This window comes from Mirounga leonina, unplaced genomic scaffold (assembly GCF_011800145.1).
Source record: "Mirounga leonina isolate KUSES-001 unplaced genomic scaffold, KU_Mleo_1.0 Mir_168, whole genome shotgun sequence".
NCBI lineage: Eukaryota > Metazoa > Chordata > Mammalia > Carnivora > Phocidae > Mirounga > Mirounga leonina.
Genome location: NW_023270426.1, coordinates 7,244,098 through 7,316,186, shown reverse-complemented (window position 1 = coordinate 7,316,186; position 72,089 = coordinate 7,244,098). Strand labels below are relative to the sequence as shown.

General features: G+C 38.0%; 1 protein-coding gene and 1 long non-coding RNA gene across 2 annotated transcripts; both read right to left on the bottom strand.

Annotated features, from left to right (window-relative positions):
• Nucleotides 1-32,886: 32,886 nt before the first annotated feature.
• On the bottom strand, nucleotides 32,887-43,545 carry LOC118017085. The gene is made up of 5 exons (XM_035015031.1): nucleotides 41,849-43,545; nucleotides 39,884-40,021; nucleotides 38,125-38,265; nucleotides 33,116-33,288; nucleotides 32,887-33,054 (listed from the first exon to the last, which is right to left on the bottom strand). Exons 1-5 carry the CDS (start codon nucleotides 41,916-41,918, stop codon nucleotides 32,887-32,889), a joined length of 690 nt encoding a protein of 229 aa, XP_034870922.1. The 5' UTR covers nucleotides 41,919-43,545.
• A 6,707-nt stretch (nucleotides 43,546-50,252) lies between these two features.
• On the bottom strand, nucleotides 50,253-69,674 carry LOC118016563. The gene is made up of 3 exons (XR_004680860.1): nucleotides 69,581-69,674; nucleotides 52,852-52,895; nucleotides 50,253-51,479 (listed from the first exon to the last, which is right to left on the bottom strand). It is a non-coding gene; the product is annotated as an uncharacterized LOC118016563 (long non-coding RNA).
• Between the last annotated feature and the right edge of the window lie 2,415 nt (nucleotides 69,675-72,089).

Here is a 72,089-nt window from a genome sequence, read left to right as displayed (position 1 = left end):
CTTGCTTATTTGCAATTTTTCCCCTCTATAGGATACTTTGTTGTTCATCCTATCAAAAGATGTTACAAATGGTACTGAGCTAATCAAAATTTAAAAGAAAGTATGACAGAAGAATGCATGAATAAGAAAAACATAATTCTGGTAATTATAATTACACTGGAAATCCACTTGAATGATCTTGTCGCCATGGCTAATTTTAGATATTTTAATTTCTCATATCATCAGATCAAATGCTTTCCCAAAGAGGAGAGCCCCTAGAGAACTAGAAATAAAATCAACCTATTATTAACCAAAACAGTAAAAATGACAAGGGAGAAAAGTCTGAGCTCAAATTAAATTTTACATGTCTGCATTTGTTCTGGGGAAAATAATCAGTAAAAAAAATATGCATATTTATTCATTCTTTTATGAGTCAGTCATTTAAATTTTCATTAATAAAATTATCAAGTTGAGTCAAGACGAATTATATCTATTATTTTTTTTAGCACCAGTAGAAAACACCAGATTTGGTGTTTAACTTGTATAACTTGAATTATAAGGTATATTTATGAAAAATACAGTTACACCTAAATGCGTAGGATGTTTTCTAAATCTTACTAGGCTGTTTAATTTAAATGCTTATTCCATTGTCTCAGCTTTGTATACTACTTTTTCTTATTCATTTTTTTGATGTTTAGAGAAAAGAAACATAAATAATATTATTTTTAGCCAAATTTATTCATTTTTTCAGTCACTTATTGTCATTTTTTCACCAAATAGCTACTTGCTTTTTTACTGTGGCAGTTACCACATTAAGTTGATGAACTGAAAGAAAATGCTGTCATTTAAAATTAGTGGCACAGGGTCACCTGGGTGGCTCAGTCATTAAGCATCTGCCTTTCGCTCAGGTCATGATCCCGGAGTCCCAGGATTGAGTCCTGCATTGGGCTCCCTGCTCAGCAGGGAGTCTGCTTCTCCCTCTGACCCTCTCTTCTCTCATGCTCTCTCTCACTCTCTCTCTCTCAAATAAATAAAATCTAAAAAAAATTTATAAAATAAAATAAAATTAGTGGCACATCTATCAAAATAATAAAGTGAAATAATTTTTTTTTTAAGATTTTATTTATTTATTTATTCATGAGAGACAGAGAGAGAGAGAGAGGCAGAGGGAGAAGCAGGCCTCCTGTGGAGCAGGGAGCCCGATGCGGGACTCGATCCCAGGAACCTGGGATCATGACCTGAGCCGAAGGCAGATGCTTAACCATCTGAGCCACCCAGGTGCCCCATAAAGTGAAATAATTTTAATATAATACAAATATTCAATAATTCTAAGCTAATTCAGTTCTCAGTGATCAAAAAATACTAGTTCACCTGACAGAAAAAATACAAACATGGAGTTAATGTAATTTTACACTGGCATTTGAGGAACCATGGTTGAGACTTTATGTGCAAGTTTGCATTTTTTTTAATAATTGGTTCAATTTGTCATATAGGAACAACTGACTATTGTTAAAAGTGGAAACTCCAATTTTAAAAGGGTGTCTCGAAAAGTTAGATTTGCTTCCAATACCACATTCTTTATAGCAACATGAAAATTTCTAACATATGGTACAGCTCCCAAACTTGTTTAGGTTAATGTTGAAAATTAATCCTAGCAACTGCCATTTTTCATGTATGAAAATCTCCCAGCAGGATCTGACAAAACAATACAAATGGAGGCATTCTGAAGAAGGAAGTTTCCTGAGTCACAATGTAGGGAAACCTGATAGAGCAAAGAGCCACAGAGTTAATGACTCTTCATATTCTGGTCCAACAGAAACAAATCACAAACTTTTCAGTGAAAATTCCCACCATGTCTTCATTGGACTGTGGTTCTACTGGAATTTCTGAGATGAGAATAACAGCTATATGGACATAAATTAAAACTGAGGGAATAATTGTTTTGAAATGGCATAGAAATCCCTATATAGTTAAGTACTCTGTTATTACCCCCTCCTTAGGCTTATATTCTTTCCATATACACCATGTCCAATGGAATATCCTACAATAATCAGAAATATAACTGCTCAATTTTTCCATTCCCATTAGACAGTAATGTAGCAACATGCGATTTTAAATACCATGGAAGAAAATCTCTATTTGCTACTTCTACTAATCAGAAAACAGAGTCAGTGGCTCATTGTTTTGTATATATAAATACATAAACAAATATATATTATATATTTGGAAATATGCCCATATCTATGCATTTATATATTTACATATATAAATGTAAACATAAACATATATGTGTGTATGTATGTGTGTGTGTGTGTGTGTGTGAATCCAGAGACACATCTACAGAACAGGAAAAGAAGAAATGTATTTCAAAAGTTGAATTCATTACCACTTCTAAGATGTGTAATTTACCCCTATAATCTTTTCAGGCCTCCAGAATTAGAGTAACTTTAAAGGTATTACTTTTTCGTATATTTTATTTTCTTCTTAATGTCTCAAATCTACAGCTATAGCCCTGACCAATGTATTTCCTATAAACACAAACTGGATATACTAATGTGTACCTCTTGGGCTGCTAATACTGGAGCATTAAAATTTATTGATTTATTTTTCCAACAGACCAAGTAGAGTAAATTTTTAAGAGAATGATTCTAACTGAATTTAAAAGTTAGATGAGAATCGAATAAAAATCAGTGTCTAAGCCTGTTTATGAAATTTTCCTCATTTCAACTGAATAAAATTAAAGGAAAAGTGAAAACCATCCTCTAAACTGAAACAAGGAACACCTCCAGCTCAGAGCAGAAATACACAAGTTAATATCTACTTTGATGGGGTAACTGGGTGATGGACATTAAGGAAGGTACGTGATATGATGAGCACTAGGTGTTACATGCAACTAATGGATCATTGAACACTACATCAAAAACTAATGATATACTATACATTGGCTAATTGAATTCAAATTAAAAAGAGAAAAAAAACAAAAAACAAAATCAACTTTGGAACGAACTGAAGAGATCAGCAAAAATGATGCAGAACCGCCTTACCCAAAGGCATGGGAAAGTTTGTGAGAAGAAAGTCCCAAAGACCCTACAAACATTTTCTAACACGAAGAAAAAGAATTGGGGATATTGGTGTGTTGTACGGAAGGCATAGCAGGAAATTTTTTTTCAGTCTATTTCATCAGGGCATATCAATACAAGACAAAAGGAAAGACTGCTAGGCTAACAACCACCAGTTCTGCCCATCGACCTGGACCCTTAAATAAGAAAGATGAGGTTGAGGGGCACCTGGGTGGCTCAGTCGTTAAGCGTCTGCCTTAGGCTCAGGTCATGATCCCAGGGACCTGGGATCGAGCCCCGCGTCGGGCTCCCTGCTCAGTGGGGAGCCTGCTTCTCCCTCTCCCTCTCCCCCTACTTGTGTGTTCCCTCTCTAGCTGTGTCTCTCTCTGTCAAATAAATAAAATCTTTAAAAAAAAAAAAAGAAAGAAAGATGAGGTTGAATGGTAAGGGTAGAGAGTAGGCAACTGTAAACACCCTATATTATCAAAATGATGGGAGCAAACAGTAAGAAAGCTTTGGGTGAAGAGTAAATGACCCACATTTTATTTTATTTTATTTTATTTTATTATTATTTTTTTTAATGACCCACATTTTAATTCAATTCTCATTGTCATGTCACCCCAAAGTGAGACAAGGTACGCCCACCACTGTCTCTCTGTGGAGGGGAAAAAGTAGAGATGTTTGACTAATTTTTATATAATTTAGAGAAACTAAATTATAGAAATTTAGAGAAACTAATTTAGAGAAACTAAGAACAATTTCACAAATTGCCATTAACCATATCCGTAGGTTCTTTCCTCCCCTCCCAGGTAGCTGAATGACAGACATTCTTCAGTAAAGCCTTTAGGCACATTCGAACAGGACCCGAGTAAACAGGCAGAGTCCAGAACATCCCATGTACATGATTTTCAGACACACAGTTGTCTAGATATTTGTTGCTTCTGATCAAAAATAAGTAACAAAGTAAATGGGAACCATGGAATCATATTCAAGAAAGGAAGAGAAGAGAGAAGGAAAGGGGGAGAAAGAGGAGAAGAAGCAAAAAAAAAAAAAATTCTTGAAAAGGCTAAATTTTAAACATGAGGAGGAGTTCACTAGCGAGTAGAAGAGAATTTTAGACAATGTGTATTATTCCACCATCGCCATCCGCACATTTAATTTAAAGAAAGCGTGAAATCTAAAATATTAGATAATGGGAAAACTGAATGTAAAAGAGATAGAGATTAAAGAAAATTATGAGAAAGAACAGCACCACTGTAGTCATTAAACATTATAATGAGCAGAATGTAATCAATACTGGGAATATAAAAATAAGTGAAACAAAGGGCTGGCTTAAGAAAACGTGGATAGTGTGTTGCCCAATATAAGACATTTCACTGTGGAAAGAGTTCATGTGGGTTCCTATGCTTATCTGTGTGTGTGTGTGATGAGAATGTAATTAGTTTGGGAAATGTGCTTAAATGGATTAAAACTTAAAAAAAAAAAACTGTAAGATTTCAATATTATAGCACATTATTTTTAATCTTTGATATGGATAAAGTTCACGTATATAACAAACTTACTAACATCCCCATGAAAACTGCAAATTGGAATGTAGTTGAGGCAAAGTCTTATATACAAAATGCATGGATCAAAGAGATGACAAGGATTGAATGACTGACAGAACATATAAAATGGAAAAAAACAAAACAAAACATAAGAACCAGCAGACCTAACAATAGAGTTAGTGTTTCTGTAAGAGATGCCAGAGAACAAACTCTTCCTCCCTCTCTCCCTCTCTCTCTCTCCTTTTCCCTTTTTCCCCTCTCCCTGTTCTCCCTTCCCCCCCTCACCCTCCCTCCTTCTCTCTCTCTCTGTCCATCCACTGGGGAAAGACCACGTGAGGACATGGGGAGAAGGTAGCCATCTACAAGCCAGGAACACAGCCTGCCTCAGAAATGGAATTTGCAGACACTTTGATCATGGACTTCTTGTCTCCAGACTGTGAAAAAATAAATTTCTGTGGTTCCAGTGGCTCAGTCTGTGGGATTTTGTTATGGCAGCCCAAGCTGACTAACACACTAATACATCATCAATTTTTATAACTGCTCATTGCTTCTTACTATTCCAAACATAGTTTTCTATTTCTAAACCATTTTTTCATTGCAGTATGGTTTCCAACTTTCCAGCAGTATCTTTTCTAGTAACATGGAGACACATGATCCTTGGTAAGGATTTGGGTTTTTTTGTTTTTGTTTTTTTTGCTTGTTTGTTTGGTGTTTGTTTTTGTTTGTTTTTAGAGAGAGGTGGAGGGAGAGAATACCAAGCAAGCTCCATGCCCAGCATGGAGCCCAATGTAGGGCTCCATATCACAGCCCTGAGATCATGACCTGAGTCGATATGAAGAGTCGGATACTTAACTAAGCCACCCAGGTGCCCCAATAAGGTTTTTAATAATAGTAAGTAGTTATTGTCCTTTTTCAGAAAATCATTGGGATTAGAACTACTCCTCATAGAGACTCAACCATGATGAGGGGATAAAAATATATCTATCCATCCCCCAGACATTCCATGTTGTATATTTCTGAATATATGGTCACATAATATATATTTATATAAATGTAAACACATATTTAAATATATTTAAAACAATATATAGTAATCTTTATATACAAACATATATTCATATATATTTAGAAACAAATAAATGTTTCTTTCCCAGAATTTAAATTCATTCCCTGCCTATACTCCAGTACAGATTTATAGAGACAAACAAAATAACAACACTTCAATCATAAGTTTTTTTTTTTTTAAAGATTTTATTTATTTATTTGAGAGAGAGCACATGAGAGGGGGGAGGGTCAGAGGCAGAAGCAGGCTCCCTGCCGAGCAGGGAGCCCGATGTGGTACTCGATCCCGGGACTCCAGGATCATGACCTGAGCCGAAGGCAGTCGCTTAACCAACTGAGCCACCCAGGCGCCCAATCATAACAGTTCTATGGAAGAATGAATCAGATCTTCAGGTTACTCTCTGGCCATAAAGAAAATGTTGAACAATCCTAAGTTCAAATTTACAGGGTTGGTTTTTGCGTATTGTTCAAGATATCAGTGTGGTACCCTCATTTACATAGGAGATATCAATACTAAAAAACAAAATTGCAAATAACACAAAAATTTAAAAAGGTTTTCAATAAAGCATCATGTAAATGGTAAATCATAATGAATATGCTAAAAGAAGACCGTAGAAGAAATTGCATAAATGTAGATGAGGTGGGGCCAATAGCTACACAGAAGAGACAGGCAGAGTTACAGAGCAGAAAGAACTTTGAGATCTTCAGGATTAAAAGCTTCAATTTCCAGTGTATTGATCATTCCTCATTTGTCCCCTCCTGTCCCCTTTCTAATCATCTTTACCATGTTCTGTGCCTGAGGAGGGTGTTCTCTACAGACAAGCAGTAAATACTCTTGCAACTTGTAGCCTGGTTATGTTTGAACATTGGGCTCCTGGTCACAGACTAAAGGGGGGGGAACAATTGGGGTGCTTATTCCCCAGCTCCCTTCCTGCCAAGGCAGCCGGTTACCAGGGCAGGGTTATTCTGCCAAAGGCCACCAATCCTGTGCAGCCCCCCCTCCCATCCCCCCGACAGCTCTCCCCTCCAGCTCCTTCAAGTCTGTGGAGAGGAGCAGCTTCTTACTACTGTGAGCCCTGGAACCATTCACCCTTCCCTGTTCGTTTCCATTAACATTTTTTAAAATCCCTTATTAAACTCATGCCAATTGCCCCTTTTTCATGCACTGTGTTCCCTGGGAAATGAACTCAGATGAAAGATGAAATCTCAAAGTCGTAAAGAGATAAAAGGGTAAGGGCTAATTTATCTCAGTCACATTATCATTTGCCTATGGTCTTACAAAAGCAAGGAGCTTTATGGTAACTATTATAGATGCTACCCTCAAAGTACTGGATTAAAAATAAAATTCACAGTTCCTAGTGTATGATAAAATGAAGAGTGCTCTTATTCATTCCAGTTCATTAAAATGCTAAGCACAAAGTAAACACAAAAAGTATATGCACTAGTCTGTTCTTCAGCCAAGAGTCTAGAAGGCTCAGATGTTGCTTTTTGTTGTGTACCCCACTTAGGTGCCACAGGTGTAGGCAGCTAAACCTTTGGGCACCTCCCCACCATGACACAGGTTAGTGGTAGAGCCTAAGCCGGAACTAAGCCCTTGCCACATTTATGCTGTGCAGTGGGATCCAACCACTGGTAAAGACTGAAGGCACACTCGCTGTTTCTGAGAAACTAAATTATGTGCCCACATTACAGAGATGCACGGGATTAACAAGAGGGAAACTTGGAAAACAGACATGAAGAACACAATGAGTGGAGTGGAGAGTTCAAAAGCAGCCCAGAGCCCTTGATCATCATGAAATTGGGGGGTTCAATCCCTCTTGCTGGATCATATCTCAAGTAAGCCAAAACTAGCAAGGACGGCAATCCTCTGCTTCCTGGTGTAGGGTGAGGGTTGTGCGATATGAACAGTTGAGGCAAAACCACAATGGCCAGGAGCCAGTTTCCTGTGTTCATGGAGAAATAACAAGAACACACTGGTTGCCAGATGTGAGGAATAATAATAGTAGGAACAGAAAAAAAGGAGTTTTAAATGAGGCATTGTTAGAGCGAAAAGGAAATGGAAATTTGGGGGGCGCCTGGGTGGCTCAGTCAGTTAAGCGTCTGACTCGTGATTTCGGCTCAGGTCACAATCTCATGGGTTGTGGGATCCAGCCCCTGTGTGGGGCTCCACGCTCAGCGGGGAGTCTGCTTGAGATTCTCGCCTTCTCCCTCTACCCCTCCCCCCTCGTTAAAATAAATAAATCTTTTAAAAAAGGAAAAAGATTTTTTTCTTTTATGCTGTTTTAAAAGAAAAAGTAATACATAAAACCATACAAGGAAACTTCAATTTTAGCACAGTGACAATCAACCCGCTTTGTTATTATATGGGTAATCCAAAGATAGACAATTTTTATAAGGTTAGAACAGAAGACTAGATACCTAAGAAAATAAATACGTTTTAAATGATCACAGTTTGTTTTGCTTGCATTACATTAGTCACAGGTGTTTAAATTTTTGACAGGTTTTTTTTTAGATTTTTAGATTTTTACAATTCCCAGTGTTCTAGCCCATGAAGTCACATTTCTCATTCCTTTTCCATTGGAAGGAAAACTTTCACAAAATGTTAGTATCCAATTTTGTCCAGATAAACTTTTATGTTAGGTATGTCTATTCAGTTCCAATGCCTTCATCCAAATCCAACTGATCTTAAAATCTCTGGATAAACTTTCCTATTTTCTTTTCTTGTATTGATTTAGTAAAAATGATGGGGGAAAAAACGAAATGTGAAGAAATGATCTTCCAGAGAGTCATAAAATGACTAAGTTCATCCCTATTGAAATGCATTTATCTCTCATTTTCCATGCTATTTGCCTTTAATGTTCACACACTATTGTTCTTGGAGTCTTCAATAGACAGCCCAGGGGCTGCAACTGATGGTACTTCTGCTTAGCTCTCACCTTGACTGTGAACAGCTTCTCTGTTTCTTGGTTGGGTATGAATCTATTTTGCCTGCTATATTCTTAAAATATGAAATGAATCAATTCCTGAGTATGCCACTTAAATACGAAAAAGGACAGAATGGTCATTCCCAGTTTAAATAAAACAATAATCTGACTTATGTGCAAACATGTATGCCCATTTGTAAATTTGTAAATTTAACACTAGAGAGCTAATTACATATATCATACTTTTTTATACTATATGCAGGACATACAGAACACGTTATATATTTATTAACATCAAATAATATTTTCCTGTATTGTTAACTGTATTTTAGGAAAATATGATGAACAGATGAAACTGCTCTAGAAAAATGTACCCATTGATGGGTATATGAGTAATTTTTATTATTTTTTTTGTGATGACTTCTGTGCTTCATTTGCTAATCTTCTTCATTGAACCTATGCTAATTTTATAAATAAAATTAAGCAATTTAAAGATTGAGACTGCAGTGGTTATCATAATAGGGACTGCACATTGCTTGTTTTTATCACAACATGAGCTATGAGCGTCATAAGTCAAAAGCAATAAGGAGAGACACTTTGAAAAAAATCTTCACAGGGCACAAGTCTTTTATGCTTTCCGGGAAAGAAAAGACATACCAGAATTTTGGCAAATACATCACTAACATTCTGTGAGGACAGTATACTGCACCTTCCAGATACTTTGTGCAGGAAGTACTTGTCCCAGCTGCAGGGAGGCAGCAGATAACGTTCTGTGTTAGCCCCTTGGAGGCTGCCTCAGCTACAGCGAGTAGCAGCATCCATGGGCATGCCCTATCTGGGGAGTTTACACCAATAACCAACCCATGGAGAGTATAAAGGTCATTACTACACAAGTTAAGACAACTCTGAAGAGCCCCTCAGGCTTCAGAACTCTCCGTGGTGTGGACTGGGCAATTGTTGGGTCTGTATCACATTCACTGTCTCCTTCTCTCCAATGCTGCTTCATTCTGCCATCTTCCTCAAGTGTTGATCTCGAGGGTGTTAATAAACAACTTGCAAGTAAACTCTGTCTTAGAATCTGTATCTTCAGTAACTCAAACTGAGTCATACAAAACAAAAGAAAAAAAAAAAAAGTCTGGATCCAGAGCAAACACATACCTATTTTTTTGTATTATTATAGTACGTTTTGATCTGGGAGACAACATGCGTCTGATTTCTTGGTCATATTCTCCAACAAAATTAAGAATTATCATGTCAATGTCCATTAAAGACTTTTAGTACAGTGCATATTTGTTTTGAAGTTATACAGTAAATTAGGAAGGCATTATATTTAATCCTCCCAATAAGTAGTACCATAATTATTTTCATCTATTCAAATCTTTTCTTGTGTGCCTCAGTGAAGGTTTAGTTAATTCCTCATAGGAATAGGGACTGTACATTTCTTGTTAAGAATCTTACACAATCTCCTAGTGCCTTCACTCATTTGTGAATGGAATCTGAGTTCCTTTTGGATGTTCTGATGTACAAGTGATTTTCTTATATTAATATGAATATTCCCATAATTAATCACTTGGTGAACATTGTTCATACCTACATTTTCCTATGCTATCATCTTAAAATCTTTTGACTCATTTGTTTTTGGTAGGTCTCATTTAAAAAGCACAGTGTGACATAGGTTGCAAGTGTTTATTCTTTACTGAAATGAGAACCTCTAATGTTAAGGATTTCACCCATACCCACTACTGTGATCACTAATTTGTAGTTCCATTTTACATTTGTTATTTACTCTCTATTCTACTTTTTTTCCAGGTGTTTTGTTTCATCTTTTTTTTTTTCTATTGTAATTTTTTTTTAACTTGTGGAGCGATTGTTTTATTTTACACAAAAATTTGCATAGTCTACCACCAAGAAGGTACTTGTACTTGTTTTTCTCGTTTTTGTTTTTTACATTATATTTCTGTAATTATTTAGTGTTATATTTTTTGGTACCCCTTTTAAAAGCTATTGCTCCAGTTTTTCTCAGATTCTAGTAATACCAATAAACACTTTGAAACTGTTCTGAAGTTTCCTGATATTTATTCTCAGATTTCTGAATATATTTTCTGAAGGTACCAAAATGTCATATGGTAGCGGATGTTTTCTGTTACTCCTTTTTGGCCAGAAAGAGCCCTTTCAGTATGGCTTTCTTAAGCTTTAGGACATTTTCCTCTTATTTCTTGAGTCATTTTGTTCCTTTTATTCTTTCTATTCTCTTCTTTTGTTTTTTTAAATAATTTTGTTATGTTATGTTAATCACCATACATAATACCATTAGTTTTTGATGTAGTGTTCCACGATTCATTGTTTTCATATAACACCCAGTGCGCCAGGCAACACGTGCCCTCCTTAATACCCATCACCTGGCTAACCCATTTCCCCCCGCCCCCGCCCAAAACCCTCAGTTTGTTTCTCGGAGTCCATAGTCTCTCATGGTTCCTCTCCCCCTCCGATTCCCCCCCCTTCATTTTTCCCTTCCTTCTCCTAATGCCCTCCATGCTATTCCTTATGTTCCACAAATAAGTGAAACCATATGATAATTGACTTTTTCTGCTTGACTTATTTCAGCATAATCTCCTCCAGTCCCATCCATGTTGATGCAAAAGTTGGGTATTCATCCTTTCTGATGGCTGAGTAATATTCCATTGTATATATGGACCACATCTTCTTTATCCATTCGTCTGTTGAAGGGCGTCTTGGCTCTTTCCACAGTTTGACTATTGTGGACATTGCTGCTATGAACATTGGGGTGCATGTGCCCCTTCTTTTCTTTCTTTTTTTTTTAATTTATTTAAAAAAATTTTTTTTATTTATTTATTCATGAAAGTCAGAGAGAGAGAGAGAGAGGCAGAGGCAGAGGGAGAGAAGCAGGCTCCCCGCCTAGCAGGGAGCCCAATGCGGGACTCGATCCCAGGACCCTGGGATCATGACCTGAGCCGAAGGCAGATGTCTAACCATCTGAGCCACCCAGGCCCCCCCTTTTTTTTTATTTATTTATTCATGTGCCCCTTCTTTTCACTACATCTATATCTTTGGGGTAAATACCCAGTAGTGCAATTCTTTTGCAGTTTGTACTAAAGAAATTCTAGTGGCAGTTTCAATGCATTTATCTGGATCAACCTTCCAGCTCAATAATTTCTCTAAATTATTTCATTTTACTATTCCTTAATCCTTCTATTAAAGCTTATTTTGGTGTATGTTTTCTTTCTGCAACTGAATTCAAAATTTTCAAGATTCCAATTTTTTTTCCTTATTAGTAGCCTGTCTTATGTATTTTTTTATCTTTATGAGATTACTAATTACATTTGTTTCAAATGTTCTCTTATCTTTATTAAATTTTGTCTTCTTATAGAATTACTTTTTCATTTGATACTTCCTTTTATAATTTGGTTTCTCTTAGGTCAATTTGGTAACAAGATTTCTTTTGATTTACTGCTTATCATCTCTTAATATTACACTAGGGAGTGCTTGTTATTGTTAGTCTCCTGAAAGTTATAGATTGCTATAAGAGAAGACTGTATTCAATTATTTTGATTGAAAAACATATTTAATATATACATGCACATAAATTCATTCTTAATTTTAAAATTCACTACATTAATCAGGAGGTAACCAAAACAAACCTTCCATTAAAATAGTATATTTTCTTGATGGCAATTATTTACATCAGTCACTAACAGACCCAATTTTTCAGACTATTATTTTATCTACTGAATATTTTTATATAGTGCTAGAATAAATATTAATCCAATGAAGTTGAGATTATATTTACATTTTTGATGAATATATTATTGTTACTCTTGATATTTACAGAATGATAATTCTTATGTTGCCAACTTTTTGACTTATATCTGAAAATTTATATCCAAAAGAAACTAGAGCTTATTTGAAAATCACAGTTTTTGAACTAGAAGGTTAAGTTTTCAGCGTGTAATGTGTTTTGATGCTTCACCTCATTTTTTTAGAGTATTTAAGATATTCCCCTGAGGAATAATATTCTGAGATATATATAAAATTTGAAAGCCTGGACTATGAGACAACTTCATTTCAAACACTCTGTATGCCTTTAAAAAATAATAGAATAAGAAAGCATTCTTTCTAAATGTCAGAACTAAATGAATCCATTTCCCTCTAACATATTCAATAGCTATTAGGTACAATTTCTTCTTTCTGCATCCCCAGTCCCATTTCCTCCCTTCCCACTTACATATCCAGAGGCTCTTCTGGCTTCTCACTCCTGAGCTTTGACCAGCCTTGACCGCGACGAAAACTGGCCACTTTCCTCTAAAATATGGATGCATCCTCCTCTGTTATTTGTGTACAGGAAGACATGCCATAATCACAATTATTAGAGAAACCTCATAATAAATAGGAGATAGTAGCAGGAAAGAGAAGTAGAGAGAGAAGTAGAGAAAGGCTTAGATCCATGGTTGGGAAATAAACCCCCCCTCCCTCCACACACACATACACACACATACATACAGCCTTTCTTCTCTTCCGAAGTCCTTGTAGGAACCATCTCTAGTGATTTCATGTCCTGCGAACATCTGGCTCCTACATCCTCAGCATGTAGACAGTGCTGGCATTCCAACTGTTAGATGCATTGCAGTCTGTGGCAGTTAAAATCCCCCAACTCTAGAGGTAGACTGTGACTTAAACTGGTTTTTGAGAAATATTCTGAAACTAGAAGACACGTAACTGCACCAATGATAAATAAAATCCAAGCCCAAACATATGGCATATAAAACAAACTGCTGTTCATATAGTAACACAGGATAATAACAGAACCTGTATATTTTAAAAGATGCTGCTTTTATCATTGCCAAAATGTGGAAGCAACCAAGATGTCCTTTGGTAGATGAATGGATCAATAAACTGTGGTGCATTCAGACAATGGAATATTATTCAGTACTAAAAAGAAATGAGCTATTAATCCATGACAAGACACAGAAGAAACTTAAATGCATATAACTAAGAGAAAGAAGCCAATCTGAAAAGGCTACATCCGGTATGATTCCAACTATATGACATTCTGGAAAAGGCAAAATCATGGAGACAATAAAAAAGATCAGTGGCTGCTGGGGAGCCAGTGGGGTGGTGGGAGGATTGTGAAGTGAGACTAGGCAGAGTATGGAGATTTTTAGGGCAGTGAAATAGTCTGTCTAAGAATGAATATATGTCATTTATACATTTGTCCAAATCCACAGAATGCACAACATTAAAAGTGAATCCTAAGATAAACTATGGACTTTGGGTGATTATCATGTGTTAGTGTAGGTTCATCCTTGGTAAAAGATACACCACTCTGGTGGGGGATGCTGATAATGGGGAAGGCTATGTGTGTGGGGGAGGGACAGGGAGTATATGGAAAATCTCTGTACATTCCTCTCGATTTTGTAGTAAATCTAAAAAATAAAGTCTCTTAAAATATTTTTTAAAGATTTATTTATTTATTTGAGAGAGAGAGAGAGAGAGCATGAGCAGGGAGAGGGGCAGAGGGAGAAGGAGAGAGAATCCTAGAGCACTCCTCACTGAGTGCAGAGCCCCACGCAAAGCTCGATCCCAGAACCCCAAGATCATGAACTGAGCCGAAATCAAGAATCGGCCGCTCAAACGACTGAGCCACCCAGGTGCTCCCAAAATGAAGTCTTTTAAAAAAAGATATTGCTAACTGTCTGGTCTGAAATTAAAGATGTAACTTAAGTTAATTTGACGTAAGACCTTGAGGTGATTTGTTAGGGCAACTACTTTCACTGTTTAATGGAGATATAACAGCCATCTATTTGGATTCCTTTCCAGCCTTTAGAAAAAAGATGTAAGCACTTGAAGAATTATCCAACTCAGCACTAAGGGGGAAAAGGTTACTACACTCTTTAATACTGGTCAGCTGAGGAGCAAACATCCTAACTATATCTAGTGTTGGGGGAACTGGTGCATATAGATTGGAAGAGCTAAGGGAAGAAACTCAACTAAAAGACAACAAGTTCTTCTTGCATAGCATAAACAAAACAAAACAAACCTGCAATAACACCACAGGGCATAGGTTCTCAATCAGGGGCAATATTTTCTCCTCAAGGGCACTTTTGGCAATGTACATTTTTTTTAAAGATTTTATTTATTTATTTGACAGAGAGAGAGAGAGAGAGCACAAGCAGGGGGAGTGACAGGGAGAGGGAGAGGGAGAAGCAGACTCCCTGCTGAGCAGGGAGCCAGATGTGGGGCTTGATCCCAGGACCTTGAAATCACGACCTGAGCTGAAGGCAGATGCTTAACCGACTGAGTCACCCAGGCGTCCCCTGTACAACACTATTTTTGATTGTTGTAATTAGGGCACTGAGGGAGGGGGAGCACTACTTTCAAGTAGTGGTTAGAGGCCAGGGATGCAAACGTCCTACAATGGACAAAACAGCTCCCCACCTCCCACCCCAACAAAAAATTATCTGGTCCAAAATATTAATAGTGCTGAAAGTGAAAAAAATTTGCCATAGAGGAATAAAACATCATCAGAGAAGAGCAGATGCACATGGTGGTATATCAAGGGCAAAGGCAGGATAATGCTCCAAGTTAGGAGCTGGGGTGTAATTCACATTAACAGAGGATATGGTGGAGAAAAACGTGCTTAGCAGGTGAAGTCAAGAACCAAGGTGCGAGCTCATTGTGGCACAAATAGAGGTAAGAGATCTGAGTACCACTGCATATGTTACAAGGTTTTTTTGAATCCAACTGTTCACCAAAGATTAGCTTAGGTTTCTTGAGAAAGGCTCAAGTGGTATAAAAATAAAATTCCCATCACAAAACCAAAAGCTCCAGAAAGGATGAATACCCACTTTTACATCAACATGGATGGGACTGGAGGAGATTATGCTAAGTGAAATAAGTCAAGAAGAGAACGTCAATTATCATATGGTTTCACTTATTTGTGGAACATAAGGAATAGCATGGAGGACATTAGGAGAAGGAAGGGAAAAATGAAGGGGGGGAAATCGGAGGGAGAGATGAACCATGAGAGACTATGGACTCTGAGAAACAAACTGAGGGTTTTAGAGGGGAGGGGGTGGGGGGATGGGTTAGCCAGGTGATGGGTATTAAGGAGGGCACGTACTGCATGGAGCGCTGGGTGTTATACGAAAACAATGAATCGTGGATCACTACATCAAAAACTAATGATATATTGTATGGTGACTAACATAACAAAATAAAATTAAAAACAAACAAAACAACAACAACAACAAAAAACCAGACCAGAAGCTCCACAGATAAACTACAAAACTAATGGTATTAAATATGACCAATCCCTAAATTTATCTGGGGACAGAGGAAGGAAAAGAAGATACGCTTAGGTGTCACTGAGCATTTTCTTTCACCTTCTACCTTCTCCAAAACTATTGTTTTATTTTTTTCTGAGTAAAAAATCTGGATCATTTTTCCCTAACTTTTCATCTGTGAATCATGAGCCCTGTTAGCTAGTATATCTCATCAAAGAAAATACATAGTTATTACATTTTAGCAGAGAAAAAGAACATGACAGATTATTAATGGGGGGATTGAGAAGCAGTTTTGTCATAAGCAAAACGATTTTTCTTGTAGAAGTCAAGAGACAGACATCACACCATCTGCTCCTTTTTAAAGTTATAGATCTTTGTTATTTGGGGAAATATCTGTCCATAGAGTCTCTCTGAATTTCTGAGTAGACAAAGAAAATCAAGATATCATGAGAGGGAAAGCAAAAGCAGTGGTGGAGGGTTATGTTAATGACAGCAAAGGAAAATGAATAATGAAGCAAAAGAAGCAAGTACAGAGATCACAGTACCTGTATATTGTATTTAAATTTTAACAAGCCATTATGTCCTATATTTTGATCCACTGTCTCTCTGGTGATGACAAATAAGGAATGAGCAGAAGCCTGTTATTTTGGGAAAGCAGTGATTTACTATGCCTGAAATCATACCAACAAGCTACTGTACTAATGTAGAAAGTCAATTCTATGCCCACGGAGGCTTATAGCAATGGTGTCAGTATTTCCAGATCACTAATGCCACTGCATTCTTTCTACTGTTCTTGACCAGCAGGAAAATTCCCCTCACTACTTTCAACCCTAAGTCCTAAGGCATAAAAAAACAGGAAAGGTTTTCACCCAGATGTGGGACTCTACCAGTATTTCTGGTCTCTCCTCACTGGCTGAGAGTCAATTTCAAATCAAGAATTTGCACAAGTAAGAATCATTTTGGTGGCCAGAAAGGTGTTATGCACACATTGGTGCTGATCAATGTGATTGTCCTCAACTCTACTAATTTTTAACACATTAAGGACCGAAACTTTCTCTACCCTAGGTAATGAACAGATTTAAGATTAACTTTGAAACGAAGTGGCAAATGTACAGATTGTAAGGACAGAAACTATTCTTTCAGTAAGCTGTTGAAGCTCAATATTTACTGTGAAATGTTGGAACTCATGAAATGCTTGGTTTTATAAAACACAAAGGAAGCAATGAGATGGCATACAAATCTTCCATCTAAGTTCAGGTCAAATACCGACCACCCAAATGATACTGGTAGAGAATATAACAAATATTCAAGATAAATATAAGCTTTGAGAAATAAAAGAAGTAATATACTAAAATAGATAAATTTGAAAATTTAAAAAGAGTGAAATTATAGTGAAAATCATGAAATAGTGAAATAAGGAATAGTGAAATAATATAAAATAGTGAAATAGTAACCCCTTAAAATGGTTTGTTAAACCCCACACTTAAGTTTACCATCATAAAACAAAGTAATATCTACCTTATTGCTGCCAGATTTACTTAAGATCTAGATATTTCACACTGTACAAATTATCAGAAGAATCTATTCCCAAACGCCAGTGAGAAAAATAAACATCAATAAAGAATGTGGCCACAAATAAATAGGCACCAATTTTAAGCCTAAATAAAATATCCAAACAGAATTAAACTGCAAAACTGTGAACTCAATCCTCTGCAAAAAAATAACGTTTGTGAAATAGTAAGACATTATTTCATAGATACTGAAGTTTAAAAGGAATCAGAATGAATTGCACTGGTAACCTACATTTTTGGCTATGTTAACCTCAAAGTCATATATACAAATAACCCCTATTTTAATTACATCTGAGCACAAAAGCTTTAAAAGATAAATGTTGATAAATACTTGCAGAATCTTATTTATGCTTCAAAGAACATAAAGACATATATACATGTGTGTATATACATACACATATATATGTATATCATGACTTGTGTTTTACAATTTCACGTTATAGAGATAGTATTTTTTTTTTAAGATTTTATTTATTTGAGAGAGAGAGAATGAGAGACAGAGAGCATGAGAGGGAGGAGGGTCAGAGGGAGAAGCAGACTCCCTGCATGGAGCCCGATGCGGGGCTCGATCCCGGGACTCCAAGATCATGGCCTGAGCCAAAGGCAGTCACTTATCCAACTGAGCCAGCCAGGCGCCCCTAGAGATAGTATTTTTGAAAAGACCATTGGGATGCCTGGGTGGCTCAGTCGGTTAAGCGTGTGCCTCTGCTCAGGTCATGATCCCAGGGTCCTGGGATCCAGTCCTGCATCAGGCTGCCTGCTCAGCGAGGAGTCTGCTTTTCCCTCTCCCTTTGCTGCTCCCCCTTCCTGTGCTCTCCCTCTCAAATAAATAAATAAAATCTTTAAAAAAAAGACCATTAATGCTACAACTAATGGATAATATAACTTTTTACCAGCATTAAAAAAATTATCAAAACCTATGGAAGTTCTGAGTTTTGCTCTACTTGAAAGTCAGAAAGTTAGCTGCCAGTTTCATTTTTTTTTTTTTAAAGATTCTTTTATTTATTTGAGGGTGGGGAGCATGCAAGAGTGGGGGGAGGGGCAAAGGGAGAGAGAGCAGCAGACTCACCCCTGAGCAGGGAGCCCGATGTGGGGCTGGATCCCAGAACCCTGGGATCACGACCCGAGCCAAAGGCAGACACTTAATCCACTGAGCCACCGAGGTGTCCCTAGCTGCCAGTTTCATGAATGATGGCAGAAGATACAAGATCCATGGGATAGCAACAAAGGATTTTATTACCTAAGGCAGAGAAGACAGCAGGGTTATGATATTCACATTTGGCCCCCTGGCTCCTTATGCGCTGCAAGGCTGAGGCACTGTTGTTCAGCTGGATGCTGTAATTGCTAAAACTTTGCTTTAGGCTAAGTCAGTCCCTGAATCCCATATGCAATTACTAGTCACACAAGTTTATCAATGACGATAATGAAAAGGCTGATGATCTGTTAATGACAAGCAGCCCAGTGAAAGCCCACTGTGGGCCAGGCTCTACTCTAAATGTTCATCATTTCTCGTCTTAAGAAATTTTCGCAATAGGGGCGCCTGGGTGGCTTAGTCGTTAAGCGTCTGCCTTTGGCTCAGGTAATGATCCCAGGGTCCTGGGATCGAGCCCCAGATCGGGCTCCCTGCTCCGCGGGGAGCCTGCTTCTCCCTCTCCCATCCCCCCTGCTTGTGTTCTCTCTCTCTCGCTATGTCTGTCAAAATAAATAAATAAAATCTTTAAAAAAAAAAAAAAGAAATTTTCACAATAACATCAAGATGTAGGATCTATTGAGCTATTCCCAGACTGGATGGTGTAAGTTAAGCAGAAGGCTTAATTAGCTTAAGTTTACAGAAAACAAATCCTAAAAGCCTGGTGCCAGAGGTCATAGTTGTAATTACTCTACTAAGGTCCCTTTTTGCATGAGGAAGTGACCTCCAGTCTGGAACTATGAGAGACAATTGGTCAAATTTTTCTTTCAAAGACTTAAACTTACCCCAACAGGTAATGGCCCCTCACTGGAATACATGAGATGGACAAATTTTGCTACTGTATTTTAATAAACTATACTGAGAAATACGTGCAAAAGAAACTTTACATTTTACAGTAAAAGAATAAGTAACATTTGCAAGCTTTGTGTAGGACTGTGGTTCTCCATGTGCAGTCCTCGCACCAGGAACATCAACAGGACCAGACAACTTGTCACAGATGCAAATTTCAGGCCCCATCACTACTGAATCGCAAACTCTGGAAATGTGTCCCTGCAAACTGTGTTACGTCCTCGGGGTGTTTGTGATGCATGCTAACATGTAAGAACCACTGCTGGGGAACACCCTAGCTGGCTATCCCAACAGAAAGAACAAAAATAGTATGAATGGGTAGGCAAACATACATTATGAAAATAGGGAAATTGATTGAACTATTTCAGACAGAATTGTCACTCTTAGTTCTCTTCCAACAATTTGGCTTCAAGAATATTCCAGTAAGCACACATTTTCCCAAGCTGGAGATTTTAAGTTTTATTTTGTTTTGTTTTGTTTTCCTGGAGAAGTGAAAATGGCCCCAAAGGAAATCCCTACTGATGTGAAATTGAAAATGGCTAGTACTCGCTCGTTTACCGCAGAGTCAAGTCCACTAGCTGGCAAATCCTGCCTAGGGTCACACAGGTTCCAACCAACCTTTTATGCCTCACTCTAAAACATTTTACAAGCCAAACAGGCTTGTAAATACAAGTAATAAAGGCATTTGCAGACATTCAAGCTCTCCAAACATACTCTTTCTTAGAAAACTCCTGGAAGTTTTACTGCAGTAAAACAAGGGAGTAGACCCAAAGACAGACAGACCTGGGATCCATCAAGCCTAACTTCCAATAAGAGCACTGAAAATATATCCCATGAGTATACTCATGCAGATCTGGCAAGTAACTATTCCAGATTGTTTCTCAGAAAGGAAGGACTGTAGCTGGAATGCCTCAAAGGAAAACATGAGGCTGTTCACCTGATGTTTTGGAATATGTTTAAAGTGGCATTCAGAGAGGTTTTTAGTACTGTTGGATAGGCGGACAAGACTTCCTGAATTAGAAATGGAAAAAAAAAATGCCAGAAAAAAAGTAATTATAAACAGAAGAAATGTAATTATAATAATTACATGTCTTTTTAGGGAATAAAAATTATGGAGCTGTAATAAAGTAAATAATCCGGATTTAGTCAAATCAAGCCTTCAAAGCAAAAGATTAGGGAATTTAAGTTTGCAAAAATGGAGCTAAGAGAAATCTGGGTGTTTGTGCAGGCACATGTACACACAAAAGTGTTTAAATATTATAAATAATGGACAACAAAAATGGATGAGTTAATTTATCCATTAATCTAAAATTTAATAAAGATCTGCAAAAGCATATTATCTAAACATATGGCGGCAAGTGCCAAAAAAAGCTAAAAGGATTGAAAATAATTGTTTTTTTAGTATAAAACTTACAAGATTGCTTTCATAATTTTATATAAGAAAATTCTTTTTTTTAAGAAAGGGAGTGGGGGAGGGGCAGAGGGAAAGGGAGAGAATCTTAAGCAGGCTTCACACCTATTGCAGAGCCCAACCATGGGGCTCGATCTCACAGCCCTGAGATAATGACCCTCATGAGCTAAAATCCAGAGCCAGACACTTAACTGACTGAGCCACCCAGGTGCCCCTTTTCTTTTCTTTTTTTTTTTTAAGAAAATTATTTGAATTACTATGGTTTACTTTGATAAAAACAAAATTTACAGTTTAAATAAGGATAACAGGGGCCAGATTACTCACTAAAATAATAAAAAATGGGCAAAATATATAATAGCGCTTAAAGTATCAGGCAGTGCAAACCAGTAATACTTGACAGACAGGAAATTAATGAAGTAAACCCTAAACCTGCTCCATCCTACTGCCCAGAGGAAATTTTAAGGGCAAGGCAATGGGAGGGAACTTCCAGGGAGAGCCTGCTGGACTCCCTGTAGTTGAGAGTACAGGGAATCCAGTGAACCTATAGTTTGTAAGACACAAGAACAAGAGAGCTGCATAGAGAGAGGAGTCTGGATTTATGTAGAAAGTCCCACTCAAATATTTAGCTGAGTACAAATAAGGGAATACATGTGATGAACTTAATCAAGGCTAGCAAAAAAAAAAAAAAAAATTAGCTCTGAAAGTACTGGAAGGAAGAATGTCTGTAGTTGCATAGGGCTATGAATAATTCCTATACCTAAAGCCAGAGTGGAAAATTCATAAATCAATGGGCAATGATTTGAGTATAAACTGTCTTTCCTAAATAGCAGGAAGGGGGTAATTTAACCCTAGAACCCTACAACAAATGTTGCTTTGGTTCCACCTAACAAAGTTTAAAGGTTAGACCAAACAGGTCAAAATGTTTCTAGGTAATATGATCTTATCCTAGGAAAGAAGTTCTATAATTTGTATAATATTAATTTTAAAACTCCAACAGGCAATGTATAAAATTCACAATGCCTGACATTCAAACAAAAATTATCAGGCATGAAGAGATGCAAGAAAATAGAACACATATTAGTCAATATTGATCTAGAAATGACACCACAATGAAGGTGGATTACTAGATAAGGTCATTAAAATAATTATCATAGTAATACTCCATATGTTCAACAAACTAAATAAAATATCGAATACAATAAGTAGAGACATAGAAGATATTAAAACGACTCAAAAATCACACTTGTAGAGATAAAATCTAAAAAAATACACTGGATGGGATTAACAGCAGATTAAACATAGAGTTCTTTGAATTTTTAAAATAAAAATAAATCAAACTCTAAGTCATTCTACCTGCAATGGCAAACATATTTTTAAAATTCCATGCCACATAGGGCGCCTGGGTGGCTCAGTCATTGGGCGTCTGCCTTTGGCTCAGGTCATGATTCCAGGGTCCCGGGATCGAACCCCACATTGGGCTCCCTGCTCGGCAGGAAGCCTGCTTCTCCCTCTCCCGCTCTCCCTGCTTGTGTTCCCTCTCTCGCTGTCTCTGTCAAATAAATAAATAAAATCTTAAAAAAAAAAATTCCATGCCACATAAAGAAAAACTATACAATGTAAAAAAAAAAAAAAAAAAAAATAGTGTGGACTTAAAATGAAGGCACAATACCGTAGTATGAAAAAGTGTTTTATAAATGGACACAATTTTCACCATGCAGGAAAACTAAAGAGCTGTCCCTTATTACACTAAACAGATAATTTTCCATACTTAAATCACTCTGTGGTAGCCACTGTAGAAAGTAGTAGACTTTTAAAAAATTATTTTATACTGTACTTAAGTATACTGGAATTGAGAAGAAAAAATAAAGACAAGCACGAGGAGGATTTTTAATTTCAGAACCGTATATATGTACACTTTTATAGGCAAATGGGAAAAATCAAGTTAATATAATCCATACAGATACTAGAATTATTAGTCATTGTAAAATAAGAATAAATAATAAATGTCAAAAATGGACTTGGTAGCATGTAAGAAATTTTATTTGCCCATTTAACAAGATCCACTATGGAACTCTTCAGTATTTATGACTGCAGAATGCATGCTATGTCCCAGTTGTTAAAGAAATATGCCAGTTGCTGCAAAGATAAGATTGATATGAATGGTATTTTTTTAAATAGTTAAGAATCCTTTAAAATCCACTATTTCCGGGTGCCTGAGTGGCTCAGTCGTTAAGTGTCTGCCTTTGGCTCAGGTCATGATCCTGGGGTCCTGGGATCGAGTCCACATTGGGCTCCTCGCTCAGCAGGAAGCCTGCTTTCCCTCTCCCTCTCCCTGCTCTCGCTATCTCTGTCTCTGTCAAATAAAATCTTAAAAAAAAAAAAAAAAGAAATCCACTATTTCCATATGATTTAGCTTCAAATAAGCTGTACTAAAAACTGAAATGTGAATGAAAAATATTTTGAATATTTTGAATATTTTGTGCCAATCCCGGACTAACCCCTTATTGGCTCATGTCCCACAAGAGGGACCTGAGGGAGCATAGCAAAGGCTTTGAAAACTGAACTGACACTGAAACCATCACCCACATAAAATGATACAAAATTTGCACTCTGAACTTAGCTACGCTGATTGCATGCAAAAATATAAAATACATTTGCCAGAGAACTTTAATATCACTGAGAATTTTTCCCTGTAATATTGAAAATGTATCAGATACAATTCTAATTTACCCAATAAACAAAGACCTGAAAATATGATAAACTCTCAAGGAAACAGATAACCAACAGATGGCAATCTCATGATGACAGAGATGTTGGGATTTTCAGAAAGAGGCTTTACTACAGCTACTATTAACTATGGTTAATGAGGTAAAGATAAACAAACTTGAAAGGAGTGGAAAATGAGAGGATTATAAAGATCAACAAGCAGTTAAGAGCCAACTGGAAACGTTAGAAAATTACAGTATCTTAAATTTTAAAAATTATGAATGGGGCTAAAGAGCAGGATGGGAATGACAAAGCAAAGATTCAGTGAATCTGAAGGTAGATAAATAGAAATTCAATCTGAAAAAGAGAAAGAAAAAAAATGTTGAAAGAATAGACAGAGCCTTTGACAACTGTGGGATGACATCAATAGTTCTAACATTCACGCAACTGGTGTCCCTGAAGAAGAGAAGAAATTTAGTAAAGTCAATATCTCAAGAACTAAGGGCCAAAGATTTTTCAAATTTTGTGAAAGACAAATTTACCGATTCAAGAAGCTTGTGTATAAAACTTTTAAAACATGCACAGGATCTGTATAATGAAAAGTACAGTACTGATAAAAAAAATCAAAAAAGACCTAAAATAGTAAGTAAAAATGGAGAGACATATAATATTCATGGTTTGAAATGCCCAGCATATTAAAGATGTCAGTTCTTTGATCTATAGATTCAATGTAAGCCTTATTAAAATCCCAAAAAGATTTTTGTGTATATATTTACAGGCTTATGTTAAAATTTACGTGGAAACACAAAGGACTTAAGAATGGCTAAAACAGTTTCAGAAAAGAAACATCAAACTGGGGGCGCCTGGGTGGCTCAGTCGTTAAGTGTCTGCCTTCCGCTCAGGTCATGATCCCAGGGTCCTGGGATCGAGCCCCGCATTGGGCTTTCTGCTCGGCGGGAAGCCTGCTTCTCCCTCTCCCACCCCCCATGCTTGTGTTCCCTCTCTCGCTGTGCCTCTCTCTGTCAAATAAATTAAATCTTTTAAAAAAAGAAACATCAAACTGGAAGAAACATACTATCCATTTTTCAGACTTATTCAGTATCTACAGCAATCAATACAATAGCAAATCAATATCGAGACACACAGATCAGTGGAACTTGAAATAGGGAACGTGGAAATAGACCCACACAAATGTGATTAGGTGATTTTTGGCCAAGATTACAAAAGTAATTTCGTGGTGGAAGAATAGCCCCCCTTTTTTTTTTAAGTACTAAAGGTCCTATTCATAAAAGAAAATAGTTGATGTATTCGGCTTCATAAAAATTGGAACTTTAAAAAAAAAAAAATTGGAACTTTTGCTAGGCCTAAGACCCTTTGGGGGGTCTTAGCCACCAGATGGGAGAAAATATTTGTAAATCACATATCCAACAGGTAATTGAGATCTAAAACATACAAATCACTCTCCAAATAATAAAACAATCTAATTTAAAAATAGGTAAAAGACTTACACAGTTCACAGAGTATTCAAATGACAAGTACATGAAAAGATGTTCAGCATCCTTAGTCATAAGAAAACGCAAATTAAAACCACAAAATACTACTGCATATCTTTTAAAATGGCTTAAAAATACTTGTATCTATACTTACATTATACTAATACTTATACAGTAACACTCTTAGGCATTTACACTAGGAGGAAACCTGATATCCACATAAAAACCTTTGCACTAATGTCACAGATTTATAGTCACCAATAACTCGAAATGACCAAGTACCTTAGAACATGGGATGTGTTGCAATGCTCTACAATTAAATGGAATACTCCTCAGCAATACAAGTAATGAAGTATCAATGTATTCAAACATCTTGGCTGGATCTTAAGAAAATTATGCTTAGTGGAAAAAGCCAATCTCAGAAGTTGACATACAGCATGATTCCATTTCTATAAAAGCTGTGAAATGAAAACCTTACAGAGGTGGAGAACAGAAGTGGCTGTCAGGTGTTGGGGCAAGGGAGGATGGGTGTGTCCATAAAGAGCAGCCTCGGAGAAGTTGCAATGATTGTTGATTGCAATGAATGTGTATATAATTCTATACAGGGCTTAAGATGTCATAGAATTATACATAAAAGCAGACAAAAAATGAGCGCACGCAAAAATAGTGACATCTGAGTAAGGTCTGCAATGTGCTTTGTTGTTTTGTTCCAATCAATTTCCTTTGTTTGGTAATGAACCATAATTATGTTGAAGAAAGTGGGCTGATGGGTACATGGGACTTCTCTGGAGTCTTTGTGCAATTTCTTGTGAGTTTATATCAAAATTTAAAAGATTTTTTAAAAAGCTCAGCATATCTCAATTAAAAAAAAAACAAAAAACCTACCCAGACACATCCTAATCAAACTACTGATAATCAAAGATAAAGTAAATACCAAAAATGAATGAACACTTTGAATAACTAAGTTAGGTGCTTTTACCTGTATCTGATTACCCTCCCCTAAAGAAATAGGTATCATGATGTCCATTTTTAAGATAGAGAACTGACTCAGAAAGTGTGCAAATTTGCTAAGTGGCAGTAAGAGGTTTAATCTAGTTTGACTGCTTTGAAGTCCAATAATTTTGCTTATACGACCAATCATTAGGACCTCAGTAGGATATAGTGTACCTACTGAGTTAAGTATATCCCTTACTGTTTCAGTATAAAGTCAGAGGAATGTAATGTTATTTCTTTCTAGGCCATATCATTTCAACTATTAAAATGGAAGAAATGATCATATTGAAGCTAATTTGCATCAATTAAGGGACATTAGGTTTCAAACAACAGTAAATGACTCAGGTTAATGGAAGCAAAACAAGAATTTATTGAAGGGTTAGTGGGGATGCTTAGCATATTAAAGTAATAATTAAAACAGCCAGGTCTTCCAAAAAAGTGGAATTGAAGCAAGTCCAGCAGTAGAGGCTCACAGACGTTAACTTGAGTTGCAGACAAAGGATAACTCACCAGGAATCCACCCAGTCTCTAGCTCCTATTTTAATTTTCCAAGCTATTAATCAGTATAGATTGTTCCAACACAGACCGATGTTTACCCCTAGGTGAATCATGGAAGCCAAGTAGTCTAGTAAGGACTTCACTTGGCTCGTCTGACTTACACATATATGTGGCCAGAAAGTAGAGACTCTTATCAAAAGAAGAAGGAAAAAGAAGCAGGCAGATGAAAGCAAAAGCAACTATACTCCATCTCTTGGTTTCAATGACACACAGGTGCACATAAGCTTCTTATATGTACATATCCATGGGGACAACTTCAAGATAATCATGAATTCCCAGCATTCCTTGGGCTCCTCATTCATTGCAGTCAACGATCATCACAGCTTCTCCGAGGCTGCTCTTTATGGACACACCCATCCTCCCTTGCCCCAACACCTGACAGCCACTTCTGTTCTCCACCTCTGTAAGGTTTTCATTTCACAAATTTTATAGAAATGGAATCATGCTGTATGTCCTATATATATATATATATATACATACATATATACACACAAACCTGTATATACCTGTGTAAATACATGTTTCCCAAATGCCATATAGCAGTTATGAGCTTTAATAATTTCAGAAGTGCAAAACTAAAAATTATAAATGATACCATTTGAAAGTTGAACTATTTTAATTTTCCTTATATAGTTTTGTGAACTATAAAGAACACTTTAAAATTTGTTTCTGTCCCTCTGATTGAAGACGGCAGAGTGACAAATTAAAATTTATCTTTGAAAATACACAATTTACGTGTAAGTGATATGCAAATAATTCAACATGTGAATTATATTTTTCAAAACTTGGTATCTTTTATGCTTCTAAAATTAAGCTTAAAGCTGCATAACGACTTTTGCAACACCCTTGTGTACATGTATCTGATCATCCCTGATGATTTATTACACATACCATCCTCTCTCCTATGACTGTGTAAGAAGTGTTTGCACACCTATGTGTGCATAAGCCCAGAGAAGCCAAGTGGCGGGGAGGGGTTCTTTGCTTTTGTTTCATTTGTGCAATAGCGTTTCCTCTCTCAATAATGTCTATCCACCAGCCAAATAACCGTGCAAGTGAGTCTATCAGAGAAAGATATGGAGAAAGGTATATGTTCATATAAAGAAAAGGATATAGAAAAATAAGTAAAATTGTTAACAGACTACAGTGGAGGAAATGTGTGGGTGCAAGTGTAGGGGAAGAAGGGTATGGATTACAATCTGGACCATTGATATTTGGAGTGTTCAGGCACATGTTCATGGATAGAAGATGTGGGGGAGTGAAGAGCAATAGCCGGGCTGGAGAGTAAGACTCTGAGCCAGGTGTTCAAACCTACAATAAACACGAGGGACTCAAGAAGCTACAAGTAGAAGTCAAATTGGGGAAAGAAAAATATTCTTTTAGATCCTCTGTCAAGCTAGCAATCTCCTCCCCTGAGTCCTGCCAAGCGGTCATCAATCTTCTGTTCCACTGGTGAAAGCTCTAGGTAGGAGACATGTGCTGGTCACAGTTCTAACATCTCTCTACCTATACTGCCCTCTTCCCCATCAGGCAATCTCGCAGGAATTTTCAGTGGTGCCTGACTCCTGGCAGGGTGAGGAAGGGTCAGCAAAAGCAGGAGTTTTTCCACAGGGCTCCTGAGTGCCCAATATTCCCAGCATTCCTTGGGCTCCTCACGGCTCTATGTGGATATTTTCTCCAGAGCTGGGCACCACAGTTTACCAGGTTAACTGGGAGCAGCTGCAGAATATCAGGTACATTCATCTTCAGCCAGCCATCCCTTGATGCTGGGGGGGCTCATGAGAACTGCTGTGCTCCCATAAGACTGCAGGAATGTGCTGGACACCATCATTTGAAATCTTTGGGCCAATGGGTCTGTGTTGCTGAGAGAAAACCAAAACAGAGATCCATTCAATGAGGAAGGCAGCTTTTCTTATTTTAGTGATACATGTTCATTCTACATGATTCAAAAAATTCAGGGCAATTCCTAGGTTCCATTCTGACTTTTGGAGCCTGGAAGAAGAGCCCATCCTTTGTCCCATTAACTAAAAAGACACACTCTAGTCATTGTAGTACAAAGCTGGCTTTGCAATGTCTTTGCAGCTTCATCTATGTTTAACCCCTCTACTGATCCATTAGAACAAGGCACATGATGCTGTAACAAAAATGAAGAATAAGATGTGGGAACTGTGAACCTTCTTAAAAGAATATGGGGATCCTCCAGGAAGCAACACATTAAAAGTTGCCAGAGAGTATACCAATTTTCCAGTTTGGCTTAGTGTGAGGGAGTTAAAACAGGTGATCTGTGTGAGGGGATGTAAATTCCTTATGGGATTAGTCTGATTGTGTGAAGGAGTGAAGGCAGGAGGGCATACCTGCGCCATGCTATTAGAGAATGGGAAGGTTAATGAGGAATGAAGCCATGTCCAAAAGTAAAAGGAAGGAGAAATGGGACCTGTCAGTTAAACATCCGACTCCTGATTTCGGCTCAGGTCATCTTTTCAGGGTCATGAGATTGAGGCCTGCATCAGGCCCCTCTGGGTGGGGAGCCTGCTTAAGATTCTTTCTCTCCCTCTGCCCCTTCCCCCTGCTTGCTCTCGCTCTAAAAAAAAAAAAAAAAAAAAAAAGGTGCCAGAAATGGTCCATGGCGGAAGGGTAGCCTCTAACCCTCTCTTTCTTCAGTTGCATCTGACACTTTAAAGGAAGCAGCCAGAACTACTGGCTCCTAGTAAATATTAAGGGTGGAAAAAAAGGAGTCCTCTGGTTGTTTCTTTCTAGTGGCTGTAACTCCCCAGGAGGTTCTCCTGGGTATGAAACTCACGACATGACATCTGAGATTTCACTCTCACTCAGGATAAGGGCAGGACTAGGACTAGCCTGCATACCAACCCTTCCTCCAGGAGAGAAAGTTTGTCTCTGCTTTGCCCTGCACCTCTTGAAAGGGAGGCAGGCCAAGGGATGTGACTCTCATGACATTTGGTTTATCTGGGAATGATGGGCCCGGGCTTCTCTGTCCTACTGAACTACTACTCAGGTCTTTACTCCTGTCTCCTCAAAGGGCATAGAGAGGAAGCACTCATTAATTTGTCATTAAGCAAGCATTCTACCTCCAAGTATGTATTCCTCTGAAAGAAATTATTCATCAGTTATTATGGAACCTTGGGAGGGATCTCTGGCAGATGCCATCTTGTCTTAGAATCCTGAGTCCCAAGAATCCTTGAGGTGTTCTCCTTACCCCTAGGGCCCTCACCTCTTCTACAATCCGACCCCCAGCAGTTTCCCCTTCCAATGAGTCTCCTTTTTTCAGTGTAATCATGGAGATGATATGCTGGTGTTCACTGCTCTTTAGTTTGCATGAGACCATCTTGCTGTTCTGTATGGTGTGCACTGCCTTCTCCCTCCTTCTTGGGACAGCAATGGAGAGAATTGAAAGGGGTTCTCTGCTCCTGGTGGTGGTGTGCTGGGAGTGGTGGTGGTGGGAGATGTGCATAAATAAAGGTGGGTCCTACGGCTGCTTAGAGAAGATACAGCCCCCTCAGTAGAGTCTGGCCTACTCTACTGCTTCTCTTGTAGGGGCTAAAAAAAAGTCTGTTTATTTGTATGAAGACAACTTCATGCCAAAATGTTTCTCTTTCTGGCATCTATATGTTATCTTTTTGGTATTCTTCGTCTGCCTACTCTTCTCCTTTTCTCCCCTGTTCTTGTTCTTCAGCCAAGTCAAGGCCATATGGAAGGTATGGCAGCTGAAGCCCTCACTGACCCCATGCTGCACGTGTTCCTGGAGGGCCTCTAAGCTGGGAAAGACCCGGCAGCAGGCCATGCACCTGAAGCCACTATCCAAGGCCACGAGCCATTCAGGTGTCTTGGCTCTGGAACACTCCTCCACAGGTGGAGGCTCTGCTGGACAATCAGCCTCCTCCTTTTCCTCTTGGGCTTCATTATTCCAGCTGGACTCACTGTCAGTTAGAAGTTCCTTCGTACATACATGAGAGGGGGTGACTTCTTCCTGGATCTTTTCAGGAATGGTCATTTCTTCTATTTTTATCTTCTTGGAGGGAGGCTCCAGCCCTTCCTCGGGATCACATAAGACAGCCACCCCCCTTTTCATTTGGACACGCATGTAGTAAACTTTCATGAGCTCTTCCTCTTCCGTGTGTACTGAGGACACAGAGGGCGTAGGATCATGAACCAAATGGAATGGAAAGGAGGTATGTGGAGAGGGGGAGGAAGTCCCATATTCCTCGGAGTGTCCAACACAAGAAACATCCTGGTGTGTCTGAGGGACTCCTAGGAAAGAAAATTTCAAACATAAGACAAATAGAGTAAGTATGCGATGTCTGAAGGAGACAAGATGGCCATGAGAATACTCCTATGCAGATGTGTGGAGCAGAAGTATATATACAAGTGATATTTCAGAATTCTGTGAGTGCTATGTTTTATTTGAGGTGTGTACATGGTGTAACTATGTGGGAATGAGGGTGTGGTGTATCTTGTGGAGTTGCATCTGTGTTTTGGGACACATCTGGTGAGTGGTCTTTTTTTAATATTTTATTTAAGAGACAGAGGAGGAGTGGAGGGAGAGGGACAAGGAGACTCTGCTGAGTGTGGAGCCTGATAAGGGGCTCGATCTCATGACCCTGAGATCATGACCTGAGCCAAAACCAAGAATCAGCCGCTCAAATGACTGAGTCACCCAGGCACCCCTGGTGAGTGTTTCTGATGTTGGTGTAAGGTGACAGTGAATGAGTGTGTGCATGTGTATTACACAGTGTGACAGTGCATGTGAATAAGTGCAGGAGTGGTGTGTTTCTTGTCATGAGACAAGAGGACTTAGAGTGTTAGCAGAAGTGACCCGAGCTCCTGGAACGTGCAACTCTGTGAAGTGCCGATGTCTTTGTGCGTGAAGTGGCATGTGGATGAGAAAGGCTCTATATGAAAGTCCATCCTCCTCAGGGTATATGAATTTTCCACAGTTTGGCTTAGTGTGAGGGAGTTAAAACAGGTGATCTGTGTGAGGGGATATAAATTCCTTATGGGATTAGTCTGATTGTGTGAAGGAGTGAAGGTAGGAGGGCATATCCGCACCATGCTACTAGAGAATGGGAAGGTTAATGAGGAATGAAGCCATGTCCAAAAGTAAAAGGAAGGAGAAATGGGACCATAACTGGAAGGGAGACAGATGCAGGAGTGGGTGTGAGGATATGAGTTCATGCTCATCTTAGGGAGAAAGGTGTGATGAAATGCCCACACCGGCATGGTGCTCTACCTGACCCGCAGCTATCCCAGTGCTCACATGAGTAACTGGGTCCTATCCTTGAAGGCACACTCTCTTTCTGTCCCTCTGCAGAGGCTTCAGTCTTAGTGCCTCTGCTCTGAAGTCTTTTTCTGCTTTTAAGTGGAGAGTTAAATAAGTAGGGCTTGGGCTGAGCAGCTCAGTTGTACCTCCTATCCATGCTCAGACCCTACCTATGTATTTCCCTTACCACCCTCTTTAGCAGGAATGAGCTTAGATATGGAGGAGACACATGAGAAGTATTCTGAGGCAGAGGAATTTTCTCCTGCTGTCTCACTGCTTGGAGGGACCACCACAGATGATTCAGGCTGAGGCACATCCTCTTGACTCTTCCAGAATTCTGGCAAATGGAATGAAAACAAAACAAGACATTGAGATGCAGCATTTTCTGGAATCTGTGTCCATTCAAAAGAGCCACATTGAGTGGACATTAGAAGTTAGACATCATTACCACACATGAGACTTGCTCTCATAGAAATTAAGGTGATTTTCTCAGTTGAAACTCTACAATTTCAAGGTGACTTTACCTTTTAAAACTTTCCTTACTGAAAATATAAGTAAATAACAATTATTAAAATTGTATTTATGGTGGATGCCCATAATACTGAATATCGTGCATGTGAAATTTTTGGAGATGTGTAGAGAATACTGAACACTTAGAAATAACTATGCCTGTAAAACAATATGCAGTCACTCAAGTTGGATATTCTTACCCTGATTTTCCTCATGAGAAACTGTGCAATTAGGGGGCATGGGGTGCAAGTTTTATCCAGAATTCTGCATGTGTATCTATCTACTTCTTTATCGATATCTATCTATACACACACACACACACACACACACACATATAGAGAGAGAGAGAGAGAGAGAATAGATACATGATAGGATGATAAGCAGAAAGACAGATATAAAGATATATAGATAAAATAAATTTTCAGGGTTTCTAGGGAACCCTGGTGCTGGAGATGTTCAAAATTAAGACTTCACAGACTCGGCCAAACTCTTCTGGAAATGTATTTCTGCATTTTTCTTAGATTTTTCATCTTCCCATTCAGATCCTTTAAGAGCTTCTTCCAAAAAAGACAGGGATGCTGACACGGTGCATTTCTGCCTATCAATTAAAAACAGAGACCTTGGGCAGTCCTTGAGTGAAAGGGTCATTTATGGCACTGAATTCTAATTTTTGGCTAACATGCTGCCTCACCTCCCTGCCTGATTCCCCCTCAGCCTCTCCTCTCCCCCACCACATACCACTGTGAATGAACTTGTCTGCAGAAGAGACACAATTTGAGTCTGAATCCTCTGCTGTCTGGCCATGGCCTTGGGCCAACCCAGAGGGCCCAGGAAGTGGAATGTCTTCATCTGTGTTTAAGACTTCTGGGAAAGAGAAGGAAAATCAGATAGATGGTATTTTTTGCCTTCACTAAACATTCAAGAAATACTATGTATAATAATGCATACAGCACTTGTCCCCATGAAGATTATAGTCTAGTTTCTGTTCAAAGTTCTAAAACCTAGGTATCAAAATATTTGCTGGAATCAATTGTCTGGTTACCAATGAGAGCCTTATGTTGTTTTCTGCCGTGGATCAGAGGCTCAAATTCTTGCCTGGTACATGGTGAGGTGCCTGTATTATCACTACTCTGTTTACCATAAGAATAAATTTGGAGCATGTCAGTAAAGGTCTTCAGTCTGCTAGCTGTGGTTTATGATATGAAAAGTCCCGTCACTTCCTGGAAGGGTTAGAATTTACAGGAAAGAAATGACCGACCTCACTGTTGGTCCTTGGCCTCCTCTTCCAGATATCTGCTCCCGTGGGACCTCACCTGAGGGCTCTGGTGCACAGCTCTGCAGGACCAGGAGACTCCAGTGGGATCCCCAAGGCTGACTTCAGACCACACCTCCCAACACTGGGCACAGCTCCCCTGTGAGGAGCTACTGATTGCCAAACGGCTCAGCTGTCACTTGGCCCAGTCGGTGGTGTCACCCTCCTCACATTCCCCACACACTGTTCTTCTTTTTTTTTTTTTTTTTAAAGATTTTATTTATTTATTTGAGAGAGAGAATGAGATAGAGCATGAGAGGGGAGATGGCCAGAGGGAGAAGCAGACTCCCCGCCGAGCAGGGAGCCCGATGCGGGACTCGATCCCGGGACTCCAGGATCATGACCAGAGCCGAAGGTAGTCGCCCAACCAACTGAGCCACCCAGGCGCCCCCCCACACACTGTTCTGATCAATTTTTGCATCTATACTTACCATACTCATAAGCTTACCTTTAAACCTTCCCAATTAACAGCTACATTCTAGGCTGTTGGTTATTTTCCTAGTAAAATATGGGCACTTCTGGGATTATCTCTACCTCTACCATGAATCTAAACATATTACAAAAATTGCCAGTTAGTTTTTCTTCCTCCTAATCTACAGTTCCAAACTCAACTTTCAGGAAATAGGTAAATTTTTGTTCCTGATAAAATAACTCAAACATATTAAGTCTCTTCCTGGGTTTAAAAACTTCAGTTAAGCTTATAACCCAATTTTTGCTCCACAAAATGCATCTGCTTAGTTTCTTAGGTCACTGGAGAGTGTTGGGTAGGTCATGTTGGTATAGGGATGAGACAAGTCAGTGAGGGTGGTATATTTTCTAGAAACTTAGTATGTGTACCATGTTTGGTGAATACAGTCTGATGTGTGTATGTGTCTGTCATGTTTCCTCAACAATTTTATGTAGAGAGTGCAGGGGTGACATGGTCATTGTATGTGAAGGTAGCGTGAGCATCATGTGTTGGGTAACACTGCAGCATCCTTCCGTAGGTGTATAGGCAGTACAACTTCCCTGTATTATGAACCATCTGTGTGTCACGTACTACTCAAGTTTAAGTAGTTACACAATATATATTTGGTTTGTGAGAGAGATATGGACCTGGGTAATTTTGTGATATCTGCTGAGATCATGAAAGCGGTACAAACCAACCATGTGAAGGATGGATGCGAGACCTCATGTGAGCTCCTAGATTGTGGAATTACATGTGGCCTAAGAGACTGGAAACAGATGAGTTTTACAAAATGTTGTATGATTGTATTGGCTTCGTGCATTGTTAATGTGAAATTACAAAGTTCTACAAGAGTGAGATTATTTGTGAGTTCAAGATTAGAGTATCTAAGGAAGGACTTTAGAGAAAGCAAACAAGGAATGCATATGCTGCAAAATGAGATGTAAAGGTTCAAGACATGATCATCTAAGCTTATTAGTGTGTCTGAGAGTGTAAGGATATAGGAGCAGAGAATGGGAAATTCAGAGATGAGTGTTAATAGGGGTAAATGTGAGAGGATATTGTGCTAAGTCCAGTGGTGGGTGTGATGGAATAAAGATTTCTGTGTGTTTATGAGGGTAGGAGGTTGTGGAGGAAGGAATCTAAGGACCCCTTTCAAATCTCTGTCCCTTCTTCACCCATGAAAGGACATATGCTAAGGAGCTTGCTCCTCAGAAAAAAAAGGGAAATCTAGTGGTTTCTCCTTAGGTGCTCTATCTGGTCCTTGCTGGCCCATTTCACACTGGTTGTCAGAGGTCTGTCCATATTCTGACCAACAGAGTTTATCTTTCATTCTAAACTCAGGTTCAGACTGAGTTTATCTTATCATTTCTCAGAGAGGTCTAACATTTCCTTAGGCTCCATCTTTGCAAATATGTCCCTATCCTGATAACCTTGCACTTTCAGATATTTGTCTTTTTTGAGATTTCCCTTCGATCGCCAGGTTTTGTTTTATATAGATGCAATAAATATCTCCTAGAAAAGGAAGAGACCTCGCATTCTTATTTTAGTCCGGACATGAGCTTGGATCAGCTTATATCTCTCATCTATCAGTTTGTAGACAGGGAATGCTCAGCTGGACCCTCAGACATACTTACATCTCCCTTTGCCACCCCCCACCTCCAGTTCAGACATCTCTACTTATGAGTACTCTTATCGTCAGACACGCGTTCTGAGACAACAACATTGTTTTCTTCCTGTGGGGAACTATGACTAGGCTCTGTAGCATCCCTTTGCTCCTTTAAGATTTCTGTAAATTGAATTAAAATTAAAGAGATATATCCACTGTTTCATACATTCAATGCATTTGGATTGCTCACTCTGTGTCAGACACACATGGACACTACAGTCTCTTTTCTGGCCAAAGCTCCAAAATACAAGTATTGGACAATTTTTCATTTTTCCCAAGTGTTGATGGATAGCTGGATATATGTCCTTTGTCTTTATGGAGATCCCTGCAGTGCTATCACAGAGTACAGTCAATATATTTTAATATTTGTTTACCTGACTATACATACATCATTGTGTATAATGCTTTTCATTTTAGTTGTTATAGGCTGAATAATGCCTGCCCCAAAGATGCCCATATCCTATCCCCAGAAACTGTAATGTTACCTTATAAGGACCAAAGGACTTTGCAGATACTATTAAATTAAGGACCCTGAAATGGGGAGATTATTTTGGATTAGATGGGTGGGTCCATATGCCATATTTTAGACTTCTGACTCTAGAACTATAACAGAATACATTTTTGTTGTCTTTAATCCACTAAGTTTGTGGTAATTTGTTAAAGTATTTGATAGCTGATAATAAATATATTAACCTTAAACTAAGGCTCTCCACATACTCTGGACTGACGGGGGACTTTACAAATGGGTAGGCTCTATTTACCCAATTTCCTTTCTTTTCTGAGTGCAGAGTTGCTTGAGTCAATGGTGCTACCCACTCTTTGTGCGAAATAAGGAGCCTAGAACACTTGAACTCCCAGGCACGTTATATGTGACTGTCATCTAGTACTTCAGTTACTCCTGTTTTGTTGATCATCACTCAATTAGTGATTACTGGTTTGGGTGTGTAAATCATCAAAACCTACCTACATTCAATCATAGATTTCTCAGCTCACCTTTTGTTCCTGTGTTCCATTTCATCTTTCTGAATAGATTCGGTGTTTTTAGCTTTTTATATTTTATTTTTTCTACTTTTTATCTGACGAATGTCTTTTTTTCACGCTCATTCTTTATGTGACTGTTCTTTTCCTTCAGCACATTATGTCATACTGTCATTAGGTTTCTACAATTGCTGTCTGACAAATCACCATTCTTTTGAAGGATGGTGTGCTTCTCTTCAGTTGCTTTAAGGTCTTTGTTATTAAGGTTCTGAATGTTGGTTTTAGTGTACTTGGGTGTGGATTTATTTTTGCCTTTCCTGTAATGAGCTTCCTAACAATGCTTCCTGACTGTAAGGATTTGTATCTTCCACTGTTCTGAAAAAAATTGGCAATAATCTGTCTTACTTTCTTTGTTTTACTCTTCACAAACCTCAGTTTGAGATGTCATACTTTCACATTTTACCCTAAATTATCTTAATCCCTCTTTCATATTTCCCATCTGTTGATCTCTCTGGTTTATATTTGTAGGTAATTCCCTAGCTCTATCCTTCTGGTCGCAAATTTTCTTTTCATCTGTGTCGAATGTGACATTTAACTCATCCACATTTTTTATAATTTCTAGAACATTATTTTTCATTTCTAAAACTTCAGGTTTTTTTAATCTTCTTTTTTCTTGGTATGTTTTATGTTTTTACATCTTTAATAACTGTAAACATTCTTATTTACCATCCCTACAGCACTGTTCAACTAAATGATCTTCTTCGAAGCTAAAACTTAGTGTTCACTGTGTTTGCAGAATCTACCTTCGATTATATGCTTTGTAATATTGTGAGTTCATGTTCAGTAAGTCATTACCATAGGACCCTTTAACACGGATAACTATCAATTCAGAGCTCTTTTACATTTTGTGCGGTCAGATATTTCTGCAGTATTACAAGCTATTTAATTTTACGTTAATTCTTCACTTGCAGGTTTAACTGACACCACAGCAATTGTGGATACTATGACTATGAATTCCACTTCCCTCAATAAATGATATTTTCCCCCAAATGTATGCATAGAGTTTCTCTCTACCACCTAAAAGTGAAAACTGTTTGTAATGAGTTCCTATCGAGGGTACAGAAACAAGAGACCCACATTCCCAAATAAGAGAGGAGGGTAAGATTGTAACTGGGCCCAATGTGCACCTTTCTCCCACTGGCTGAGGATAGATGCTGAGCTGGATGTCTATAGGTCTGTTCAGATTCCCACTTCCCTCATCGGCCTAGACTTTAAATGCCCTTCCTTTATCCTTACCAGCAGAAGAGAGATGATACAAGGAGGAGTAACACGAGAAGTATTCCGATTCAGAGGATCCACTTCTTGCCTCAGAGACCAGAGGACTGTCTTCGAAAGAGCAGCCAGGTGGTGGATCACATGTGCGTAACTTTGAGATTCCTAAAAAATTGAACAAAAGTCATAAAAACAGCTGGTTCCATTCTTTTCCCCTCTTACACTCTTCTCCCTAACCTACTCTCCCCACTGCCCCCCATGGAAATACTTACTTTATCCTAAATAGTTATCTTTAGTTTGGGCAGAGAACTGGCATATTTCAGTATCCTGTTCTTCAATCTGGATCCTGCTACCATGGCTCCTGATATTCATTCACCTTGGTTAGGATTTTCAGTACCATTTGCCTTCCTTTACATTTGTTACACTTCTACCCTCTGCATTCTACCTCCTAGAGATTTATAACCTCAAAGGAGACAATTGATGAAGTTTTATTTTTGAAGAACATATTCTTTATTATGAAGTCAGTGTCTCTGTGGCCATGTTAACCAAGCTCACTGCTCACTAGTTAACTGTTTAATATTATCATCATCTCCTATGGATGTGTCCAATATGTGTATTAGGCACCTATTGTAGCATAATGGTGTGATGGATGCAATGTTCTTCGTGTGTATAAGTTCCTAACATGTTGGTTAAAACAGGGCCAGGGCTTAATGTGTAATTGATTTGGTGTTTGTGAATCTGAATATGAGGTGCATTCTGTGTGAGTGAGAATGGTATGCGTGCTTTGTGTGTTTTAGTTTAGCACATATCCATGTGTGTAGATTCCATGTCCTATGACTACGGATTTGGGTGTTTATATGTTGTTATAGGATTTAGATGTACCAGATAAGTACTAGGAATATTCTCTTTGAGACTAGAATTGGTATTTGTGACATCTAAGGGAATAATGAAAGAACATTAGAGAATGTAAAAGTCAAAAGTTGTAAGAGAAAGAATATATGAGCTTTGAGACTATGTGAAGATCCAAAGTAAATGGGGGTGTAGAGAAGACTGTAAGAGTTTTATATATATGCGTGTGTGTGTGTGTGTATTAGATAAATTTCACAGATTTAATGATGAGTGAAAGGAACCAGACACAAACTATCATTGTATGCTTCTATGAAATTTAAAAGCAGGGATAACTAATCTAGAGTTTTAGAAGTCAGAGAAATTATCACAGTTTTTATGGTAGGGACAAAAACAAGACATAGAGAATTTAGAAGCATGTGGAAGATTATAAGGAACTGAATGATGAGGATAACGAGTGCAGAGGGTCTGTATAGGGATGAATGTCAGAACACAGGCTATCAAAATATATGAAAGGGATGGATCTTGGACTGGATGTCTCTGTACTCCACCTCAAGTCCAGCTCTTGAGGATCCAACCATTTCTGGCCTATTTCAAGCTGTTGGTACTTTCATGCCTTCCTGATGACATAAATGTTTTTGCTGGTTCATACTGACATACCCTTCCATGCTTCTCTGGTAAAATTCTCATACCCAGACCCTCTCCCACCATTTCCTCAAAAAAACACTGCTCTCCACTGATCTTTTTGGGATCACTCCAGTCCTTTTAAGGATTTTTCCCTGGCAAGTGATAGTTTCTGCTGATCATGGAAGAAGACAGAGACACAGTTTGAGTTTCTTTCCATATTGGGCAGCCTTGTATCAACTGATGGTCAGAATCATTCAGTTCATCTCTGGCCCCTGCCTAGATCCCAATTTATTCAATACACTCTCCTTACCAGCAACACTGAGCTTCTCTTCTGAAGAGATGCAGAAGTACTCTGAGGAAGAAGATGACGCCCTCCTTGCTGCCTGGGCTGAAGCTGAGGCCACTGCCTTGTGTTTACGCTGCAGATCTTCTTGTAAATTCATATTTGCTGGGAAATTACATAAAAATAATAGAGATGTGGTCCATGTTTAGTGTTTGTGCATTTACCCACCCATTAAGCAAACAAGAAGGGTCTACTATGTGACACGTTTGTTGAACACACATGGCCTCCATTTTCATGAAGAGCATAACATGGTTCATTTATTGTGTTTATATCAGGAGTAGCTGGGTTTGTACGAGGTGTGTTCTTTGTAAATGGAGCAGAAAGTGCAAGTTATCCCCTTTCTACCTGGACATACTACTAGATTGTATTTATCCGCATCTCTTGTGGCAGTTCTGACCCATGTGCTTGTTTTCTAAAATGGAAAATGAGTGGAAATGACATGTGCCACTTCCAGACAGAATCATAAACCCCTCCTCTGTGTCTCTCCACACTCTTCACTTTTCCAGATGACTGGGATATTGATAACCCAGGGTCTATCTGAAAGTTCATGTTAATGACAGCAAAGTTTCCATAAGCCCAGGAGACTCGCCACACTCCTTTCATATACCCTGAATTGTTATGAAAGAAATAGATTTATTTGTGTATTACTTACAAAGACCAAATCTACTCTAGCTAATGAAATAGGGATGTAATGTGTTTTTGAGAGGCAAATAATTGGACCTGGTACAGAGTAAACGGGACAATTATATTTGACGATAATTACCTTTTCCTGGCAAATTTACATTCTGTATGTGCATCTATGTGAACACATGGTTGTGAGTGCGTGTTTTACTGGTCTCATACTTTACACTCAGTAACAACTCTCAACATGCACTAATTTTATTGAAGGTAAAATGCAGACAACCTCACTTTCCAGGCCCGTCTGCCCAAAAGCCCCCAACATTGTTGGAAATACCAAGTTATCATTTGGAGTAGGAGCCACCACTTGGAATTTTGGGGTTAGCTGTAATCTGTTCAGACCACTGAACAATGGTCTGACTCATAGAAGTTACTTGTTTACTTTTAATCTCCATAGTAACCGGAACTCTTTCAGTTTTTCATTTTTTCAGAAAGAAACAAACTATCTCCTCAATTTAACCATTAAACAGTGGTGTGTGTGTATTCTGCCTTTTCCTTGGATTTCACATAGGAGCCCCACACTTAGGTTCTCATCGTCTGAGACGAAACAATTCTTTTTTGCTCCTGCGTAAGTAAATTCTGACCTTACACTCTCATCCCTGTACAACCAGTTTTTTTTTTTTTTAAGATTTTTTATTTATTTTTTGCCAGAGAGAGACACAGAGAGAGAGGGAACACAAGCAGGGGGAGTGGGAGAGGGAGAAGCAGGCTTCCTGCGGAGCAGGGAGTCCAATGCGGGGCTCGATCCCAGAACCCTGGGATCATGACCTGAGCCAAAGGCAGACGCTTAATGACTGAGCCACCCAGGTGCCCCTGTACAACCAGTTTTAAGTGCTTTTTAAAAAAAAATTTTTCTCACCTCTGAGCCACATTTTCTTCTTCATTAACAGGATTAAGTACTACTAGAAAACTTTTAATAACATCATATACTTAACCAATGTCCTTAGGCAGAAATAAAGGAAAACACAATTTTCAACAAAAACCGTACTAATCAACCACTAAATGTCTGTGACACAGTAACCCAGAGTGACATGTACAGACAGCACAGGAATTCAGCTACAGAGGTAAGGATTTGGTCATTTGAACTTTCTCTTTATTCTCAGATTACCTGAGTCCTCAGAAAGACCAGCATATACACTTCCCTCCCCCTCCTCCTTCCTCTTCTCCCTTAGCACAACTAGGAATCCCCTCGCTCTCTTTCTTTAGAGACAATTCCTTGTTACCTTATGCTCAGAGAAGATGCTTAACACATACCTCTTGACTTTTTGGCAGCTGGGGGGGAGTATGGGCTTTCTAGATGTTTCCTTTTTTGTTTCTGCTTCATGGTTCACCTCTTCAGAGAGGGACTCCAAACAGTACCTTTCTCCCTGAAACTCTGCTCTCAAAAAGTCAGCTGATGATAACAAAGATAACAAAGATAACAAAGAAAAAAACTAGTACAATCAAGAACAACAAATCACTTGAAAAACTAGTTTCTCACTGAACCACTGTCCTGACCAGCACTCAGTATACCATCAAGGGCTATTATGATGCAAGTCAGCATCAGTATTATGAGACCTACGGATTACATCAGTGCACCCCAGGGGTCCAGCTGGTACTCACAGGACAGAAGGACTGTCACAACCACCTGACCAGAGTGACTGTGTTCATCCACTGGAAACTATCATCAACTTGAATTTGTGTATCTTGCACTTGATATCAAAACAAGAGAATAGATGACCTGAATTAGACAAAGAACATTCGTTTATGTGTCTACAATAACCACAGTACTAAATCTTCCCACAGAGGAGACAAGGCAGTACCTGAGAGAACGAGGCTTAGAACCATGCCTGAATGATAGAAAACAGTTAACATTAGATCTTATTAGTAATACTGACTTATGTGAAACAGTTATAGCCGAAGTATATATTGTTGTATAGGTGTGGATTTGAGGACATTTCATAATTCTATACCACCCTAAATATATTGAATTTCCCCCACTACTGGGAATAGTCTCATGTATTTTTACAACAAGCCACTGTCTCTTTTGCTACTCTTTTCCTAATTATTTCCCCAGAGGCTTGGGGAAAGAGAAAGCCCCTGGATTTACATTCCCTGGCCCTCATAATGAGTCCCATTCTTGCCATGCCTGAAGGTCTCATTCCCCAGGCTTCTGTTCCAGGTCCCAGTCTGTGTCCTCTGGAAACAGCTGGGCTCTGTACAGGGTTTGAACTCTGCGGTTAGCTCCATCCCACCTCCCATCCACTATTGCATACACCCCCACCCTTAGGGGCAATCTGTATTTACTGCCACCTTATCAGCTGCACTAGAACCAGGCCGTGATCTAGAGCCTCTTCAGTCTCCTTTGGCCCTTTGCTGTACATTCCCCTCACTTACCAGGGGCTCAGCCTCTTAGAGCCACTGAATGGCAGGCATATTCATCAAGAAATGTTCAGCCTTGTTAGCTATCAGAAAAACGGAAAACAAGAATTAGATACTATTTCACATGTATCACATCAGTAAAAATCAGGTCAAACTATACAAATAATTATAAGGATATGGGTTAAAAAAAAAAAAGGAATCCTCATGATCTAAAATGTCTTATGTAGCCATGAGTCAACTTATTGCAAAATTAAACAAGCATCTAACCCATAACCCTATAATCTCATTCTATAAAGGGGTTGTTATAAGAGCGATACCCATATCACTATTTACACTAGCAGGGAGTTGTAATTTTAGTTTAGTTTCTAACTCAGGAGGAATGGGCAAAGTATGGTAGATACATATGACAATTCATTTCTAAGGATAGAAGTCATACCTCTTAAAACACATGCCTACAGAGCAGAGCACCAGGAAGGAACTGACAATCAGAGATGAAAAGAAAATATAATCAATGAAATAATCACAAACGCTTCCTTGACTAGGCTAGTGACTAAGGAGAATTATGAACTTCACAGTCAATACTCTTTGGAAGGAAAAAAAAAAAAAAAAAAAAGAAGAAGAATTTCACCCACAAGTAAAATGGCTCAAATGATGTCTGGATCTAAGAGAAAGAATTGTCCCAAAGATCCTTTACTGTATTCATGTCCTATTGCTGCTATAGTAAAATAGAACAAATTTAGTGGCTTCAGATGCAAATTTACTATCTTACAGTTTTGGAGGTCAGAAGTCTGATATGGGTCTCACAGCCTGAAATCAAGGTGTTAGCAAGATTGGTTCAGTCTAGAGGCTCTAGGGGAGAATCGGTTCTCTTTTCTTTTCTAGACTTCAGAGGCTGTCTGCATTCCTTGGCTCTTTTTACCTCCCTTCATCTTCAAAACACATCACTTCAACAACTGCCTTCACTGCCATATCTCTAGTCTACCACTCTCCTACCCCCCTCTATTAAGGATTCTTTCAGTTATATCAGCGCCACACAGGTAATCCAACATAATCTTCCCCTTTCAAAATCCTTAACTTACTCCCTTCACGGAGGCTCTTTTGACACTTAGGGTAACATATTCAAAGGCTCTAGGGAATGGGGGAGTGGACATCTTCCAGGGCCAGGGAGAGTGAATATTTCAGCTACCACAGCAAGACAAAAACAAAGCATGTCAGAGTAAATTCCCACCATAGTAAAATATGGTGAGTTAAGAATACAAATCCCAAACTAAATAAGAGTGATGGGGGCAAAGAAAGGCACAGTCACTGTATAAACACACTGAGTAAAACAAAGCAGGACAAAATAAAGGAACAATCCCCAGTTTGAAATTAAACACAACCCAAGGAACAGAAGAAGAATTACATGAGAATTCTTCATGCTAGAGAATTTAAGCAACTAGGTTCAACAAAATAAGAGCTCCAGGACAAGATGACAAGTCAATGCAAACATACAAAAATGGGGAATTTAGAGCTGAGGGAAAAATAAAGACTCTAAACAAGGTCAAAACAGGATAAGTAAACAAATTAGAGCCAGAAAGAAATAAGGTTTCAAAATGAAAAGCTGGCATATTGATTTAAGTGTAAAGGGAAGAGATAAATATATAATTAATTAGAAGACAATGAATAAAAAAAAGAAAGGCCAGATGATGATACTTAACAAAAAGGAGGTTAAGAAATAAACCAGACAATTATTCAAGATATAATACAGTAAAATAGCCCTAGAGTACAGGAAGAACTGAAACCACAAGTGAAAAGGGTACACATTGTTTATTTTCAGAAAAAAAATAAGAGGTGACAACTTACAGAAATTTATAACCCCCAGGTGTATATATATAATCTTAAAGGATAAGAGAAACAAAATTCTTCAGGTATCCTAAGAGAAGCTTAACATTAAGCTGGCTTCATCATTCCATAAAGCAAAATCTATTGCCTGAAAAGAGTAGAGTAGTATCCTGCAGATACTGAAAGAAAGGAGGTGTGAAACTGCGATATTATTTGTAGCCAAGTTGTTCTCAAGTGCAAAAGCAACTGGCAGACATTGTCAAATGTGTGTCAAATATTTTTTCAGGGAATAGGTGTGTTACCAGAGCCATTCCTGAAAAAGTCAACTCTGATAGAGCCAACTCAAAAATGTCGTGAAAAAAGGACAAATGTAATACTCCATGACAAAAGACAGTCAAATTTTGACAGCATACAGCTGAGGGTGGAGGTAGGAGTGGGGCAGGAATTGACTGAAACAGTTTTATTATACAGTTGCCTATGAAGAAAGTTTGGGTTTCAGGGCCTTTAAGGGCCAGTCTACACCTCCCGCCCCTGACTTTCTACCACCCTGTTGGGTCTTACCATGCACTCCCACGCTATCGAAATTCTGATGGTACTTCTGCATGCTTGTTTCTCATCTCTGTGCTTTTGCCCAGACTCTTCTTCCCCTTTTGAAAACTTGGGGTGCCTGGGTGGCTCAGTCGTTAAGCATCTGCCTTTGGCTCAGGTCATGATTCCAGGGTCCTGGGATCGAACCCCGCATTGGGCTCCCTGCTCGGGAGGAAGCCTGCTTCTCCCTCTCCCATTCCTCCTGCTTGTGTTCCCTCTCTGTCTCTCTCTGTCAAAAAATAAATAAAATCTTAAAAAAAAAAAAAAAAAAGAAAATTCATACAACATCTGGGGCTTAACTGTCATTGTATTTAGTATAGTATATGGTTGACTGTTCAACTTTAAAGTTCCCCAGGTCAGGAATTTCAATGTGTATATCTCTGTACACTCAGTCTAACATGGTAATGAGTGCTCAGTATCTTCTTGCAAGTAAAAAAAAAAAAAAAAGCAAAAAAAAAGCCATACATAGATAATTATAAAATTTTAAGAGCAAGCAGAATTTTCAGCAATATATCATCCATGAGCCATAATTGAAAAGGCATACAAATATGACAATGAAATCCAGCCAATCTGGACATAACTTTTTAAAAATCCCTCAAATATTATGAATGTGACTGGGGAAGAGCAGTGAATCCATTTAAATACAAAATACAAAAATAAAGCAAGTACAGACATTATGGTTACAAAGGGAATGCAGATTTTAAATATGTTTACAAAACAGAAATAGCTACAAAATCTAAAAGAGAGAGAAGAGGTGAGTACAGATGCATTACTTTTATCTTTAATGGCAGGATTAAATTGATACTAAGAGTGAAACTTAAAATTATACCTATCTCAATATTTTTTAAACCTTATTTCTTAATCATAAGGAGTATTTTAAGAATGAGTAAATTTGTGTTTATAAAACATTTCAAGTTCAACACTGGTAGCTTCATTCCTATTTCATTTTTTGATAAGTTCAAGTATAAATTTAATATTTTAATTAGTTGTAGCATAATTCAATTTCTGCAAAATAACTTCTGTTCCTCTTTCCATCCATCCATCCATCCATTTATCTGTCCAGTTGTATACAGGCATAAATGAGGGCATTCAACTAGCTTGATATTCAATAGATGTTGAAAATGGTTACATTTAATAATTTGAAGTAATTTTTAAACTTATAATTTTTAAGAACTTTTGAATTCCCATTTTAATATGTAGTACTTAACCGAAAACACTAAAATTCATCCTAAAAGTTAAATAATGTAAATCTGGGGAGAACAGTTTGCAAACTTTGGATAATTAATTTATGATTCCTTTTTTTAAAGTACTTTTGCTTAATAATAAGTAATCACATCTTTCAAAGTTTCCAAGTTGTAAAGGGATATAATAGCCTTGATAAAGTTTTATTTGACTGTCCTCTTATAAATACAAGATGGAATTTATGTGATAATGAATTAGACTGTAATTATGTGAGATATCAACCAATCAATGAAAGCACAGCAACACATTCAATAACATTACTTATGTACTTAATCTGGTACAGGATCCAATGATCGAGAAATGCGTAGGAATATAATTATGTAACTGCCCCATGAGGTACCCTGTCCTGAAGACATTCTCACAGGTCAACACAGTTTATTTATTTATTTTTACATAGGCCCTCTAACATTTAATAGTAATTCACAAATTCTTCTAAATGGACAGCTACAATTATACATAGTTGGGTGAGTCAATGATAAATTGCCTCCTACTGAATTTTTAATAGGAAAAAAAAATCCTCAAGAAGTAAGATATCCATCTAAATGTAAACCCTATAAGAGCTGGATCTATGATCTACCTTGTTAACTGCTACAACTCTAGTATCAGCAACAGTCATAGACATTTGAGATTTACTGAACAAAAATATATATAAATCTATAAATGAATAAAGATGAATGAATTCAGATAACTGGAAGTGTGTTGAGCTTTTCTCCAGCTTTAATTAACTAACATATTATGTGAAGAGACAATGTTTCTCATAATCAAACATATCTATTTTGACAAAGAATATTTTAACTTTAAAATTCATTTACATACATAATTTATTCTCACAAAAGAATGGCTCTTAGTCATAATTTAACAAGAGGAAAGGTTAAGAAAGCCTCAGAATTAGGCAATCTGCTTGGTCATATGACTAGTGAGTGCGGAAAGTCTTTCTGCTCAATTAACATGAAATGAAATTGGTCTCTCCTTGAACCAGGAGCCGCTGTATTTTGTTTTGAATGCTGCTCTTAATACAGTATAAGCTTACTAGGGCCACTACTTAGCAGGTTAATGTATCACTGGAAATTTTGACTAATGAACCAGCTATGGGATTTTTAACAATGCTTATCTTTTTAACACTCCCAAAAAGCAGATTTTATAGAGGTCAAAGACACTGACTGGAATGGCATTTGCTTGATGCCAGCTCTCGAGAGGAAACTTAAATAATAAATGTCACACCCTCCTGCTATCAAGTCTCCCTATTGATGCAAAGCTATCCAAAGAGAAGTGTGAGGGTGAGTACAAGAAAGAAAAAAAGAAAGCAAAAAGAAGGCTGTTAAGTCAGCCTTCTCAACAATCTTTGTCTATGTGGCTTTTGCCTCTGACAATTGGTGGAAGGTAGGATGAAGATCAGAGAATTAAGTAAGCAAGAAAAATGTGAGAGAGGGCTGATATCCCTAACCTCCCTCCAGTATTCTTTTGAATTCTGCCTTAACTCCATATTGAATCATAGCTGGAAGGAAAAGGGACAAGTGAGGTTAATTTCTGTAATGGTCTCTCTTGAATCATATTTATGACTGTAAAGCAGGCAGTTTAAGGGCATAGGCTTGGGGGTGAGCCTTGAGTGCGAATCCCAAATCTGTCACTTAGTACTGATTGGACGTTGGGTAAGCGAGTTGAACTTCCGATGCCCCAATTTCTTCCTCTTCATATGGTGGCAATCTTATGGAGTTGAAGATTAAGTAATAAAAGTATTAATACACTTCCTGAATGATTGTTAACACTTGCTAAGGATGCATCAAGAGTTGACTGTATGCTGAGTGTTTTCACACAAGATGGGTATAAAAAATTACAAATCTAAGTTAAAATGTCAGGACTTAGCACTGAAAATTGGGCAAATGCAAACTGAAGACATCTGAAATAGCTAATTTACGTTCAGCACTTACTCTGTTTAAATATTTTCACATCCTACTTAATCTTAATGATGCTAGTCATTTAAATCAATTTCCCTTCTCTGTTCTCCCTTATTAGTCCAAAATGGCAATTCTCACTTGCTTTCGACAATCTGATGAAAGAATTGCTTTTGTAAAATTCTCTTGAAAACTGGCATTGTGCTGCTTTGATGAATATGTTTCCATTTTCATTTAAATGCACTTTATAATGGGTGCTCTGACCAATTAGATGTAAAACGTTATACGTTTTCTGGCAAGGGCTGTCTTTTACTACCTGTGGTGATAAAAACATTTCTTCCTACAGTGATAAAAGGATATTTAACATTTCATTTTGTCAAATTACCTGTAGTTAAGTTTTTTTTTTTTTTTATGGGAGTTTGCATAAAAGGAAAAAGTAATGTTCTATAAGTTTTTAATAAACTAACCCAATCACCCCAGGAGAAAGTCGTTACTCACCAACAGATGGTTTGCAAACATAAACCTTTTCACAGAGGCATCAGTGCTAAATGCTTGGTGCCAACATTGGAGATTTCTTGAGGGATCTGTTTTATTTTATTTTTTAAACTACAATTAAAAAGTAATTTTTATTTGTATAATTTATTATCTATATACCCATAACAGAAGTTTATCTTAGTTTGGCTAACAGGAATAACTTAACAAAGGTGATCTATTTTCTCTTTTATTTCTTTTTTAAGATTTTATTTATTTGAGAGAGAGAGAGCAAGCAGTGGGGAGGGGCAGAGGGAGAGAGAGAGAGAGAGAAGCAGGCTTCCCGCTGAGCAGGGAGCCTGAAGTGGGGCTCAATCCCAGGACCCTGGGATCATGACCTGAGCTGAAGGCAGACGCTTAACCGACTGAGCCACCCAGGGGCCCCAAAGGTGATCCATTTTCAATTGCTATAATTTCCTCCTAATGATTTTCTATTATTATTTTAAATTTACCTTGACATTTATTTTCAAGGCAAAAACACTAGAGCTGAACCTGTGAAATGCATTTCATGATAAGCACAAATGAAAAATATGAGATAATTATAAACCCAAAATCATCATAGAGGGAGGAAATATTCTGGAGCATATTATTAAAAATGAATTTAAATATATACTTGATTTGTGAAAGGCTTATGTAAACATAACTTGAACACACTTAAAAAAGAAAAACAGAGACAAAACAAACTTATTTCTATGACTATCCAAAGAGGTTGAGTCAAATACTATGTTTAAATGGTAGGTTAGTAAAAAAAAAAAAGAAATAAAAAAATTTTAGATGGAAATGTTCAGAGTTCACTAATCACTCATCAAATGTACATTCTTCCCCTAAAACAACAGTTTTAAATTGTTATTCGAAAGAATAGCCCCTCTTGCTTGCTTCCCATAAACAATGAGGGGGTAGCTGTAATTGTCTAAATTTTTAAAGAGAGATTCTTGATCTCAGGTTTATTTTGAGGAAAAACTGCAGTTTTGCTATTCGGGGCCAGTTTTCCCTTATAATTTTTTCTAGAGCTCTTGGATCCAGAGAAAGAACAGGAAGGAAAGCACATATTCAAACTTCCTGTCTTCAGTCCTTGAATAATTTTTTTTTTTTTAAAGATTTTATTTATTTATTTGACAGAGAAAGACACAGCAAGAGAGGGAACACAAGCAGGGGGGAGTGGGAGAGGGAGAAGCAGGCTTCTCGCAGAGCAGGGAGCCCGATGCGGGACTCGATCCAGGGACTCCAGGATCATGACCTGAGCCGAAGGCAGTCGCTTAACCAACTGAGCCACCCAGGCGCCCCAGTCCTTGAATAATTTTTGCTGTTTCCTCTAACCCCACAGGCTTCAAGGATGTCTTTTTTGGGTTAACACTCTTTGGGGCTTTTCTGTTCCTTAACTGAAGAATGGCAACCACCTTCCCTCTTTCAACATGAACAATGATTTTCCCAGTGAAGAAGCTACCATCACTGTCGAATCGCTATCCTCAGACATGGAAGACGGTAAAATTTTTCTTCTTCATATCATTCTTCCCCAACACTCCTACTACCAAGAGGGCTCTCAAGACTTTTTTTGTTGTTGTTCACTTAATGTTTTCACATGTTGGGGTCAGCCAGTGTCCTCTAGAATTCAGGGGGAACTACAAAGTCTCTTTCAGAAGGCTTTGATGGAAGATGTGGAATGGGCACTCACTCGGGCCCAAGTTCCATCTTTGCTGTTTTTTTCCTTTAAATGATTTACTGGTTTGTCAATATTTTCACGTTTCATGCCTGCTCACTGATAACTACTTCATACCATAATCTACTTGCATCATAATCATAATCATTAATTTACTTGTCCTTAGAACAATTTTCTTCTGAAGCATTCTTTAAGGGTTTGACTTCAACAACCTTCCGTATCGCACCTTTGGAAGCTTTGACGGCAGCTTTTAGCATCCTTTACGTTTTTTATGAAAGCCAGTGAATCCTGCTGAAGACAAAGCAGAACTCGAATTTTTAGACTTTTAGACAGATAACACCTTGAAGAAGAAGGAACTGAGGTGATAAAGCAAACCAAAAGCTTATTTGGGGTCTTGAGGAATTTGAATCGGGGAGACGGAGATACAGGACGGAAATGAAATGTGTTCCAAGGGGGAAGGAGAAAGACAGAGTTTACACAGGCAAAACCACATGCTTGTACAAGTTGTTTTGGAAAAATCATGATGGACATAGGTAAAAATAATTAACGTTGATGTAGACAGGCCAGGTTACCATGCTAATTGCTAGGTCGGAGTATGGCAAAATAAGCCTCATTCGGAGAATTCCAACAGGATGCGCCGTTTGTGGTTGGCAGTCTAAAAAGTTCATGTTCCATCCAAGTATGGATAAGCATAAGAGTAACCTGCTCAGGGGCCTCCCGGCTCCCATTTGTGGCGTCTTGACATTCCTGACTTCATTTCAGATGCTTCTGTTCACAGTATCAATTTCACTCCCTTTATTGAAAACAGATGAATACATAAAATTACTTTTAGTGTCAAAGTGGTAATTGCTGTTAAAGTAGGGTAAGATTCCAAATATCTCCATTTCTAATGCTCCTTCCACAGTATCATAACTGCTGCCTAAGGATTTCTTTATATTAAGTCTATTCATGGAATTAATCATTTAAAGAAGAATGGGGAGAAGGAAAGGGGAGGTGGGGGAGAAGGAGGAAGAGCAGGAAGAGAAAAGGAAAGATTTCTTACTTTATTGCTTCCCCTCTACAGTTGACCCTTGAAAAACGTGACTTTGAAATCTAAAGGTCCACTTATACACAAATTGTTTTTATAAAAACAGTACAGTATGTAAGTGTATTTTCTCTTCCTAATGATTTTCTTAATAGTATTTACTTTTCTCTACCTCACTTTATTTAAGAATACAGTACGGAATACATATAACATACAAAATCTGTGTTAACCAACTGTTCATGCTATTGGTAGGGCTTCTAGTCAACAGTGGGCAACTAGTAGGTAAGTTTTGGGGGATTCAAGTTATACATGAATTTTCCACTATGAGGTGGGTGGTGTCCCAACCCCTGTGTTGTTTGAATATCACCAGTACTAGGATTTCTTAATTTTCCTCAAATATCTAATATGTCTGAAGGTTCTAGCTCAAAGTCTATTCTCTCTTTGCAAACTCTCCTGAAAATTCTCATTTACTTCATTACTTCAAGCTGTCAGTTGTCACCTCCCACCTCCATGAAGGGAAGTCTCAAGCATGTATCTGCAGCCCTCTTATGGCTTTAACCACTCTTCAAATTCCACTTTAGGTGAACAAGAACCACTGCAGATGTCAGTGAGCAAAGGAAAACAAGATTTAAAAAGTGTCAAAGAAAACATCCAAGTCCAGACATTAGTAAGGAAAACGTTACTGGGGGAGACTATTGCAATTAGAGAATGCATTGACCATCTGATTCCTAAGTGTCTTAAAGGTCAGACAGAAAGGACATTTTTAGGGAGGAGCAAACAAGACCACAAAGAACCATTTGTGAAGGAGAGGGATGAACAGGTGGCATGATCAGACAGTTGAGCAAGAAATATTTTTATGTGTGCGTTTTCTTTTTGGTCCTCATTCTTGGGAGGGGCCATAAAGGAAGAGCTGTTTTATGTTCTAGTGCCTTGCAGAGCCTCAGAAGCAAGTCAGAGATCAGAGGGGAGGATAAAAATCCAACTAAACTTTAGCGAAGTCACATGACTGGGCATTTTGTTCAGATCCATCAGTGAGAACAAGCAAGGCAGTTAATCATTCATGAAACAAAGAATGGGGATTTAGAATCTCTATGTGTCTAGACTTGTCAAGGGTAATTAAAGGGAACACTGCAAAACTTACCTACGTCATACAAAGAAGGGTGGTTCTTTGCATCACACTGTTTCCTGGAAAGCAAAAAGATAGGGGGGTTTCTTAATCATTGCTATTTTCTGGGAGTACAGAGATCAGATAAAGTGGAACACCGCCAAAACAAAACCAGACTTTCCTTTTGCCTCATGAATATTATTTTACCTCATGACAATGTTTCCCCATCCTACCTTCCCTGTTCTCATCAGTACTATTACTAAGAGCTCAGCGGCTCTGTGACCAGCACCCACTCAGAGCATTTTTAAAGTGATTGCCCTTGATCACAAAGCACTCCACCTTGACGCAGGTAAGCTACCATATGTGCTTAGGGTAAGTGATGGGCATTTCCTCCTTCTCCACCTCCTTCTTGACCACCATTATTGTATCTAGAATAACCCTCAACTTTGGAAGGCTATTACCACATCTCCAGAAGAAGATTAAATCCAAAATAGTTTTCTCTCATCAGAAATCTCTACCATGTACCATTCAGCATACTCATACTACTCCCTATTTGATTTTTTTCTGGCCTAATTTCCTTATTTCCTAAAATCCCTTTCACTGTGCTTTCAGGAATGCCCATTGACACCAACTCACTATGTGTCCCCAACTTCCTCTCAGTGTGTTTCCTGTCCATCACCTTGATGACATTGTTCTCCCATGGCTTCTCAAGTGGACACTGCTTTCTCCCCTACCTAGGGTCCCTTCAGCTTCAATCGTGCCGGCGGGGGGAATGAGAGAATTCTGTTGGTATATCTATCAGGTTGATATTACATTTATAAATAAATTTATGGATAATTGACGCCTTTTTGGTGTTAAATCTACATATCACAAAATACTGAAAGCATTTTAATTTTTTCAAGTCTCCTTTAGGTTTTTGGTTTCTTCAGAACCACTTTAATTTTTCTCATCTAACTTACTGCTAGTTAAGTGTATTTAAAGGTATTTTAGGGGCACCTGGGTGGCTCAGTAGGTTAAGCATCTGCCTTTGGCTCAGGTCATGATCCCGGGGTCCTGGGATCAAGCCCCGCATTAGGCTCCCTGCTCAGTGGGGAGTTTGCTTCTCCCTCTGCCCCTCTCCCTGCTCATGCTTTCTCTCTCTAAAAAAAATAAAATAAAATCTTTAAAAAAAAAATAAAGGTATTTTACGGGGTTCCTGGGTGGCACAGTTGGTTAAGCATCCAACTCTTGGTTTCAGTTCAGATCTGATCTCAGGATCATGAGCTTGAGCCTCAAGTCGGGCTCCGGGATCAGTATGGAGTCTGCTTGAGATTCTCTCTCCCTCGCTCTCTGCCCCTACCCCCCACATGCATGCTTTCTCTCTCTCTCAAATAAATCTTTAAAAATAAAAAATAAAGTTATTTTATTTTACTTTGCTGTTTTAAATGGGATATACCCTTCAATATGTTGTCTAGCAAAATATTTTTATGTGTGAAGATTATTGATTTATATGTTAATTTTATGTTCAGCTTAACCCACAATTCTTGTTCTCCTACTATATTTAACTTGGCTAGCTGTGTTAGCTAATACTTCAAATAAAATGTAAGCAGTAATGGTAATATGACCATTTTTATATGTTTATTATAGAAGGAATATCCCATTTTTCTCTCCTAAGTTATTGGATTTTTAATCCACTGTAAACATTTTTGTCATGTTAAGTAAATAGTAACCAGTTTTAATTTTATCTAATCACTTGAAAATCAAGAACAGATGTTAAATTCTGTGAGATGCTTTTTCCGCATCTATGGAGATTTATCATATGGGGTTTATCTTTGCGTATTATATGATGAATATTACTACCATACCTCTTAATATTGAATAATACCATGTTCTTGGAATAAATTCCACCCTGGTCATGATGTACTGTCTTTGTTATGGGAGAGTTACTTGGCCTTTTCTCCTAGTTGATATATTTCTTCTTGGGTTGTATCCATTCTGCAATTGAACTTATTTGTTGAGTTGGTTTTTTTCATCAACTATATTATTTTTCAGACTCAGTATTTTCAGTCAAGACTTTTAATGTCTTATTTTTCTTGATTCATGTTTCTATTATTATGCCCTGTATTTATTCTGCCTTTTCCTATAAATCTACTTTAACTGGTTAATGGTCTATTTTGTTATCTCTTTTCACTAATGGTTGCTCTGTGAAAACAGCTTTTAATGTTTTCTGATTTCATATTTTCCTGGGGAAACTGGCTCATTAGCCTAGTAATATGAATCCATATAGAGAGATCAAGATCCAAGTCCCAGCCTCCAACTTTGGAGGATAGCAATGGCATCATTTCTCAGGGCAAAGAGCACTGATACTTCTTTTTCCGTGGGGTAAATCACTATCCCTTGTGTTGCGTTGTTATTTACTCCCATCTTCAACTTGGGCATCTGAGAATAATTCTGATGTTACCTTACTAGTCCTGGTTAGCCCAGTGCTAGATGTTTTTTGTTTGTTTTTTGTTTTCTGCTTTAAGAAGCGAATATTGTGGCACCGATCCACAAAAGTCAATGATCGGAAGACCATATCATACTTAAAAACCTCTTCCCATCCATACTCACATAGGCAATATTTTTCCCTATCTCACTCCTGGATGTTATTTTAATAGACACCTGTTACCCAACAACTTATATTTCTCACCCTTGGTGATTCTTATTTTTTATAATAGTTTAACAAATCCATCAGCCTCTTTAAGCCTTTGGTATCATGTCCACAACAGGGATTGTGCAAGGAAAAATGAAGGTCCATGCTAGTTTACCATATTTGGAGGAAAACAGAAGTCTCATTGAATTTTTACCAAGAATTTGTTTCTTTAGTCATTAGACTGATTCAAAGTAGTTAAGGGCTGAAAAGTGACTGAGGCAACTTGATAATACTTGTAGCAATTGAGTTCAGGCACAGTAGTATATTTGAAGTAAAAGACTGACTTATTTTAGTTTAATATTTCACCAGGCTTGATAAGATACCAAGGCCAAGACTGTCCAATCCCAGAATGCCTAGCCATAGTTAGAGCTATAACTGAACTCAGCTGATCCCCAAAGATGTGTCCCAATGACTCTCTTTCCCAAGAAACTAAGCAAAGTGTATATGAAATTAGTTCATATTGCTACTGGTACAGTTGCTGAAATTCTCTGATGGAAGTACTTTTCTTCTCCAAACAGAAGCATCCACTTCCTTGGTGACTTAGAGGTTTTCAGAACACCATCTCCCACTTTCTGTTTTGTAGTTGTTCTGCCTCCCTGAAATGTTGAGAATCTGTAACCCTACAGACTCTTCAATTTGACTGATTGATTCCTTCCCCACCCTATCAATGAGAGAGCATTAAAACTCATTTCATTCGTAATTTATAAATCTATATGTCAGTATACAGGTCCACTCATTTAAGGGGAGAAATACCCATGTCTAGTTTCACCACTACAATCAGCTAATTTGTAGTCAGACTAGCAATCTAGAAATCTGTGTTTCCCTATGAGCTGGAGTTTGATAGCTGGGTATTACCAACAAATCTCAGCTATAGCCAAGTGCTGGGAAAATGTGGATTCTGCTCTCTCCACTGAAATTTAAATGTCCTGTACTAGGTTCTTCCTACAACACTGGTGGTGGGATATGAGATTGTATGTCCTTCTGCTAAGTCAGAGTAGACCTCTTAGGATAAAGCTCCTGTCCAAGAAAACCATCTAATTATTCATGTCCCTCTCTCACCTTCTTCCAGCAGCAACAATCTCTAGGTCAAACAGAAACCCAAAGAACAATAACTCAACAATAATAATACACAGGTGACTTTTCATACTTCACTTGGACTTTAATGTGCCTGTCTGTTCTGGCTGCATGTTTGGGTGGTCTCATTCCTTTTCCCTGTAGTGGTTGTTATTCTTGGTTTATCACTGTAATCCCTGGGGAGCTTTTAAAAATACTAGTGCCTTGTCCCACCCACTATCTCTGCCCTCACCTCTATTTAACCGGTCTGGAACATGACTTGGGGCATTGTGATTTTAAAAAGCCCCCCAGATGGTTCTAATATGTGGTCAGAGTGGCTAGTGCCTCATTTAGGATTTTTCTTCCAGCTTGTATTTAATCCCTCTTATGAGGCCAGATGTGGGTTTTCTTCCACAGATCGGGACTGGCTACATAAATTGTGCCACACAGTGCAAAATGAAAATACAGACCCCCTTATCCAAGAATTGTTAAGAATTTCAAGTCTATGACAGAAGAATATTAAATCCAGCCTGGGATCTGTCTGAACTATGCACAGGCATCTTGTTCATTAAGCTAGCCCTGCCTGAGACCAAATGGTAATAGTTAATTGCTTTTCCTCTTGTGTGTTTTTTTTTTTTTCTTCCATTATTTTTCTGTCTCCCTACTCAGTCTCCTTAGCCCATTCACTTATTCTTCAGATGGCATTATCCTTTTCCCACACCCTACCCCAGCTTTGGTAGGTACAGGTAGTATTATTAAGAGCAATCCGAGTCATGGGAGAATCTCCTATCTCCTTCCTTGGCCACTCCTTTTTGAAGTAGGCACTGTCCTCCTTTCCTATTTGGCTGTTGCTAAGACTATTTTTGAAAAGTATATTTTAAGATTTATTTTGATAGGTTTTAGGGAATGAAGATAATTAGATATAGCTTTTCCACACTTTCACCCAGCACACATTTTATAATTTTGATTTTCTCTATTGTAATGTAACTTGTTATGTTTAAACAATGAAATAATTAATTTTCAAGTGAAAATTAATCAAGACAAAAGAGAGTGAGAAAAATGACAGAAGAATATTAATTTTTTTCTTCTAATCCATGAGAATGGAATGTTTTTCAATTTTTTTGTGTCTTCCTCAATTTCTTTCATAAGTGTTCTGTAGTGTTCAGAGTACAGACCCTTTGCCTCTTTGGTTAGATTTATTCCTAGGTATCTTATGGTTTTGTGTGCAATTGCAAATGGGATCAACTCCTTAATTTCTCTTTCTGCTGTCTCAGTGTTAGTGTATAGAAATGCAACTGATTTCTATGCATTGATTTTATATCCTGACACACTGCTGAATTCCTGTATGAGTTCTAGCAGTGTTGGGGTGGAGTCTTTTGGGTTTTCCACATAAACTATCATGTCATCTGCGAAGAGTGAGAATTTGACTTCTTTGCCAATTTGGATGCTTTTTATTTCTTTTTGTTGTCTGACTGCTAAGCCTAGGACTTCTAGTACTGTGGTGAGAGTGTAGCAGTAGGTATTCTTAAAACAAATCTCCTTTCATCGGCTAAAGAAAAATGAAGAATAATGTAACTCCTAGATACTTAATAAATATATGTAATTTTGTGTGACGTTCTGGACTTATTTTCCTCCTGCCACACCTGCCCATTTCAATTTCAGCTTCTTCTCCCTCTCAGCACTTCTAAAAACTTTAAGAAGGGACAACACAAGATGCATGTCTGGAAAGAGATTTAAGGATCATAGAAACAGAGTCCATAATAATCATCACATCCTTCAAGATGAAAGCCTTTTTTGACTCTTGGGCCAGGACTGCAATGGAATTTCAGGACCCAGCACTCCCTTTCCCTCAGAAAGATGGAGCTGTCAGCATCTCTGACAGGACTCTGCATCTAATACCCAGCTGACCTTGTGGTGTGAAGAGGATTTACAACACACAGGGAGTGGGGAAGGAGCCAACATCACCGTGATAGAGTGCTATGTCAAATAAACTGGGAGAACTGCTGCTCAGTCAGGATCTCAGGGAGACTTTAATCCTCACTAGAGCAGAGCTGAAGTTTATATGACAAGCAGATGTGAAATCTCTTCTGGGAATTCAGCTGACAGGGGCACTGAAAAAGGAAAATAAAGGCCCACTAGTATGAGAGATGTGGTAGTAAGCCTAACAGGTTAATGGGATTCTACTTGGTCTGTGGCAACTGATATGCTATAATTTGCTGAAATATTTCCTTCCTCTCTTTTTAGCCATGTTCTTCCAATTCTTGAAAGTCTGGCTCAAGTCCAGATGCCTACGTAAAGTTTTCCTTGATGGCATCAACGCTATTCTTTTCTGAATTTCCCCTTATTGTCAATCCACAATTTAAAAAATATATATTTTACTCTATTCTATTGATAAGTCAATTATTTTGTAGATTAGAAAGCCAATAATACAAAATGCTTATGGATGGTTTAATATATGCATGTTTTGTCGCATGAACTAGAATGACTGATCCTGTGGGGAGCACCACTAACAAGCCCTGTCTAGTCATTTAGATCCTAATGATGCTGAATGCAATGCTAGAAACCAATCGTGTAACTCTCAGTAAAAACTGGGTATTATTGCATATGTTGAAAGGCAGATATAATTTGTCAGTTCTGAATGAACGTTGGTTCAGGCAAATGTAATTCTTCTGAACCAGGAAAAAACCTAGTAGACATAATTTTTTTTTTTTACAAGATTTGAAGGTTTGTTTAACTATGCAAAATGGGTGAAAAGCAAAGGGAAAGAAGGAAACAGAAATCAGGAACACAGAGCAGCCTGATACTGTGTGAAGTAAATGCAAATATTTTCCTCAGCCTCTGTATCAGTACTGTGTTCAAATCTCCCAAGTTAGTTTTTCTTCTAAGGTAGTTGACACGTTTTAAATGTTGATTCCATAGTAGTTTCCTTGTAAAATGAAGGCCTATCTTGTGGTGGGAATTTAATATGGATCAAACAAACTGAACAACAAAAATACCTTTACCAAATACCACAAATCCATTTTGTGGTAAAACCTTGCTCCCTGGGGGAGAAATCAAAACAAGAGAATAATCTAATTATTTCTAATTTTGGCACAATAATAAATTTAGTGGCCTGAGTTCAAATTTTTAAAAGAAAGAATATACCAACTTGGGACAAAGAAACCATGAGTAAATTTCTTTTTTTTTTTTCCTAGCATAATTAGTGTATTTTTTTAATTAGGTCTACCTCTTTCATGGATTTAAATATAACATGAACACTGGGGCCTGGGTAGCTCAGTAGGTTGAGTGTCAGACTCTTGGTTTTGGCTCAGGTCATGATCTCAGGGTAGTGAGATTGAGCACCGCATGGGACTCCACACTCAGCGTGGAGTCAGCTTGAGATCCTCTCTCTCCCTCTACCCTCCAATCACACACGCTCTCTCTCAAATAAATAAATATTTTAAAAATTACATAACATGAATATTGCCAGTTAACTTTTCTTACTTTTGTAATTTTATGCACTTTATAACAGTCTTTTCCCTTTAATTCATTCCAAGGGCTCTGGTTTCCAATTACCCCCGGAAGCAAGCATATATGAATGATTACTTTTCCAACGAAACATACCTTGTGTCATCTCTCATCTCTTTTGCACCTCCATCCTTAACTTAATTCTCAAGCGCAGTCCAACAAGCCAATTCTCCTCCACATGCAAGAAAAGGCCTTACTATTCCTTCCTCTTCTTTACCTGAAAACTATTATTTTCTAATTCAAGTTAACATTTTGGGAAAATCCGACTCAATTTCTTCACATTTCATCAATTTTACTGAATTTTCATAATGATATTTAGTTTTAGCTGCCCTGAATTCCACAGGGCAGATGTGGAGTATTAAGAGCAAAGGATGCCAGAGCTATTCAAAGAATGGTAGAGTAACAAATGAAGGACCACAGCCATCAGCAATTTTTAAAAAATTCAGAATCTGTGGCTGTATAATTGAATTGAGATGGGCCACAGGATTCTGGCATAGAGACCAATGGAAATCACAGAGCCTCTCAGCTACTGACCTTTAAGAGTACACATCCTTAGAACACATGACTTTCTTTGACTAAACTCAGGATACATTTATATTCTCAGAGTTTATGTGCCCAGTCATTTAGGATGCAAAGTGTACCAAATCCTAACTTCCTATAAGACACTTTGATTCACTCCTGTGGTTACTCCGATTGCTTTGTCTTGTTTGAATGATTTTCTATTCACCTGATTCATCTCTTCTATTACATTAATAGATCCTTGGAAACCAGGAGTATATTCCCAAAATACAATATACACTTACATAGTTTAGAAATTGTAAATAAAAATTTGTTATCTAGTCTGTGCCTAGAAAATAAAAATAATAACAATGAAAAAATATAAGATTCAATCTATCAGTTGATCATTTTAGATGTATAACACTAAACAGTAATTGTCAATGATATCCTCCACTCAAGGAAATGAACTACTTCAAGTAAATTGACTGGTTACTTCAGTAATTTGGTAGCAAACTGAATTAAAAATAGCTTAAAATGATATTAGAAAAAATTATTTATAAATTTGATTCATAAATATAATGTTAAAAAATTAAAGAAATAATATAATCTGGTACCATGGGATTAATAAGGAAATGGAGTGCTTTGACAATTTTAACAAATTGAAGAAAGTCATCTTTAAAACATATCTTCTCGGGGCGCCTGGGTGGCTCAGTTGGTTAAGCAACTGCCTTCGGCTCAGGTCATGATCCTGGAGTCCCGGGATCGAGTCCAGCATCGGGCTCCCTGCTCGGCAGGGAGTCTGCTTCTCCCTCTGACCCTCCTCCCTCTCATGCTGTCTCTCATTCTCTCTGTCTCAAATAAATAAATAAAAATCTTTAAAACATATCTTCTCAAGAGATAGCTAAACTATTGAAAATGCACAGAAAATAAGGAAAATATAAATGTAAAATAATCAGTGTTCATGTAATTCACAAATTTCAAGGTATGTAGATCAAAGTATTTTACATGTGTATAAAACCAGAATAAAGAACAAAATAATGACTCCTCATTGAATATTTCCAATGAAAAAATAAAATTATCATCATCTGGCTTATTTTCATGACTACTTTCTTAGGCTAAAATATGAAATGCTCATAAGTAAGACAATGCCTTGATAGTAGTCAAGTTAATTCTGAATATTAGATAAACTCATGAAAAGGGTATTAAATGTATTCCAAATACCTTTATTTTAATAATTAATATTAATTAATTAATAATATTTAATTAATATTAATATTAATTAATAAAGCAAAATGTTGTAAAATTTAACATTGACATTCTAGAATTATCTTCTTCAACTGAAAAATCTTTCTTTAAATGTCAATTTTAAAATATGTCATTATTATGCAGATTTAAGGGCATTTACTAAAATTATTTTTTATCAGCACTTTACTCATTTTGGGTACAAAACTGAATAATTTGGATTCTGACCTTTTAAACTTGTGGTATAAAATCAAAATTCTAAGCTAAGAATATATATACTCAATAGGCATGTTATGCACACAACTGTTGAAATAAAAAAGTGATTTTATTTAAGAAAAAAATGGCTTCATTCACAAATCAATCAACGTGATAGAACACATTAATAAGAGGAGAGAGAAGAACCATATGGTCCTCTCAATCGATGCAGAAAAAGCATTTGACAAAATACCTCATCCCTTCCTGATTAAAACTCTTCAGAGTAGGGGCGCCTGGGTGGCTCAGTCATTAAGCATCTGCCTTCGGCTCAGGTCATGGTCCCAGGGTCCTGGGATCGAGCCCCGCATCCGGCTCCCTGCTCCGTGGAAAGCCTGCTTCTCCCTCTCCGACTCCCCCTGCTTGTGTTCCCTCTCTGGCTGTGTCTCTCTCTGTCAAATAAATAAATAAAATCTTAAAAAAAAAAAAAAAACTCTTCAGAGTATAGGGATAGAGGGAACATTCCTCAAGTTCATAAAATCCATCTACGAAAAACCCACAGTGAATATAATCCTCAATGGGGAAAAGCTGAGAGCCTTTCCCTTAATATCAGGAATACCTCAAGGATGCCCACTCTCGCCACTATTGTTCAACAGAGTACTACAAGTCCTAGCAACAGCAGTCAGACAACAAAAAGAAATAAAAGGTATTCAGATTGGCAAAGAAGTCAAACTCTCTCTTTTTGCAGACGACATGATACTTTATGTAGAAAATCCAAAAGACTCCACCCCCAAATTACCAGAACTCATACAGCAATTCAGTAATGTGGCAGGATACAAAATCAATGCACAGAAACCAGTTGCTTTCTTACACACTAACAATTCAACTGTAGAAAGAGAAATTAGAGAAAAGATTCCATTTACTATAGCACCAAAAACAGAAGATACCTCGGAATAAACCTAATCAAAGACGTAAAGGATCTATCCTCTAGGAACTACAGAACACTCATGAAAGAAATTGAAGAAGACACAAAAAAGATGGAAAAATATTCCATGCTCATGGATCAGATGAATAAACATTGTTAAAATGTCTATGCTACCCAGAGCAATCTGTATCTTCAATACCATCCCAATCAAAATTCCAATCACATTTTTCAAAGTGCTGGAACAAACAATCCTAAAATTTGTATGGAATCAGAAAAGACCCCAAATCACCAAGGAAATGTTGAAAAAGAAAAACAAAGCTGGGGGCATCATGTTGCCCGATTTCAATCTATATTACAAAGCAGTCATCACCAAGACAGCATGGTACTGGCACAAAAATAGACATACAGACCAGTGGAACAGAATAGAGAGCCCAGATATGGACCCTCAACTCTATGGTCAAATAATATTTGACAAAGCAGGAAAAAATATGCAATAGAAAAAAGACAGTCTCTTCAATAAATGGTGCTGGGAAAATTGGACAGCCACATGCAGAAGAATGAAACTCGACCATTCTCTAACACCACACACCAAGATAAACTCAAAATGGATGAAAGACCTCAATGTGAGACAGGAATCCATCAAAATCCTAGAGGACAACATAGGCAGTAACCTCTTTGACATCGGCCACAGCAACTTCTTTCAAGATACATCTCCAAAGGCTAGTGAAACAAAAGCAAAAATGAACTTTTGGGACTTCATCAAGATAAAAAGCTTCTGCACAGCAAAGGAAACAGTCAACAAAACAAAGAGGCAACCCACAGAATGGGGGAAGATATTTGCAAATGACACTACAGACAAAGCGCTGATTTCCAAGATCTATAAAGAACTTCTCAAAACTCAACACCCAAAAAACAAATAATCAAGTCAAAAAATGGGCAGAAGACATGAACGGCCACTTCTCCAAAGAAGACATACAAATGGCTAACAGACACATGAAAAAATGTTCATCATCATTAGCCATCAGGGAAATCCAAATCAAAACCACACTGAGATACCACCTTACACCAGTTAGAATGGCAAAAATGGACAGGGAAAGAAACCACAAATGTTGAGAGGTTGTGGAGAAAGGGGAACCCTCTTACACTGTTGGTGGGAATGCAAGTTGGTACAGCCACTTTGGAAAACAGTGTGGAGGTGCCTCAAAAATTAAAAACAGAGCTACCCTATGACCCAGCAATTGCACTCCTGGGTATTTACCCCAAAGACACAGATGTAGTGAAAAGAAGGGCCATATGCACCCCAATGTTCATAGCAGCAGTGTCCGCAATAGCCAAACTGTGGAAAGAGCCAAGATGCCCTTCAACAGATGAATGGATAAAGAAGATGTGGTCCATATGTACAATGGAATATTCCTCAGCCATCAGAAAGGATGAATACCCAACTTTTACATCAACATGGAGGGGACTGGAGGAGATTATGCTAAGTGAAATAAGTCAAGCAGAGAAAGTCACTTATCATATGGTTTCACTTATTTGTGGAACATAAGGAATAGCATGGGTAACATTAGGAGAATGAAGGGGGGGTAAATCGGAGTGGGGAGATGAACCATGAGAGACTATGGACTCTGAGAAACAAACTGAGGGTTTTAGAGGGGAGGGGGTGGGGGGATGGGTAGCCCGGTGATGGGTATTAAGGAGGGCATGTACTGCATGGAGCACTGGCTGTTATACGAAATCAAATTGTGGATCACCACATCAAAAACTAATGATGTACTGTATGGTGACTAACATAATAAAATAAAATTAAAAAATAAATAAAAAATAAATAAGAAAAAAATGGCTTCAATACTTCAATGACTTCGTATCAAAACGATTATCAGAAAATATTTGTTGCACATGTTTTCATTTAAAATGTTCTTCCAGGTGTGCCTGGGTGGCTCATTCGGTTAAGCATCTGCCTTCGGCTCAGGTCACAATCCCAGGGTCCTGGGATTGAGCCCAGAGTCAGGCTCCCTGCTCAGTGAGGAACCCACTTCTCCCCCTCCTACCCCCACTGTTTGTGCTCTGTAAAAACAAATGTTCTTCTGGCATTTACTTGATTCTCCCCCACTGAGCTGTCCTTAAGGCTACCTATATAATGTGTTTACTTATACTGGTTTACCAGAAGGGAGAAAAAAAAAAAAGGCAAGAGTTTACAACATGTTTCATGACCCAAATCTCCAAAACTCTTTGAAACGCTACTCCAGGGAGACATGACCATTTTTGTTTTTGTGGTAAAATGGAAGCATGTGCTGCTTTCCTTCAGAGCAAGTGAATCCATGGTCTTCATTTTCTTTTCCTAAGGTATTACAATTGACTCTCAAAAACTCTCCACCAGTTATCTGTAACACACAAAATAATTCCACAGCTGTCCTAGGATCAATTCATAGTTTCATTCTCTGTTGGGATTAAGTCTCTGTTATTTAGAATGTTAATTTAAAAGTATGCACATCAAAGAACCTATTGAGGGTCTAACAAAAAGTCACATAAATAAATAAGGTGAAAAGCTGAAAGCAACCCAAGCGTCCACTGATGGATGAATGGACAAACAAAATGTGGTATATACAATGATGGAATATTAAATCTCAAAATGGAAGGAAATTCTGACATATGCTCCAAGATGGATAACCCCTGAGTGAAATAAGCCAGTTGCAAGAAGACAAATACTGTATTTATATGACATACCTAGAGCAGTTGAAATCAGAGACAGAGAGAAGGTGGTAGTTGCCAGGGTCTGGAGGGAGGAAGGATGAGGAGTTATTGTTTAATGGGTAGAATTTCAGTTTTGCAAGATGTAAAGACTTTTATGGATGGATAGTGGTGATGGTAGAATAACAATGTTAATGTACTTAATGCCACTGAACTGTACACTTAACAATGGTTAAGATGGTATATTTTATGTGATACGTATTTTACTAATTTTTTTTTTCATTTGTGGAGCACTGAAAACAAATAAAAATGGTGAAACCATGAATGGTGTAGTTGGATTTAAGACTGATCTCTGCAGTCAAATAGGGTTGAGTTTGAATCCGTTTTACTACTTACTGACTATATCCTTGGCCTCTCTGGACTTCATTGGGAAGGGAATCTATATATGTTCATTACTGGGTTGTTCTGACATACACATGAGAAAACACTCAACAATTTCTCTTGCAGGGTAAATCTGTACAAAGGAAAACTGACTGTAATGTGGCCTACTAGGGGATGAGGGAACAAGATTCACCTTATAGAGACCGTTCTTGCTTTGATTCAACCCATATCAATCATTTCCAGACAAAATGAATAACTGGCTACAACACAGATGCTGTACTTAAGTGGTTTGCACTTTACCCCAACAATGGACTATCTACCTATCTCTATCTATATATATGTCTATATCTTTGAATTAAGTAAGAAAGCTGTGCTTAAGTCCTAAGGACGAAAAGAGAGAGTCTCACTATTCTTGAGCTAAAGCTAGATGAAATCAATGCCAGATTTGCTCAGGGATATGTAGATTTTATACCTATACACATGTAACTATAAAAATACGTTTGTTATGGAAATCTGTGCAAAAGGGAGAAATAGAGCCTTTATTATTGTGAGTCATGAACTCTAGGACTCTTAAGAATTCTTTTCATATGAAAAAATAAATAAATGACATCTTAGAAATACAATAAGTAAATATATGAGATTATCAGATGGACAAAATCTAACAAGGGGCTCACCCAACAGAGAGCTCAATAAATGTTTCTTTCCTTCCACCCTTTCTCTTCAGTGAACACAGTATATTAAACAGAAAGAAGAATAAAACTCAGAGAAGGAAATAAGAATAGGAAATTCAGGAGGCATCTGAATAAAAACACCGAATACAGAACATCACAGGAAGCCTGGCTAAAGCTCTGTGATTAAATGTGTAAGATCAGGAGATTCCTCCCGTGGTGAGATCCTTCTGAGGAAACCATTGGTTATTTGCTAATCTATGTTACATAACCAGGAGAATGTTATCTGAACTATACATTATATTTATATCTACGTAATCCTCACAATTTGAATACCTTAATTGCAAAACATTCTGACTAAAATATTATCAATACTATATTATTGCCACATGTTTCTTCTCTGGAGCTAAAACTGCCTTGCAGACATGAACTGCCAGTCATTCTCTCCAGAGAATGAGATCAACAGCCAAAGGAAGGGCCGAGAACACAGTGGGTGAGAGAGACTCCCAAAATCCAAAGAGGTGCTTCATTTGTGAATCTTGGCAAGTCCAGCTCTCCTTGACTTGTGGGTCTGAGGTGCCTCACACTAGCTCTGGCCATGAAAGAGGTGTGGAGATCAGTTTGTCCATATGAGGTGACACCAAAAAGAGGAACCAAGAGATGAAGATACAACACCATCTACTTCAACTGAGTGTTTTAACATTAACAGCTGCCTGCCAAACACCTACACTCCCATTCAACTGTAAATTAAGATGGTTTCCAGGAAATCCAATTGCCCTGAGATTTTGGTCCTAGACATTTTAACCAATCTATAACCTACTGAATTAAAGAAATTAAAACTAAGTAAGGAAGATGTAAATGGAAATACAAACTTTATAATTTCATGGAACTAGCTATGCAAGAAACATTGCAAACACTCACTGGAAGTACCTGAATGCTGACCCTGGGATTTTTGTTTTCATACAATCGCATGGTTTCAACTGTGTGAGTGTGCGTGACTATGTCTAATGGTGGATGACATTTCATCTTCTGAGAGCAGAGTCCAGGGATAAAAGAGACCAGAACACTAATGGCAAGTCTGGCAATATACTGTGTGTAACCTTTAGTAAAATCTCTTATATTCCCTGGGAATCAGCTTCTTCTTCTCTAATTAAAGGGTTGAACAAATAGTCTCTGAGGTTTATTCTGACAGTAAAGTTCTTTGAAATCTTGGTTGTTCCATGTGATTTCAGTCACATGACTGATAAAACCATTTTTCCTCAAATTCTATTGGGGGAAACACTGTTTTTCCCGTCCTTACTCAAGATATAACGGTGGGGGTTAGCTATAGGCCTTTCAAAGGCATGGCCATGATAATACTGCATAGCTCCAGTAATTTAAATTCAAATATATATCATTTCTACAACAACCTTTAGAAAAGCAAGCCATCGGCGTTCTAGTATCTCATTCTGTTTTATGAATCCTGTCTCCATATGATAAAACTTGCAAATAGAGAGTTTGCATTGATTATTAAATAATTTTCCTGCTCATCATTTATAATATCTGACTGGCCATTAATTGGAATAAACAGCAAAGATACTGTTAAGTGCACAGAACAAAGTGCTATCTCTTTCACAAGAACTTTTCCAAACATGCAGCCTGATTTAAAAAATAGTGTAATTTCGGCACCATTTTAACCTCTGTCCCTACAGCTATCGTAAATTCTCCTTAAATTGGGAAGATGGCTTACTACAAGTGAAAACCAAATATCTAGTTAGGCAACTTTCCACATTAGGCCACCTCAATTCTGTGGTTTTCACTGAGTCACTGATCCATTAAGAAGCATTTATTAGGGACAATAAAACAAACTGTCCTCACGTAGAAATGTCCTTAAGCTTCATGGCCTTCAGTAAAGTATCAAATTTTCAGGACATTTTAAGAGTTTTTAAGAGGAAAAAATATGGCAAAACAGAGATAGCGTATCTACCTAGTAATAACATCTGACATTAAATAATCTTGCTGGATACAGAATGCTAAGAGATAAGATTAGGTACAGACACATAAACCGTTCCAAAGTCTTGTCATGAAGGTTCATTCGTGTCTAGATAATGGCTTGGACACTCAGCTCAATAAATGACATGACTCCTTTATGGCCCACTGTTGCAGACAACTAGTTTATAGTTTTCAATAAAGCATGTAGAAGCTTCTAACACAAGGGTAGGCAAACTCTGATCTGTAGACCAAACCCAGGCCAGTACCTATTCTTGTAAATAAAGTTTTATTGGAACATGTTCATTGGTTTGCTGTTGCCTGTAGCTGCTTTCCTACGACTAGGCAGGACTGAGTAGTTGAAACAGAGACCGTATAGCCTGAAAAGTTGAAAATATGTACTATCTGGCCCTTTACAAAAAAAAAGTTTGCCAACCTGATACAAACATTAATTCATGCTACTGTAGTTGTAGTCCATGTAAATTGCAAGAGTTATTTGAACTTTTATTGTTTTGTAAAAGTCCCTCCTAAGCCAACAGAAATACTATATTTCTCTTCTCTCGTTCACTTATTTTGCTTTAAAAATTTAAATCCTGTGTATTTTAACTACACATGCGATGACTATGAACTTAATAAAAACAGAAAGGATCATTTAAATAACATAAATATTTTTTCATTTGTTGCCAGGTACCCAACTAAGTAAACAGTGAGAGATTTAATAACCTAAACCTATAGGAACTTGAATTTACATTTTTTTTGGCCATGCCAAGGTACATTTTCTCTTCAGAATGTCAAGAGATAGACTGAATAAATCCCCTCTTTAGGAGACTACAGATGGTTAGATAGGTTTCAAAAACTTACAAACATAATGTGATGAAATTGTAGCATTAGAATCAACATATTCTGTCTCTTAATCCATTTATCCATTTAACATTCTCTGTTGGTGACATTAAATTGTGTGCTTTGAGTTACCTGTACATTCTCAGAAATATTTCTCTTCATCAAACTTCCCTCTTGGCAAAAGTCTTCCCTTCCCAAGTGTCACTGAGTGACCTGTGGGGAAATGAACAATGCTCTTTTTAACTAGACCAATGTTGTTCTCTGTTAGTACCCACCAAGAAAAGCATTTCTTCAATAATACTTTCTAGACTTACTCTACCCAACCAGAAAGACTGAAAATAAATTCTAAATCTAGAGGGAAAGTACCATTTCTTTTTCCTTTAGCTGAGTAGGAATAGGCTGACACAGTGAGGCATGCATCTTGGCTGCAAAATTTAAGGGTATGCCAGAAAGTTTGGCAAACAATATACATAATGTTTAAGGTGATATTTTTTTTTACATTTTTTTATTATGTTATGTTAATCACCATATATTACATCATTAGTTTTTGATGTAGTGTTCCATGATTCATTGTTTGCGTATAACACCCAGTGCTCCATGAATGCAAAAACCCATGGGAAACAAAATGTAACTATTTTTAACCAAGGCAAGATCACTCATAGTGCCTTAGAGAGCCATACTAGACCCAGAGCCAAAAGAAAAATCAGTAATCTCAATCCCACTTTCTCTCAGTTTTTTGATTTTGTGTGTCCTTTTAAATTTTGCACCCAGAGGCACGTGTCTCGCTCACTTAATTCCAGTCCCACCCCTGTTCTTTATCCAGCTAACTAAAAGTTCATCAAACTGTCAATAAACTGAAAAGCCCCTTTGGGGGCAGCTGACTTGCAAGAGCGTGAGAATGTCTGACAATTTGCCAACCGCACCCAGAGTAGATATTAATACCAACCCAAGAGAAGACATTCCCTCTTTTTCTGGTTTTATTTTTTCCTACTTTCTTCCTCTCTCTTTATATTCCCTTGACACTGTTTTCCCTCAAAACACAGATATACAACCTGGTCTTTCTCCTTATATTCAAAGATAAATTGAGGGCTGACCTCTGCTTTTAGGGGCCTGAGCGCTTAGTCCTAGCCTATTATATTATATATATATAATGGATAATTGGGATAATTGGCCTAAGGACAGTGAAATTCTGAGGGACACAATAAACAAAGATCCTGGGCGCCTGGGTGGCTCAGTCGTTAAGCGTCTGCCTTCGGCTCAGGTCATGATCCCAGGGTCCTGGGATCGAGTCCCACATCGGGCTCCCTGCTCGGCGGGAAGCCTGCTTCTCCCTCTCCCACTCCCCCTGCTTGTGTTCCTGCTCTCGCTATCTCTCTCTCTGTCAAATAAATAAATAAAATCTTAAAAAAAAAAAAACAATAAACAAAGATCCTATATCTATGCCCCTGTAGCTAACAAGCAGCAAAATAATCTGAAAATATTAATAAAAATGTTACCACTTAATGTATTACGCAGCACTTCCCAGGTCCTCCAGGACATGGTTTGGCTAATGCATGAATATTCTTTGCTAGCTTTACCATGAATAAATGAAAAGACAAAGGAGTCGTAGCAATTTCTTTTTTAGAAAGTACACGAGGCAATGATGACCCACAGGTTGGCCAGGACGGCCTCAAACTTCCCCTCAATTTGACTAAACTTCAGACGGATTTCTTCCCGACTCTAATCCCTGACCTCCCTTTTCTTCCCAACTATAGTCCCTGACCTCCCTTTTCTTAGATCATTTACTTTGGAAAACTGGCAATTGTAAATTCTTTCTCTACCTCTTTGGGATATAAATCTTCTCCCAGTCTCTCACCAGATTTACAACCCAGAAATGTCTTTCTCAAGGACTTGCTGCCGTCTCCTTGAAATGTAATGATCAAGGAAGACAGTGCCTGCTATGGGCAAAATTTATACGTTGAAGCCCCAAAACCCCCATTAGACAGTCGTGGAAACAGGGCCTTTAAGTAGGTGATTAAAGTTAAATGAGATCACAGGGGTGAAGCCCTGATCCAACAAAACTGGTGTCCTTACAAAAGAGAAAGACATACCAGCCCATCTCTTTCTCTCTCCCTCTCTTTCTCTTGGTTTGCTTTGTGAGCCACAGCAAGACCATCATCTATAAGCCAGGATGAGAGCCTTCACTAGAATCTGACCCTGCCACCACCTTGATCTTGGACTTCTCAGCATCCAGAAGCAAGAGAGAATAAATCTCTTAGTTTTGTTAAAGCCACTCAGCCTATGGTATTCTGTTATGGCGGCCCAAGCCAACTAAGACAGCTCCCCTGTCTCCTAGTTTCCGTGGAAGGGTAGGATCCTAACTTAAAGAAGTGCAACGGCCTAACCCACTGACCAATCCCCCACCTCGTGTCTCCCATCACTTTTCCACTAGCCTTTTGTTTGAACCATGGTCAAGTTACTCCCTCTCCCTTATTACAATAGTTCTGAATAAAGTCTTCCTCGCCTGTTAATTCAGTTCAGTGCATTTTTCAAGATTAATTACACACTGGTGTACACACAAGATTAATTACACACTGGTAATTTGTTTATAATCTGCAATCTGTATGCCATGTTCCTCTTTTTGTTTAACCAAAAGCATGAC

Bases quoted from the DNA above. Each gene is read 5' to 3' on its own strand.
- LOC118017085 (XM_035015031.1), bottom strand. From the start codon at position 41,918: ATGAAGCAGAAACAAAAAAGGAAACATCTAGAAAGCCCATACTCCCCC. The intron at 38,266-39,883 runs GTAAGGAGAGTG...TCAATTTTTTAG, and splicing joins AGAGAAGCTCAGTGTTGCTG to GAATCTCAAAGTTACGCACA. The intron at 33,289-38,124 runs GTAAGGATAAAG...TCTCTTTCCCAG, and splicing joins GTATCATCTCTCTTCTGCTG to AAGTCTTAAACACAGATGAA.